The 72,089-nt window shown below is 34.7% G+C and overlaps 1 protein-coding gene across 5 annotated transcripts; it reads right to left on the bottom strand.

The window, feature by feature from the left end:
• Window positions 1-31,307: 31,307 nt before the first annotated feature.
• On the bottom strand, window positions 31,308-42,711 carry LOC131037512 (flowering locus K homology domain). Of its 5 annotated transcripts, XM_057969673.2 has the most exons (8): window positions 42,556-42,699; window positions 42,299-42,388; window positions 40,521-40,809; window positions 39,991-40,249; window positions 36,046-36,194; window positions 35,605-35,877; window positions 35,230-35,424; window positions 31,308-31,985 (listed from the first exon to the last, which is right to left on the bottom strand). In XM_057969673.2, the coding sequence occupies exons 3-8, from the start codon at window positions 40,785-40,787 to the stop codon at window positions 31,632-31,634; spliced, it is 1,497 nt and encodes a 498-aa protein (XP_057825656.1). In that variant the 5' UTR covers window positions 40,788-40,809; window positions 42,299-42,388; window positions 42,556-42,699; the 3' UTR covers window positions 31,308-31,631. The 5 variants fall into 5 exon arrangements, with proteins under 5 accessions (XP_057825656.1, XP_059063384.1, XP_057825654.1 ...); XM_059207401.1 differs by lacking the exon at window positions 42,299-42,388 and having other exon boundaries at window positions 40,521-40,892; window positions 42,556-42,711; XM_057969671.2 differs by lacking the exon at window positions 42,299-42,388 and having other exon boundaries at window positions 42,556-42,709.
• Between the last annotated feature and the right edge of the window lie 29,378 nt (window positions 42,712-72,089).

Raw genomic sequence — 72,089 nt, 5'->3', positions numbered from 1 at the left:
CTTTTACAAATGATTCAAATTTATTCTCTCTTAGAATCATCTTAATTCTAAACTTCCATGTTGAGAAATTGTCACCTCCTTCGAGCCTATCCTCAAATTTGATAGTGCTGGCCATTTGGAGAAATGTGATGTTAGATATATTCTTGACTTGAATTTTTCACAAATTTGAAAGTCGCAAGTTCGATCTACTGGCACTCTGATACCATGTAAATGTTTTTCAAATTCCAATTCAATGATCAAGGTATATATATAATGTTGATGTATTTCAATGTAAATGTTTATCACAATATAATTGTTCTGATGATTAATTATATTCTGTGTATTGCAGGTGGAGATAGAGCATTAATAATTTTGATGTCTTCTTCACTTATCATTGATCGGTATATATAAAAAAAATAGGGACAATCAAGTGACACCTTGATCAGACATGCCTATCAAGATGCCACTCGATCGTAGCGTTTTTCATTTGCAATACGTAACCAATCTAATGCCGATATTAATTGGTGTCAATGCGTAACAATAAAGTCCGATAACTAATAGGTGGCATTAACAATGAAGCCTGGTAACTAATCGGTGGCATTAACAATGAAGCCCGATAATAATCGGAATATCAAGGTTACTATTTATTGTTAGATTGCAATGTTTATATATTAACACAGATCATGAAATACGATCCTAGCATGATCGTAAATTTAACATTAGTTTGTATGATTATAATCGGTAAAACCGATAATGCACCATATATATAAGGAGAGCAATTATAATAGTAATATCAGATGATAGAACAAAGGAATAATAAGTGAAATCTATTATAGTCTATCGATGAGATAGATGATTGAATGAGAGACTTCATTTATCTCTCATTCAATCATTTATCTTACCGAAGCTGTCATGTATCAACGTAGTTAAATGTTATTTCTACAAGCTTGTAATATGTACATAAATATGTATGTTGGAGAGATAATTCAATGTTAATGATAGTCTTTATGGTATCAACTATATTTGAATTCAATATAAGTTTATGTGTTATTCAGGAAATGTTTACAATGACACTATTAACCAACAACAAAGCACCACACTGTAAATTTAAAGAGAAGGGAGACTAATAGTATGCAAAAAAAAATATTGTGGTCTACCCTATAATATTAGTATGAAACTGATACTGCAACTTCACTCCATGGAAACTTCTAGGGACATTAATTTTTTAATAAAAATTCAAAATTGGAGCCATGGATTGTGTCTAGCATAGATGGAGTGTATATAGCCAATCAACATATTGGTTTAAACATAAGGTTTTACAATTACTCTTAGTATGCTCACATGTATAGATTTGAATTTATATTATTGGGCTAATGCGATTCAAGATGCACATGAAACCCTATATTCCTAACTTCAAGCTTGCTTTTGAGCATTTATGCATTCATGCAGGAGTTGCAAGCGTTTTGGATGAATTAGAGAAGAATTTGAGATTGATCAAGTATGAGATTGAGCCTTCTAAGATGACTCTCCATAGATTTGGCAATACTTCTAGCAGCAGTTTGTGGTATGACCTGGCTTACATGGAGGCCTGAGAGAGAATAAAAAAGGGGGATAGAGTGGCAAATTGCTTTTGGGTAACAATCCCTGGTTGGATTGTATTCATAGTTATTGCAAAAATTAGAATCTGAACCAACCATTCCGAGAACTTAAGGGGGTCAACTTCAATAGAAATCAAAAAAACAAAGGATTTACTCAACCATGAACATACAACAATAACTCAAAATAAAATCAATTAAATTTATATGTTGTTACCAACTCTTATCCATCAAAATCCATATATTCACTAGACTACTTTCAGCAGTTGATTCAAGTTGGTTGTTCATTATCGAAAAAGGAACACCTTTGACATAATTATATGATAATAATAGTAATAATATTTAAATAAACATATAATACACAATTAATATATCTATATTTTAGTTTTTGGATATGTAGTGTCGTGGTTAAAAAAAATTGTTGGCGAAGTAGCCACCAAGGTTCAAACTTATGTTGGACCACGTTACTATAAAAAAAAGCCATTAGAGTCCTACTCTTCTCAATCTGGGGCTGACTGTAATTTTTTTTTTATGAAGTAATGAAAAGTAGCTACCCTTAGGGAGCAATTTGCCAAAAAAAAAAATCTTCTTCTTCTTTTAAAGATTAATTATTAAATTAAAATTTTATTTTAATTATTAAAATGTCTTCTTATGAAATTTCACTTAATAATTATATCAAATGTTCAAAATTGAAGAGAATATGCACAATAGAATAAATTTTAATTGTATGCTTATATTTATATTAATTTAAAAAATTATGTTATGATAAAAATGAAAAATGTATATTTTGATATTATTAATTAGAAAAAGAGCAAGAAAACTCTATCTTTTATTATTAGCTTATTTTGATAAGAATGTCTTTTAATATTATTTTTTTGTTTTATCTTGTTTTGAAAGTTCCAAAAAGCAAAAAAAAAAAAGGAAAAAATATTTAAAAAGGAAGAATTAGCTTTAGTTTTTTTCTTCTTCTTTTAATTCTAATTGTTATTATATCAAATTTATTTTAATTATTTATGTTTTTTTATGAAAGTACAAATAATAATTAAAATTTCTTACAATTAATTTTATTTATTTATTTATATGTCTTATTAAAATTTTAATTATTATAGGATAATTATATTTTTATTTAAAATCTACCTTTTATTACTAACTATTTCTAATAAAAAATATCTTTTAATTTAATCTTCTTTTATTACGATATTCTATTTTAAATCCACTCTAATTCTTCTTATTATTAGATTTCAAGAATTAATTTTCATTATGTTAAAATTTTATTTTAATTATTTATATCCTTTTATATAATTATAAATAATAATTAAAAGATATTAGAATTAATTTAATTTATAATCTTTAATATTATTAAAATTTATTTGTTGCAAAATGATTATATTTAAATATTTATTTTAATTTATATATAATAAAATAAATCTCAACTTAAAACCTAAATTAAAAGTTTAGGGTGAAAAAGCAAGAGAGAAACTAACTTTTGATTGGTCCTTTCATGCCAATAATTTAAGGATAGTATGTGTCCTTGGGGAGTTATGTTTAGGGTAACATACCATTCTCTCTCTCTCTCTCTCTCTCTCTCTCTCTCTCTCTCTCTCTCTCTCTCTCTCTCTCTCTCTCTCTCTCTCTCTCTCTCTCTCTCTCTCTCTCTCTCTCTCTCTCTCTCCAATTATCATATATATATATATATATATATATATATACCAATTATCACTATTACTCCCTCTTTTTATATCTCTCCAATTATCATATATATATATATATACCAATTATCATATATATATGAGATAATCGTCACCTCTCTCTCTTGTATTCACTGTGTATTCACTACATCTCTCTTTTACAATATCTCTCTCCATTTATCTCTATCTCCCTCTCACTCCTCTCTTTATCTCTTTATATACATATCTCTATATATCTCTCTCCTTATCCCTCTCTATCTATTTATATTTTTTTGTATCTATATCACTCCCTCTCACTCTCTCTATCTATTGGTCTCTCTCTCCCTTGTCTATATCTCTTTTTATCTATATCTTCTTGTACCTCTATCTCCTTATCTCTCTACCTATCTCTATATGTCTTTCTCTGTCCCTCTCCATCCCTCTTTATTTCCACCTTCATCTCTATATATTGAACTTTCTTTCTCCCTACCTACCTCCTCTACCTATATCTCTCCCTTTCGCCCCCTCCCTCTCTCTCCCTTTCTCCCCCTCCCTCTCTCTCTCCCTTTCTCTTCTTGTATATCTCTATCTATCCCTTTCTCTTCTAATATATGTCTATCTCTCCCTCTATCTCCCCTATTTATCTCACCCTCTCTCTATTTCTATTTGTTTATCTCCACTTTTCTCTATTTGTTTCTCTTTATCTCTCTCTCCCCTCTATATCTCCTTATTTCTTTATCTCTATATCACTCTATCTCCCCTATTTATCTCACCCTCTCTCTATTTCTATTTGTTTATCTCCACTTTTCTCTATTTGTTTCTCTTTATCTCTCTCTCCCCTCTATATCTCCTTATTTCTTTATCTCTATATCACTCTATCTCCCCCTCTTTCTTTATAAATATATCTATATCTTCCTCTCTATCCCCTTATCTTTCTCTATCATCATCTCTACCTCCATATTCCTCTCTCTCTCTCTCTCTCTCTCTCTCTCTCTCTCTCTCTCTCTCTCTCTCTCTCTCTCTCTCTCTCTCTCTCTCTCTCTCTCTCTCTCTCTCTCTCTCTCTCTCTCTCTCTCTCTCTCTCTCTCTCTCTCTCTCTATATATATATATATATATATATATATATAATTCTCCTTTTTTCTCCATCTTTATCTTCTCTATTGCTCTCTTTACCTCCTCTCTCTTCCTCCTCCCCCCACTATCCTTCCCTATCTCTACCTCTCTCTCCCTTTCACCCTATTGCAAACATAACATGAGCCTAGGGTAAAAGTATGGATCTGTGTTGCATCTAGAGCTAATCTGAGCGATCCAATTGGACTGATGTGGCAGTCACATGGTGCCAACGAGGCAAAGGGGTTTCAACCGATACCCTTCTGACCAGAACCCCTTCCTCTATATAAACTGTGAAACAACCCTTTCTCCTCATTTTGCACTGACCAACTTACTATTCAGTGGGCGAGGAGGAGAAAGGGGAAACTGTTTTGGCCGAAAGAGTTTTGAAGGTTGTTGTTTTTTTAGTTTTTTTGGTTTTTTATATGTTTTTGAAAATGCAATGATAGTAATATATTAATTTTTTAGCTTTTTTAATAATAATTTTGTATAGTTTTTCAATTTTGAATAATATTTTATCTTTAAACATTTTTAATGTTTAATAATAAATTAGTTTTAAATATTTTAATGGATAATTGTCTATAAATGTGACACACATATATACAACTTTACTAGGACACATGAACACATACTAGAACATCTTAAGACACTATTAAGCCATGAACAACCCCTTAATACATCTGAAGACATATTTTAACCCATTTTAGCATCCTCACATGTATAACATCTAAGACCCCTTAATACCTCTTCTGACTGTAATGAACCATAATAATACCTTGTGACCCATAATGACCCAAGTACTAACACCATATGACCCAATAGGATCATATACTAGCATAAGGGGTCATATGGAGTTGTTATGGGTCATATGGGGACCTAAGGGGCCACCCATGTGTTCTAACAAACTTGTGGCCCCTTAGGACCCCATATGACCCTTGACTACATCACATGACCCCTTAAGACCCAATATGAGCATATAGGATCACATAGTGTCCTAAGGGTTCATATGTGGTCCTAAAGGGTCACATGTGTGACCCCTTAGGACCACATATGATGCCTTATAACATCCTAGTGTGTACAACGTACCCCTTAAGACCCAATTTGACCACATAGGATCACATAGTGTCCTAAGGGGTCACACATGTGTTCTAACATCTGTGACCCCTTAGGACCCCATGTGACCCCTTTTAACATCCTGGTATGTACAATGTTCCCCTTAGGACCCAATGTGACCATATAGGATCACATAGTATCCTAAGGGGTCATATGCGGTCCTAAGGAGTCACGCATGTGTTCTAACACATGTGTGACCCCTTAGGAGTACATATGACCCCTTTTAACATCCTAGTGTGTATAACATACCCCTTAGGACCCAATATGACCATATAGGATCACATTGTGGCCTAAGGGATCATATGTGGTCCTAAGGGGTCACACATGCATTCTAACACATGTGTGACCCCTTAGGACCACATATGACCCCTTATAACATCCTAGTGTACCCCTTAGGACCCAATATGACCAAATAGACTCACATAGTATCCTAAGTGGTCATACATGGTACTAAGGGGTCAGGCGTGTGTTCTAACACATCATGTGTGACTCCTTAGGGCCCCATATGACCCCTTTTAACATCCTACTATGTACAATGTACACAATAGGATGTTATAAGGGGTCACACATGTGTTCTAACACATGTGTGACCCCTTAGGAGCGCATGTGACCCCTTATAACATCCTAGTGTGTACAATGTACCCCTTAGGACCCAATTTGACCACATAGGATCACATAGTGTCCTAAGGGGTCATAGGGGGTCCTAAGGGGTCATACATGTATTATAACATATGTGTGACCCCTTAGAACCACATATGACCCCTTAGAACATCCTAGTGTGTACAACATACCCCGTAGAACCCAATAGTGTCTTAAGGAGTCATATGTGGTCCTAAGGGATCACGCATGTGTTCTAACACATGTGTGACCCCTTAGGACCACATATGACTCCTTATAACATCCTAGTGTACCCCTTTACGACCCAATATTGTTGGTGTAATTATTTATTCATGTAGGATATTATTACACCTTACTTAAGTTTACTAAGGTACATGCATTTCATAGTAGTTTGGGTATGAGACACTTGGGTGTTTGTGCCACATTGGGATAGTGTGTGTAGGAGAATTTCCACCTTTTGTGGTCTTATCTTGTTGTTAAATTCCACATTCGGTGGGTGATCCACCTCTTGTGGAATATTATATTGTTTCTCCTACCTACCACACCTATTTCCTACCTACCCTTGTTTCTCATTGAGCCACATGTCATTGTTTGTGTGTTCACATATCCATATAGACTTGCCTTTATAAGCAGGCTCATCTACATTGTATGTATTGATTGATGATCCAATTGATCATTATTTTTCTCTTGATAGAATAGAGTTTATTCCTATCATCTATTTTGTCTCTCTATTTTATATTTTTCACTGAGCTCTTGATCTTGGCAAAATCTCACAAATATGACCAAATAGGATCACATAGTGTCATAAGTGGTCATATACAATCCTAAAGGGTCATGCATGTGTTCTAACACATGTGCTACCCCTTAGGACCCCATATGACCCCTTTTAAAATCCTATTATGTATAATATGTGGGCATACATGATCTTAAGGGGTCATGCATGTGTTCTAACATGTGTGTGACCCCTTAGGAGGACATATAACCCCTTATAACATCCTAGTGTGTACAACAAACCCCTTAGGACCCAATAGTGTCTTAAGGGGTCATGCATGTTTTCTAACACGTGTGTGACCCCTTAGGAGCCCATACGACCCCTTATAACATCCTAGTGTGTACAACATACCCCTTAGGATCCAATAGTGTCCTAAGGGGTCATATGTGGTCCTAAAGGGTCACGCATGTGTTCTAACACATGTGTGACCCATTAGGACCACATATGACCCCTTATAACATCCTAGTGTACCCCTTAGGACCCAATATGACCAAATAGGATCACATAGTGTCCTAAGTCATCATATGTGGTCCTAAGGGGTCATGCATGTGTTCTAATACATGTGTGACCCCTTAGGACCACATATGACCCCTTATAACATCCTAGTGTGTACAACATACCCCTTAGGAACCAATAGTGTCCTAAGGGATCATATGTGGTCCTAAGAGGTTATGAATGTGTTCTAACACATGTGTGACTCCTTAGGACCGCATATGACCCCTTCTAACATCCTACTATACCCCTTAGGACCCAATATGACCAAATAGGATCACATAGTGTCCTAAGTGGTCATATATGGTCCTAAGGGGTCATGCATGTGTTCTAACACATGTGTGACCCCTTAGGACCCCATGTAACCCCTTTTAACATACTAGTATGTACAATATGTGCACATATCTAGCCCTAAGAGGTCATATATGGTCCTAAGGGGTCACTCATGTGTTCTAGCACATGTGTGACCCCTTAAGAGCACATATGACCCCTTATAACATCCTAGTGTGTACAACATACCCCTTACAACCCAATAGTGTCATAAGGGGTCATATTTGGTCCTAATGGGTCACATATGTGATCTAACACATGTGTGACCCCTTAGGAGCCCATATGACCCCTTATAACATCCTAGTGTATACAACATACCCCTTATGATCCAATAGTGTCCTAAGGGCTCATATGTGGTCCTAAGGGGTCACGCATGTGTTCTAACACATGCATGACCCCTTAGGACCACATATGACCCCTTATTACATCCTAGTGTACCCCTTAGGACCTAATATGACCAAATAGGATCACATAGTGTCCTAAGTGGTCATATGTGGTCCTAAGGAGCCACGCAAGTGTTATAACACGTGTGACCCCTTAGGACCACATATGACCCCTTATAACATCCTAGTCTATACAGCATACCCCTTAGGACCCAATTTGACCATGTAGGATCACATAATATCCTAAGGGGTCATATGGGCTCATAAGGGGTCATGCATGTGTTCTAACACATGTGTGACCCCTTAGGACCACATATGACCCCTTTTAACATCCCAGTGTGTACAACATACCCCTTACGACCCATTAGTGCCCTAAGGGGTCATATGTGGTCCTAAGGGGCCACGCATGTGTTTTAACATATGCGTGACCCCTTAGGACCATATATGACCCCTTATAACATCCTAGTGTAGCCCTTAGGATCCCATGTGACCAAATAGGATCACATAGTATCCTAAGTGGTCATATGTGGTCCTAAGGGGCCATGCATGTGTTCAAACACGTGTGTGACACCTTAGGACCCCATATGAACCCTTTTAACATCCTATTATGTATAATATGTTGACATATGTGGTCCAAAGAGGTCATATGTGGTCCTAAGGGGTCACAAATGTGTTGTAACATATGTGACCACTTAGGAGCACATATTCCCCCTTATAACATCCTAGTGTGTACAACATACCCCTTAGAACCCAATAGTGTCCTAAGGGATCATATGTGGTCCTAAGGGGTCATGCATGTGTTATAACACGTGTGGCACCTTAGGAGCCCATATGACCCCTTATAACATCCTAGTGTGTACAACATACCCCTTAGGATCCAATAGTGTCTTAAGGGGTCATATGTGGTCCTAAGGGGTCATTCATGGTCACGCATGTGTTCTAACACATGCATGACCCCTTAGGACCACATATGACCCCTTATAACATCCTAGTGTACCGTTGAGGACCCCATATGACCCATTTTAACATCCTAGTATGTACAATATGTGGATATATGTGGTCCTAAGGGGTAATGCATGTGTTTTAACATATGCATGACCCCTAACACATGCATGACCCCTTAGGAGCAAATATGAACCCTTATAAGATCCTAATGTGTACAACATACCCCTTAGGACCTAATAGTGTCCTAAGGGGTCATATGTGCTCCTAAGGGGTCACACATGTGTTCTAACACATGCATGACCCCTTAGGAGCCCATATGACCCCTTATAACATCCTAGTGTGTACAACATACCCCTTAGGATCCAATAGAGTCCTAAGGGGATATGCATGTGTTTCAAAACATGTGTGACACCTTAGGACCACATATGACCCCTTATAACTTCCTAGTGTACCCCTTAGGACCCAATATGAGCAAATAGGATCACATAGTGTCCTAAGTGGTCATATGTGGTCCCAAGGGGTCATGCATGTGTTCTAATACGTGTGACCCCTTAGGACCACATATGACGCCTTGTAACATCCTAGTGTGTACAACATACCCCTTAGGACCCAATAGTGTTCTAAGGGGTCACATGTGGTCCTAAGGGGTCATGTATGTGTTCTAACACATGAGTGACCCCTTAGGACCACATATGACCCCTTATAACATCCTATTGTACCCCTTAGGACCCAATTTGACTAGATGGGATCACATAGTGTCCTAAGTGGTCATATGTGGTCCTAAGGGGTCACCCATATTTTCTAACACATGTGTGACCCCTTAGGACCACATATGACCCCTTTTAACATCCTAGTATGTACAATATGTGCACATATCCAGTCCTAAGAGGTCACGCATGTGTTCTAACACATGTGTGATTCCTTAAGAGCACATATGACCCCTTGTAACATCCTAGTGTGTACAACATACCCCTTAGGACCCAATAGTGTCCTGAGGGGTCATATGTGGTCCTAAGGGGTCACGCATGTGTTATAACACATGTATTACCCCTTAGGAGCCCATATCATCCCTTCTAACATCCTAGTATGTACAACATACCCCTTAGGACCCAATAGTGTCCTAAGGGGTCATATGTGGTCCTAAAGTGTCACGCATATGTTATAACACATGTGTGACCCCTTATGATGCAGAGAATATAACACACTCAACCAACTAGGGAGATATTTCTCCCAACTCACCTATTCAATTAGGTGTCAACCCTTCTCTGACTCACAAGACCCCTCACAGGTTCACTAGTTACTCACAAGGCTTCCATACCCCAAAAACACACCCATGATTCTCAACGCACCTTCAACCCTTGAAATATCTTCAACTAGGACAATACAACATGTTTGAGCCTCAATCCAACCTTTCCAACTCTCAATCACCATCACTAACCTTTTGTAGCCACTCACTCAACACCAATCCTTCACTAGGACTCCGACCTCCACTCTCATCATGCAATGAGTACTTAAAAACCCCTATACCCCTCTTGACACAACCTAAAATTATTTCTCAACTTGAAAAAATATGGTCCTCTACCCCCCCAACCACCCAAGAGATCATAACAATGCTCAATGTGGATTCATTGTTTTCAGGATAGTCATACAAATTGTAGGGGCAGTCACAATAACTTGATCCAACACCTCTCTGCAAGGCTTCCTAACACTTCCAAGATTTATTAAGGACTCCCACACACATTCCCCAATTTTCCTCCACTTATCAAACTCACTCATTACATCATAATCTCAAAATCTCAGTCCACCAGTTCCTTAGGACATCAACATACCCAGTTTTGGGACAATCATAAAATGGTGAGTATTTTGGCTAATCAAGGGCCACAAAAACTTGATTATGGTTTTAACTAACCCCTCAAACCTCTCTAATCATTCAACAAACCTTTGGGAGCCAAATATTGCATGTATATCAACCCACACATCACCAATTTGCTGTCATTTTCAAACTGAGACATAAAAATCAGATTTTGTGTCACTCTTAGCATGTGCCAAAACTAGTAGTGATCCCTAAAAAATAATTTACATAAAATATAATAATATAATACCGTTTTCCACACAATTTGGGGGTCTTAAATTGAATAAAAATAAAATTTTACATCTTTTTATGCTTGTTGCCAGCCCTAGGTAGGGTTTGGAAAGTTTTTAGTAAAATTGCTATAACTTTCTCAAAACCAAACGAAATTAAATGAAACCAAAAGGGAAATGTTATAGATTCACTAATATTTCATATCCTATTGATTATAAATTAATTTGAATAAATATTAATGGTGCAAAATACGTGAGAACAGACTATAATATTCAGAAAATTCAAGAAAATTGCAAAGAACTTCAAGCTTTTTATTATTTTTCTCAATGAGATCATCAACCAACCCAAAAATAAATGTGGGAAGGGAATTTAAAAAAAAAAATCAGGCCTCCCATAATTTTTAACTACCTTGTAAACCAACTTCACTAACAATCATTTAATTACCCTTTTCAAACACAAAAGTTGCTTTGACAACTTGTTGACAATTTTGCTCCAAATTACACCTAGACTTGATCCATGACTCAATATTGATCCAAATATTTAAAATATTCCACAAAGACCCTTACATACCATAAAAAAATAATTTTGACCCATTGAGACCTATTTCCCACAAAATGACAACTTTTGACAATTTGACAATTTTTTAGTAATATTGACAACATGACCTTACTAGGAATTAATCTAACATTAAATGGTCTTAATGAACTTATTACATCTCATTTGGCCTTAAAATACCTTATTTATCACTTTCACTCTTTAAAACACAAAAAATTCATAATTGGCCTTATGGAGGCTTGATGGCAACTTAGGTGCTCCTGCACCACCTTAGGACCTCATATAATCCCTTTTAACCTCCTAGTGTGTAAAATATGTGGACATGTGTGGCCATAAGGGGACATATGTGGTCCTAAGGGGTAATTTGTGTATTCTAACACATGTGTGACCCCTTAGGAGCACATATGACCCCTTTTAACATCCTAGTGTGTACAACATACCCCTTAGGAGTACATATGACAACTCATAACATCCTAGTGTGTACAACATACCCCTTACGATCCAATAGTTCCCTAAGGGTTCATATGTGGTCCTAAGAGGTCATTCACATGTGTGACCCCTTAGGACCACATATGACCCCATTTCATAAATCCCCTTAGGACCCCTTAAGGCCCCTTAAGACCACCTATTAAAAATGACATTTAATATTACTTTAAGATATTTTTCAGGATGTTTAAATTTAATTTAATTTACATACAGTGTTTTAGATATATGTTTAAATTTTGTTATATGTAATCTTATATATATCTTGTTCTAGACATCTTTTTTGAAAAATTGCACTTTATTTCAATATTCTTCAAAGAAAAAAGATCTTTGACTTAAGAAAATAAAAGAAAGGGAAATGATATTTCATCAATGATATACATTTATGGTATTAGTTATTTTTTAGATCAAGTATCACTAATTGGTTTTTTTTTTTAAATTGCACTTTATTACAATATTCTTCAAAGAAAAAAGATGTTAGAATATATTTATGTATATAATTGTTATTTATTTAAGTAAAAAAATTAAATTAAATTGTAATGTACATGTGCACATGCAGATATCTATATATTTCATATTACCATCATGTTAGATCATACTAGTTCTCATCATATTGGATCTAAGCCTAGTGTTCATCCAGGAGGCAGTGAGCAGACGTCGCATCTATCTGCAACATCTTTTGATGATAAGCAACCTCTTTATGTCCAAACAGTAGAGACATTACACCATGCTTTAGATCACCTAAAGAACACATTGGAAAACACCCCTAACCTTATAAATAAGGAAAGGGAAATGAGCATTAGAGACGAGCTACATCATATGATTGATGTTGTTGAGACATATAGCCCCTATGATGAGATCAGTGTTGATGCATTCTATTCTTCTCTTACACATAGTGTTGTTGGTACCGTAAATGGCCAAAAGTCAATGATGAAGGTTCTACTGCTGATGTGAAGAGTATGTTCCCCCATTATCAGTCGAAAGGTAGAGTTCGGGGTTATATGCCTACTAGGTGCACAGATGTACTTGTGGCACCTTTTATATATCCTAGATGATTGGCCACTCATCATATGTAGCCCCAAAAGCATGAGTTGCCCTTATATTTCTGCAAACAATTGTTTGCAAAGTTCCATTTGGGCTATGATGTAGACTACACAGATTTTCCTGCACATGTTGGGCAGGGGAGAGGAAGATTTTCAAATAAGTTTAGACGACCTGATGTCACGAACCATATTTATCTATAATTATTTAATTGAGAAAATAATGTTTATTTTTCGTTTATGAAATGAAATTGAAATGGAAATGTAATTTTTAGTGAAATAAGATGATAGTGAAATAGGAATTCAAATGCAATGAAATAATTGATTTGCTTTTTGAAATGTAAATTCAATTGTATGATTAGTATTATTTTTATTATGAATTGGGGATCGTCATTGCTAATGAGCAATTGAGTGCAAGTGAATGCAGGAACAGGTGAACGTGGATGAAGGCGAGAACATGGTTTAGGTAGAGTTGTCTTAGCATTTTGACTTCGATAAAGAGATGGAATCTCACACACATCACATTAGAATTAATAATTTGTATCTTGCAAAGATACATGATTTCAATTACTCTAATTGAGTGTTTGTTTAAATTTGAATGATGAATTTGGTATGAGTAGTCTTAATTGACATTTCTTTAATTTGAAGAAAGATTGATTTTAATGTTTTTAAATGAATATACATGTATATTGATGATTGTTATATGAATTTTGTGTGCAGATAATGTATAAATTTCATAATTAAATGAATGAAATACCATGCTTATAATCCTACATTTTGATTTTTATTAATGACATATATATAAAAATATATATATTTATGTGTATATATAATATACATAATATACACATATATACGTATATAACTTATATGATATCATGTAATAGTATTGATAAACAAACTTAAGTTGATTTCATATATATATATATATATATATATATATATATATATATATATATATATATATATATATATATATATATATATATATATATAGATAGATAGATAGATAGATAGATAGATAGATAGATAGATAGATAGATAGATATAATTTGAATAGTGGTGGATCATGCTTTAATTTCAAACAGTGAATGCATGTTTAATACTATGCATCGTTGTCATCAAATGATGAATTCAAATCATAGTCATTAGACTGATATAACCGAACTGCAGTCAAAGTATTATGTGGCAAGATTAGAGGGTTCCAAGCCCATGTGAGGGGAGACATAAAGCCAAAAACAATGATACCGACTGTTGTTAACAGTGGTGAAGTGGAGTAAGACTCGCACATTGCAAGGAGGAGTCGATAAGTATATCGACTATGCAACTAAACAAACACATTGTGTCTGAGTTAAACTCAAACTGTGTTGTTAAATATATGCATTGTGTGGTACATTCGCAGGCCAAAGTGCAATGCGAACTATTACACGTGCCAACAGTGATGCATGGTTGGCAAGTTAAAATGTTGTATGGAAGGGAGGGAGTCGGTATTACTGCCGACTACCCACTCAAACCTCCACCTTTGCATGCTTTCAATTTTCCATATAACGTGGCATGAACAAATAGTAATGTGGATGACCAGCCCACATGAAATCAATTTGATAATAATGAACTTAAACGATATGTGCAGTTTGAATTGCCATGTGCAAGCAATATAACAGAGTTCAAATTCTTTTGAGACTTTTACTATATCAATGACAATTAGAGGTGTCAAATATAAACTCAGCTAACAATCCACCACTCTGAGAGATTGGCTCGAAAATAGGAAGAAATATAGATTGGATCAGTTTATATAGATTGTTGGTTTAGGAGAAAAACACTAGGAGAAATATGCAGAGAATAGAGATAATAAAAAAAAAATAGAGAATGAAGAATAGCGAATAGAGAAGGGAGATTAGAGAATAGAGAGGAAAGAACACAAAGGATTTGAAAAGCATAGAGGAAGAAAAGCATTGGAAATCTAGGAGTATTGCAAACATAATTGGAAGAAGATTAGCATTGATCATATCATAATTGGCTTAAATTTCAAAGGTAGGCTCTTTAACGTGCAATAGTTTATTATATAATTAGACTATAAGAACAAAATTATCTTGAGATTTGTTTGTGTTTAGATCATTAGTGAAGAAAAGAGTTAAATTTATGCCTTAGTTCCTTGCAATGAAAGTCATTATGATTATTTAAAATTTCGTTTAAAAAAGCTATATAGGCATGTGCATTATGACTATCATTTTATTTAATACCCGTTATGGAAAATTGCTAAATTTAGTTAGTTGAAGTTATAAATCATGGAAAACACGTGTTAGTATCAAACTAAATATGTTATTCGAGAAAAGAATTAGATTAATAAAAGAACTTTTGTATTTTAAACTTGGAAATTTGAAACCATAGAAAATAGAATACAAGTTAATGTATGATTATGCTATTTGGATATTATGAGAAATAGATTAAAAAATGTGTACTTATAATTTCTATTTCTGAATTTTATTTTTGTCTATATGCTAAATATGCATACATGTGTTACACCTTCTTATTTTTAATTCTTGTACTTGAGTTACTTGAAAAGATAGAAGCAAAAGATTGTTTTCTTATTAGATATAAATGGTTGTAAACGAAATATTGTTTCTTTTATATCTATTAAACGAAAGATTGTTTCTTCTATATCTATTTAATGAAAGATTTTTTCTTCTATATCTATTTAACGAAAGATTGAATTCTTTTATATTCATTTTTGGATATCATCTGAACAATAGGAAAACTAGATATGTTTGTGTTTGTGGGGAAAGTTACCTTCCAAGACGAGTGCCAAATGTGGAACTATAGAGAGAATAGTTTGCTTTTCCAAACTATATTTTATTTCTATGCATGGCATTATACTCGGTCGAGTAACTTATTGACCATTAAAATAGATGGATATATTTATTTATGCTCTCTACCATATCCTTGATTGATCTTGCGTGTTTCTTAATGGAATTAGAAAATGGAAAATGCATGTATCATTCTAAGCACGCACCAGATTCCATCTTGTCTATCGAATTCTTTTTGCTAAGCAATTCATTTAGGGTCGGGTATTCTTGATTGACCAAGAATTCCAGGAAAGTGTAAGCTTCAAGGTTGGGTGGAAAAAGCACCTGATTCTTGTTCTCGTCTTCATTCTAAGGATTGCATTGAAGATAGCTTTGGATTGCAAATCAATGGATGCATATCATCCTTTATATTTTTCTTGTTATTTGAACTTAAGGCATTTGAAAAGCCTAAGTATTGTATTTAGATATGATTGAGATACTACTTACATTATCTTATTGGATAAAGAATCTTTACCTCTTTATAGAAAACTCATGTTTATTGTGATATCATTGGAATGATCATTTAGATCTAAGGATGGAATAGTGGAAGTAAATAGATTTATTAAAGGAATTGTGAGTTTATTTAAGAATAAAGAGTATTTCATTTTATTATTGAATTTAGAACGTTTTACGTCTTTACACTTGATGCGCCAAAACCCGCTAATAAGCGAGCATTAATTGGTGCAAACCTTTTGATTCTTCTAAAACATTTGGAAATGGCACATGCAACAGATAGTGTAGTCGATGACACTCAATAATCTATTTTTCTAGTATTGCAACTATAGCGACACAAGTGGACCACATGACATCAGATTGTGTGGGCAGATATTTGCTACGCTCTCATACTAGTGTTACTGTAGTTGATGATACATCATCAACTTACGATCCCTATGTTCAAGAAAGCATACCATCATCAATGGATGTTGCATGCATGCCTGATGTAACACCCCCTCTATGAGGCCCAAACGACAAAACAATATTAACTGATAAAAAATGCAAGTAATTTTTTTTAAAAATAAAGAAGAAAAAAATCATACATTTACAATGCTACAAGATGATACAAGATAAGATATAAGATCATATAAATCATCTTAAGTGTCCTCAAGGCCTCACAACGATATAACTCCAATGTCATAACCAAACATAAAAAAAGAATGAGAAATATTTACAAATAATATTACATTGTCCTACTCAAGGTACATGGTTCAAATTACATAACCATGAATATACATATGATCATAATTTACATTACAAGGTATCCATAAGGATAAAATCTTCAAGGTTCAATAATGACAAGAGCTCAATAACTGGAACACAAGATAGGTCTTCGATCTTCTCTCGAACCATCTCGATTAGGATGCAACTCATACCAAAACCCAATGGGTGCGAATAGCACTCCACCCAACCATGTGGTACCATTAGGTCCACCCCCCGTGCTAGGAGGTACCAGTCATACCCCAGAGACAAGAGGAAGGAACAACATGATACAAGAACAAACTCAAGGCTCACATACATACAAACACAAATATAACACAGACAAGATCAAGAACTCACAAGGACAACCACCCATTTTCCAGAGGACCAAGCAAAAAAAAGAATCAATCAAGTAAACCACTAGGTATGCAACTGGGAAGAGTGTCATCACTAGGTTGTCATGAGTTACCCTGGTAGGTCTTCACTAGGTCTCGACCCCCATCCTAGGTTACCTTGGTAACCTCTCCCGACCTTGGTTACATGTGTGATAAATTATTTTGGGTAGTGTGAATGGCTTGGATTTTCTAGGATAGAATGAAGGGTCATATTTTGTTGTAAGATTTTGGGGGTAGGCAGGCTAGGATGTGACATGGGATTAAGTATATTAATCATATTTAGTATTGTGTAAATGACTATTTAGATTAATTAAGTAGGATTAACAAGGTGCAAAATTTAAGCAAATAAATATTGTGGTTATTTATTTAATTCTTATATGAATTCATAAATTTAAATAAATATTTATTTTATTTATATACTTGAGTTTGAACCCTAGAAAAATGATTAATTAATTTTATAAAAAGGTTGTGTTTTATCTAATTAATGTTGAAAGAATTATCAACTGTAATAATTAAATAATGAAAATTATTTAATATATTTGGAAGAATAATTAAGACAACCAATCAATTAAATCTATTTAATTAATTTGGGATAGATTGGAATAGAATTAGTGAAATTTAGTGCAGATGAAATTTAGATGTCTATTGTTATGTCCAACCCTGGTAAGCAATATTGGACCTACATTAAAATGGTATTCACATATTTATAGGAGAGTTTAGATTCGAATACTCTTATAATGGGACTAATGGTGTGGAAAAGTGTTTTTTTACAAGGATTCATTAATCATGACGGGGTAAAGATCTAGATAGTAAGATGTCTAAAACAAATTGTGTTCACTCTATTTGTTGGAGTAGTTAGTTGAATGAATAGAGGCATCCTATTGTTGCTCTTTTGACTAAGAAGCAAAGTGTATGGCTAAAATGCATGCTTGCAAACAAGCAATATGGCTACAAAGGTCATGTCTATGTATTGGTATTGCTTACAAGAATGTATTGGATGTGACATTAAAGTGCAATTCATTTGACTAAGAACCTAGAGTATCATGCTCATACTAAATATGTGTAACAACCTAGTGTATTATGTTCTTAACTTTCTTATGGTCATAACTTTCTCGTATGTACTCAAACAAGATATCATTTTTTTTAAATCATGTAGCTTTTTAAGTGGTACGTGAACATGTAAAAATATTCTAATTTTGATTCCAGATGACCCTAATTTTAGTCCTATAATAGAACTATGTTTATGAGGCCAACCATGATCCCCAATGGCATAACTTTAGGCTATTTTTTTAGGTCATAATGTCCACATAAAGAGGCTGCAAGTGACCTACCTCATGGCTAATCTAAGTATAACATGAGCATTAAAAAAAAGGAAAACCTTTATCTTTATCACAATATCAATTGAGAGCACCATCCATAATACTAGCTGATACAAATCTCCATCCTCTCTAGTATCAAAATTGGTTTGATTGCATTAACCAAACTAACTCAATATATCATTCCCCTCTAAAATAAATACTCTTACATAGACAACTCAAAAATGCCAAGGACTAGCAAGATTCTAAAGCTTCTACACCTCTTCAATGGTTCCACTATATATTTAACTCTATCATTGGCTCTCACTTATTTGCCTTTGTCTTTGGCTCTTAGTGTCATCTCTTCAAACCAAAAGTATGATTCACTTTCTCTCCAATCCTACACAATATAGTATCATGAAACAACTACACGCCATGAGAAGTTAACAAGAGTTAGGCAAAATTGAAGGGCATACTTCATACCACCTAGTCCATAAACCAGGTGCCTATGCTACATGTGTAATCATCAAAGGACATGTTTATGATGTTTAGACTTCTTTAGAGATCTTTGCAATCATTTCAACCATTTACTATGGAGTTTGAGTTACAAAGGCATGTGAAACATAGCATAACAAAGTTCTCAACATCAACAATGTGAAACAAGCTTCGAATTGTTCTCTATCTCATCGTAAGGGCGTTGTTACTTGGTGGAAAAATGCTAGTGTTGATCATCTAACTATCAAGGCTCCTTATTCTGACATCTCTTCTCAAGTTATTGATGACTCCTCTTGGGATGAGGTTGTGCCTCTTACTAATGTTGTGGCCTTTGTTGCCTCCCTCGATCTTGTTGGTGTGGCCTCCTCAGGCCATGAGGTTCTTACTCATGTTGCTCTTGTTTTACAACAACAATCTACTCTTGATGGGTCTACTTCAAGTGTTGTTCTATAGCAACAAACTACTCTAGGTGTTGTTATATAACAACAGTCTAATCCAAGTTATAGTCATGATGTTCCTAATAATAGTATTGCCTAGACTATTGTTTTTTGTATGTGTAAAGGTAAGTTCCCCCCCCCAAAAAAAAAACTCTTTCATGTCAAGTTTTGGGTGTTTCTCCTCACTCTTGAGGTGGGTTCCTAGCTCTCTGCTTTTGAGTTGTTGTTGGTTCGGTTGACCTTTCAATAGTGGTTTTTGGACTTGTTATTATTGGCCTATTAGACTTGGGCTTGTATAGGGTAGCACCCTTGTTTTGTTGCATTTATTTTATGTTGCCTACAGGTTGTTTGTATACAGGGCCAACACCCTTGTCTTATTACTTATTCTAATAAAAAAAATCAACAATATGGACTAAACAAATATTGTAACTCAAAGATAATTGCAAGACTAATCATTGTTATAGCAATGTTCAAATGAATAGAAAAATCCATGAATAGTGAGCACATGCTCTTCATATTATGTGTAATTTGCCCCTCCCTAGATCAGACTCGATTTAACCTAGTTTGACTATGGAAATTGGTTGATTTATTGTTGAGTTCGTATTATTATAGCCTTGCGAGTCTCTTGTGACAGTAGTTTTGTGAGCCTCATGTGAGTCCTTTGTATCTTCTTATATTTCCTTATGTCTCTCGGGTCTGGCTAATACCTCCTAGCACGGGGGGTGGACCTGATGGTACCACATGATTGGGTGGAGTTCTTTTCGCACCCATTGGGTTTTGGTTCATCCTTCAGCATGTTCGTGATGGCTCGTGGGAAGATTGAAGACTTTCATTATGTACCAGATTCATGTATTCTCTCCATTGTTTGTACTCATGGAGATTTTATCCTTATGGATACCCTGTGATGTAACCAATGATCATATGTGTATTCCCATGGCAATGCATTATGTGTCATGTACCTTGTAAAACAAAGCCATCTTATTTTATGAGATTTCATATGTCCTTGTATGTTTGGTTATTGTTATTCTTGAGTAACATCGTTCTGAGGCCTTGAGAACTATTGCTAGATATTATTTGTACTTCTTATTTTTATCTTGTAGAATCATGTTACTCCATGCATTTGTATGGTTTAATTCAGTTAAAAAATATAAAAAATAAAAAATTATTCGCATTTTTATTGTTTTATTTGTTTATGTCCTTTGGGCCTTATAGCGGGGCGTTACAATACTTGGTATCAAAGCCCATGTTCAAACATTGGTATCTCTAGATAAGATTGTGTTTGTAGTCTGGTTAATGTATTTAGTCTTATGTCGTATGCTTGTCCTTCTGGAGTATGCTTGGGATTGATGTATAGGACCTTGTAAGTCTTGGGTATTTTGTGCTCTATGTCTCCTGTCTACTCTACCTAAAGATCCTAGTTGAGTATAACATGTGTATTCACTTCTTTCTCTTACCTTCTTGATGTTAGTGCTTGTTATATGAGAGCATGTGCTTTTGATTGCTTTTAAGTTCCATGATTACTCTTATTATAGAGGTAATTCTAAGTATTTTCTCTATGGATTCCATAATGTGTATTTTGGATGACTAACTTAATAAATGCCTTTCTTATGTATAACACGATAATGAGCTTGCATTTGATGAATTTATTGAACTTTGCATAAATAGGATGTGTAAAGGAAGAACATGTTGATGTGACATCAGATTCATGTAACAGTTAACTAATAGATCTCTCTCTTCCCTCTTTTCCTCGTAGCTTGATAGTCAATGAAAACTGATACTTATTTATGTAATTGTATTAATGAGAAGTTGTGAGTGTGTACGCAAGAAGATTGTCTGTGTTGAATTAATCTTGGAAGTTAGGACATTTAGCTACATTTATTAATTTATCAAATGTTGTGACAAACTAATTTGCATTTCTCTTAGTAGGAAAAGAAATGAAGTATAGTACAATAAAGTCATCATGCATAGGGAAAACTTAAACATCTTTGTATGACCTTGTTCATTTACTTGCATATGTATGAATTGTTTGACTATTAATTTCTCTCTCTTTCCTTCATCTAGCTATAAGAACTCATAGGAATGCTACTAAATGATATATTTAGAGTTAAAGAAGAAGTATTTGGTTGCATTGTAATGAATATTATATGGCTTGCATTAAGGAATGTTTGATTAATCTTTGCATTAAAGTCCTTAAAGGTTGTATTTCACTTAGGATATCATGTGAAGTGAGTAAGTAGGTAATAACACCCCTTGCATGTGTACTATAGGCAGCTCATGTGATGTAGTCGTTAGATAGATCACGATAGGGAATAAGTATTGATTAAGATTAAGTTATACCCTGTATGTAGTATGGGTAGAGAGAATATGAAATTATTCTTTTGTGTTTTTGTTTTATGTTAGAAGATAGATGTCTTAAGCCTTGTAAAGGAAATTGCATGGTTAAGAAGGTGAATATGAATGTTGAGTTTAATTAGTGAATGATTTTGCAATGACGCTACTTCCCTGTCATGTTTGAATTGTAAAGGATGTGTATTTAATAAAAATACTAATGGAATGGATAGATGGTGATATGACTAGTGCATCCGTCTGTTGGTAATTCTAGTTGTGGTTCTTGAAATCGTTAAGTGGTTAGAAGTTTATATTTAAGAGCTACTAGAAGATGGTACTATTAGGAATGTGGTTACTCTATAATTGTGATATCGTAAGGAATGGCAGGTATGTATTGACTATATTCCCCGTATGTGTGAAATGGCATATCTTTACCTTTCTTGCTTATGCTCTCTTACGTCTAGGATAATTTCATTAATTTCTTGTACTCAAAAGATTGCATTGTAGTAAAAAAAACAATTAGTTAACTTAATAGCCTGAGGTGTCTATTATACATTCTCTAACACACTCAGGACATGCGATCTTGGGTGTTGTGTAGTAGTTACTCCCTACAGTGTGGCTAAAATTGGTCACCTCGTGTTGAGATTTTGTTGTGACTGTGAATTCTTTGACTTGCTTATGAATTGTGTTTTGTGAATTTGGGGCTAGCATTATTATTTTAAAAATTTCTTATGAAAGGGATGACCACTAAATCCTCTTTTCTTTCCACTTAATTTATGACATTTGTCATGTTTTTTGGTGTTGTTGGTTGTTGAAATCGCACTTTTCATTATTTAATGTTGAGCTTGGTAGATTTGTTCCTGGTTTATTTTCTCTTTTGTTTCTAGTGGTCATTCTGAATGTTTGAATTAGCTGGCCCTAGTTGTGTGTTATGTGTTACTTCTATCATGTTCGTTGGAACCTCTGAAAGTGTGTTAAGGGAGAACACCGCGGAGATTGGATCTAGGCATGTTGGGTAATCAAATAGTATTAATAGTAATCGAAGGAAATAAAAGTGTAATCTCTATGAGGAAATTCATTTGTAACCATTTGGATCATAAGATATAATAGGAAGAAGTGTGAATTGGAGTATGTAGATTGGGTTATATCCTTGTGATAAATTTATGGTCTGCAGATTGATTGTTTGACATAAGTTTCTGGATGCCTGTAGACATGGATTCTATTTTAATTAAGATGGTTGATGTATGAAATTTTTTTCACCACCTCTCTCAGATGGAGGCTATATTGTGCTTTATGATTGGAGCTTAGTGTTGATGTGATATGACTTATGTACTATGAACTCTCTTCTTCTTTCAATGTGTATGCGTTATGGACCTTATATGATAAAAGATACATTAGTTAAATGACTAAAATTGAGAACTTAATCTGAAAGTATGTTATGTTTTCCCTGGTATGTAGGAAGAAGTGTATGTGTAGGATGTTGTATTAGATGAATATCTATCATTTTAATGGTGCATATAGATGTTAAGGAAGTGTTCTCATCTTTGAGAAGTGTAAGTTTTGATGTTTGTACATTATGATATGTCCACTTTCCAATAAAGAATTCAGAAGAGAATTTTTGTTTTGCAAGAATACTTGTGGAATGAGGATTTTAAAATTACTTAATATAAGTGTTATGACTAACGTTTTCTTGTCTTCCTATCTTAACCTTGCAACTTTTAGGAGTAAGTCGAACCCTAGGGGGGAAGGATGTAATGCCCCTCCCTAGATTAGACTTGATTTAATCTAGTTTGACTATGGAAGCTGGTTGATTTATTGTTGAGTTCTTGTTATTATAGCCTTGTGAGTCTCTTGTGATAGTAGTTCTTTGAGCCTCGTGTGGTTCCTTTGTATCTTCTTATATTTCCTTCCATCTCTCGGGTCTAACTGATACCTCCTAGCACAGGGGGGTGCACCTGATGGTACCACATGGTTGGGTGGAGTACTTTTTGCACCCATTGTGTTTTGGTTCGTCCTACAGCATGTTTGTGATGGCACGTGGGAAGATTGAAGACTTTCATTATGTACCAAATTCATGTATTCACTCCATTGTTTGTACTCATGGAGATTTTATCCTTATGGATACCATGTGATGTAACCAATTATCATATGTATATTCTCATGGCAACGCATTATGTGTCATGTACCTTGTAAAACAAACCCATCTTATTTTATGAGATTCCATATGTCCTTTTATGTTTGGTTATTGTTATTCTTTAGTAACATCATTGTGGGGCCTTGAGGACTATTGCTAGATATTATTTGTACTTCTTATCTTTATCTTGTAGAATCATGTTACTCCATGCATTTGTATGGTTTAATTAGAAAAATAAAAAAAATAAAAAAAATTATTTGCATTCTTATTGTTTTATTTTTTTATGTCCTTTGGGCCTCATAGCTTGGCATTACATTATGTCATAATTATTATGAATTTTTTAATCCTATCCATTGGACTTTAGCTATTAAGCTTTACAAAATTCTACCTTACATTTCAAGCTTCCACATAGCTACTATATAAACATATGTTTGATGTTGCTTTGAAATGTAAAATATATAAACTATTGTTGATAATCATCACATGTTTAAACATGTTATTTTTTATTTTATCATTATGTATGTCAAATATTTTATCAAGTGGCTTTCCTACTCTTAAGATATCAATAAATATATTTATATAATATTCTCTAATCGATATATTTTTTATATAATTAGATATATTAAATTTAGAATATAAATATAGCCATATTTCTCAAATACACCAATATATTAATAGGCTTGAATAATTATTTTATTCTTGATAAATTAATTTCATATATTAATTAATAAAATTGTTCAATTTTAATTAGATCATCAAAATTATAATTACTTCTAATATTCATTTTCTTTCATATTTATTCAATACAAAATTCATTTGAGAATCAAAGAAATTTACTAAAAAAGTTTAAATATGTTGTACTTATATCATAATCAAAAAAAGCTAAGAGGATAGAAATATATTATATTTATAATAAAACATTATTTTTAATAAAAATTGAAGCCTTTTATCTTTCTCCATGCTTTTAAACGCTCATTTTTTAGTCATCAATTTATAAATGAATCATATATGAAACAAGTAACCTAAAAGAATTGAAGTCTTTGATCATTCTCCATACTTTTGGCCATTCATTTTCTAGTCATTAATTTTCTAAAACAGTCATTTGTAAAAGGATGAAATATATTGCAATATATTACACACCTGTGTCATTAATAGCTCAAAAGCACCTAAAATAAACCTTTTTCTAATTTATTAAATATGATGGATGAGACAAGTGCCAGTAACTCAGGTTCATAAGATGCTAAAGATCTAGATAGTAAGACGTCTAAAAACAATTGTGTTCACTGTATTTCTTGGAGTAGTTAGTTGAATGAATGAGAGGCAGCCTACAGTTGCTCTTTTGACTAAGAAGCAAAGTGTGTGGCTAAAATGCATACTTGTAAACAAGCGATATGGCTACAAAGATTATGTTTGTGTATTGGCATTGCTTACAATAATGTATCATATGTGACATTAGAATGTAATTAGTTTTATTAAGAATCTAGTGTTATCATGTTCATACTAGATATGTATAAGAACCTAGTGTATTAAGATCTTAAATTTCTTATAGCCATAACTTTCTCGTATGGACTCAAACAAGATATCATTTTTTAAAAGTTGTGTAGTTTTTTAAGTGGTGCGTGAATATGTAAACATATTAAATTTTGATTCCATGTGATCCTAATTTTTAGTCTTATAATAGAACAACACTTATGAGGCCAACCATGACCCCTAATGGCGTAACCTTAGACTACTTTTTAGATCATGATGCCCACATCAAGAGGCTACAAGTGACCTACCTCTTGACTAATCTAGTTATAACATGAGCCCAAAAAAAAAGGAAAAGGAAAACCTTTATCTTATTCACAATATCAATTGAGAGCACCATGCATAATACTAGTTCATACAAATACCCATCCTCTCTAATATGAAAATTGGTTTGATTGCATTAACCACACTAGCTCAATATGCTCCTCCCCTCTCAAATGAATTTTGCGCAATACAGAACTCAAAAATGGCAAGGACTAGGAAACTTCTAAAGCTTCTACACCTCTTCAATGGTTCAACTTTAGCTTTAACTCTATCATTGGCTCTCACTTATTTGCCTTTGTCTTTGGCTCTTAACCTTGTCTCTTCAAACCAAGAGTATGTTTCACTTTCTCTCCAATCCTACACATGATAGTTTCATGAAACAACTACACATCATGAGATGTTAACAAGAGAGGCAAAATTGAAGGGCATACTTTGTACCAACTAGGTGCCTATGCTACATGTGTAGTCATAAAAGAACATGTTTATGATGTTTAGACTTCTTTACACGTCTTTGCAATTATTTCCATCATTTACTATGGAATTTATCTCACAAAGGCATGTGAAACATAGCATAACAAAGTTCTCAACATCAACAATCTGGACTAAACAAATATTGTAACTGAGATAATTGCACGAAAAATTATTGCTATAGAAATATTCAAAAGAATAGAAAACTCTATGAATAGTGAGCACATGCTCTTCATATTATTATTCATAATTAGTATGGATTTTTTAATCCTACCCATTGGACTTTAACTATTAAGCTTTACAAAACTCTACCTTACATTTCGAGCTTCCACGTAGCTACCACTACTATAAGAATATTTTTAGTTCATTAATCTTAAATTTAATTTATTCTTAAAATTTCAATCTAAGAAATTTTGGTTCAAGGTTTGAGCCTAAATGAAACAACCAACTTTGATATCCTAAATAAAGCCTCCAATTAATAGAATAGGCTTAAAGTTTGATATAATTATCGTAATTTTTGTAATGAATAAACAAAACATTTAAGACAAATGCTTCAAGATTGATGCATTGTAGTAGTATATCAGAAATTGTAGTAGTGATATTTGAGCTAACATAAAAGCAAACAAAAACATATATTTGATTTTGCTTTGAAATGTGAAATATAAACTATTGTTGATAATCATTGTGTGTTTAAACATATGTTATTTTTTATTTTATCATTATGTATGTCAAATATTTTAGCAAGTGGCTTTCCTACTCTTTAAGTTATCAATAAATATATTTATATAATATTTGACTCTAATAGATATGTTATTTATATAATTAGATATATTAGATTTAGAATACAACTCTAACCATATTTCTTAAATACACAAATATATTAATAGGCTTCAATAATTATTTCTCTTGATAAATTAATTTCATATATTAATTTATATAATTTTTCAATTTGAATTAGATCATCAAAATTATAATCATTTCTAATATTCATTTTCTTTCATATTTATTCAATACAAAATTCATTTGAGAATCAAACAAAGTAACTACAAAGGGATATAAATATGTTAAATAAATTTGAGAATCAAACAAAGTTACTAAAAGGGGATATAAATAAATTTTATTTACAATAAATCACTATTTGTAATGCATGTCATCTTTCTTTCTCCAAAAATTGAAGACCTTATCTTTCTCCATGCTTTTATGCACTCGTGACCTACAAGAATTGAAGTCTTTGTTCTTTCTCGATACTTTTGGCCACCTATTTTCTAGTCATCAATTTTATAAATCAGTCATGTGTAAAAGGATACAAGATATTACACACCCATGTCATTAATAGCTTAACAAGTGACCTACAAGAATTGAAGTCTTTGTTCTTTCTCAATACTTTTGGCCATCTATTTTCTAGTCATCAAATTTATAAATCAGTAATGTGTAAAAGGATACAAGATATTACACACCCATGTCAATAGCTTAACAAGTGACCTACAAGAATTGAAGTCTTTGATCTTTCTCGATACTTTTGGCCACCTATTTTCTAATCATCAATTTTATAAATCAGTTATATGTGAAAGGATGCAATATATTACACACCCATGTCATTAATAGCTTAACAAGTGACCTAATACATATACAAATTATTCAAATGGTACTAACCCTAGTTTGTAGATAAAGCATCAAATATATCTTGGTGTACCATTCTCAATAGTTGTATCTATACGTAACAATATTTCTCAAATACACCAATATATTAATAGGCTTGAATAATTATTTTATGATTAATAAATTAATTTATACATTAATATATAAAATTGTTCAATTTGAATTAGATCATCAGAATTATAATTACTTCTAACATTTAGATCATCAGAATCATAATTACTTATAACATTCATTTTCTTTCATATTTATTCAATACAAAATTCATTTGAGAATCAAAAGAAGTTACTAAAAGAAAATATGAATATGTTATATTTACAATAAAACATTATTTGTAATACATGCCATCTTTCTTTCTCCAAAAAGTGAAGCCTTTTATCTTTCTTCGTGTTTTTAAACGTTTTCTTGTCATCAATTTTATAAATCAGTCATATGTGAAAAGACGCAAGATATTACACAACCACGTCATTGTTAACAAGTGACCTACAAGAATTGACCTCTTTGATCCTTCTAGTTAATCGTCAATTTTATAAATCAGTCATATGTGATAACCCTAGTTTGTAGGCAAAGCATCAAACATATCTTAGTATACCATTACCAACAGTTGTATATATAGTAAGTTTAGATGAAATATCACCCTAGCACATTAGAATTCAACAAGAAAATATGTACGCTAAATTCATTAAAGTATCAATTCTAAACATTGAGTACATTGTTGTAACCATAGCATATGTATGAACTCTATAATTCCATAGGATTTCTATTCAACTTCAATCAAGAAATGTATTCTTATTTTTTAATACTCCCCAATGAAGCTTTTGTAACCTACCAAAAAAACACTTGATAAGTGAATATTCTTATTCAATTATTTTAGATTCCTTCATATATTAAAATGCCCTGATGCAGAGGATAGAAGAATACATGGTTATATTACATGAATACATATTGCAACACCTTCCTAACTTAGACAAACGGCACTGGTCCATGGAAAAGCGCTTAAAATAAACCTTTTTTTAATTTATTAAATATGATGGATGAGACTCAAGTGCCAGCAACTCAGGTTCATAAGCTGCTACATCAAATGGCTTTCAGTAATAATTTATTTAATAAAAACCTAGACAACCCCTCAACAAAGGTACGTCAAACGTTTGCACGAATAAATATAGAGTAGAGAAAGCTCATATAGAATGGAGTGTAATTATCTGTATTGCAGAAAAGAATGCTTGACGATCCGATGTGAGAAGCAAACTCGCCATCATTAACAACACTATACCAAAAGAAACATGGCACCGGCTGTGTCCCTTATAGAAAAGATGAGGATGGAAAGTCTTTATCAAAATAATTCATTTTAGACCCACAAGAACTGAGCAAAATATATAACCACATTTCAATCTGCATGCAAATTCATTTGGATCTCTGTATCGATGTCCGTGACTTGATCTGATACACTCTTGTAATTTAGGTTAGTACAGCATTACAATAGAAAAGCCAGAAACCTATACATTAGGGCACCAATTTATAACGTGTTTCGTTAACTAAGCATTAAATTGTTTAGGATATTCACACAACTGCAGATATTATTACAACCCTCGACACCCCCTCCTCCCCCACCTGCCATCACAAACATGTCTCTTAAGGCAGGCTTGCATACAGCTGCTTAATTTATTTTTACTTTGGCTAACAGTAACGGCTCAACTTATTCAAAAATTATTTATAGAAATAGTAACCTCATACTTTTAATTTTTCTACTTACGTTTAAGGAGTCGTCTTAAATCTATATTAATAGTATTAATAAGACTTTGTACAATTAAAATTTAAAAAGATGTAGACTTGAAAAAAGGGGGAAAAATTTTGTGGAGTCCAATGACATTTTTGCTAATATGTCCTTGATGCATAATCCTTTCACAATCACGAAATTGATCAAGAGTGTGCTTCTTGACAAAACTGCAAGTAATTTCATCTGCATTTTAAATCAAACTGATATCATCAAGAAGAAGATAAACTGTGTAGTAGCTTGTGCATTAACATTTCATATCACCTTGTGATTCATCATCAAGAATAAGATAAAATAGTGTGATCTGAAAATTTGATGAAAAAAACTAATACACAATTTTATCTACACTTTCTATCAATACAATTGATAGTTATTTAGAATTAACAGATAGGATATGTGAAACAGCAGATCATGTCAAAAGTAAACTAGAACAATCATGATTGAATCCACACAAAAAGAAGGGTACCCACCACTTCTGATATCATATTCATAAAATGATTGAAACTCCTAGCAACAAGGCCTCCACTAATTTGATTAATGATTGCGGCACCAAGATCAAGCTGGCCATGCATTTGTATAAATTGCAGATGACTTTCAGAAAAAGTTATTTTCAGTGTACTAAAATTGCTAATTGATTGACATTTAAATTACAAGTTTTCGAGGACTTATCACCATTGTATTCTAGAAAATATATCAACGGGCTCGCACTGAATAAAAACCAATATGGTTTCAGAATGCAAAGACCCCAAATATAATTTCTCAGAACACAATATTCCTCACTACTATATTAATAGAAAATAACGTATTTCATTAAAAATAAAAAATATATATACTAAACTTACACCTCCGGTAACAAAACGTCTTCAGAATTCAGTCTATCATTTGCCTTTTTCATATATACACAAAATATAATCCATATGCTGAAACTCTAGAATTAGGGCTTCTCTTAAGTTCATGATTTCCATTGGAACAAACAAGTTCAATGAAAATAGAAATCCAGTTTCTTGAAAATAAGCCATCAATAATCAGACAAATTTAAACCAGTGAAAGCAGACAACATACACCCCAGGTTAGACATTGGACATCAATTATTAGACTCATACAAGCCACTGCACTGTCCTCAATCTCAGTTTAGGCATATTGCAAATTTGGAATCTTGAAGAAACCAAGATTGCTCAAAACTTCAAAAGCAACTATACTTTAACCATTTTCAAACACATCTATAATCAATTCTTCTACAGGAAGATGAATTGAAAAAATAGGCAACTATAAAAATTAATTACAAAACAAAGATAGACAGTACAGAGACTTTGAACCAATAACAAAGTTGATGTTACGAACATGTAAAACATTGATAATCCTCAATATCATTAAACATCCCAATTGAATTTTACTTTGTAATGGCATCTATGAAAACAGTAGAATCATACCATACAAGAGAAAAAGTACATCCTACCCGTGGGTACACAATAGGAATCCTATAGACATTGCAAAATTTCAAGAATTTCAGTAGTCATGTTGCATTGATATCAACTTGGGTAATGTGCAAATCACAGTCTAATAAGCACCCAAGCCATTTCAATTGTGTTCACCATCCAGAACCTTCTCAGGTTTCCTAGGAACAGAACCATAGATAGTCTGTACTTGCTATCCATCTAATATCGATAGCTGCTGTAGTGAGAACCATAACCCCCAGTAGAATGTCCAGAATTTGGACCATATCCTCCAGTTGGACCCGAATGGCCAGCACTCGGACCATAACCTCCAGCTGGACCAGAATGCCCAGTACTTGGACCATAACCTCCAGTTGGGCCAGAATGCCCAGCACTTGGACCATAACCTCCAGTGGTGCCAGAACTTGGACCATAACCTCCAGAAGAATGGCCAGCATGCCCAGTATTTTGTCGTGGGGAAGTGTACATTGAGCTTTGACTGGGATAAGAATTATATCCTGTATCGACCGTGTTATATGCATCTGCAGGTGGCCCTGAAGCCTCTGCCATAAAGTTCTGCAAGAGTATTATGTAAACATTTTTAGAACTATGCTGTAACCCGTATGCAAAAAATCAAAAAAATTTAAGAGTTATTATACAAATCAGAAAACATTTGGAATACAAGTTGAAAGTCTGATAAATTAAGTTGTATGCATGACTTGACATCTCCAAAAATCAACAATTCCGAACCATACCAGACATTCTAATTGAAGATGAAAAAACATCACCCAAATGCACCTTCCCATTCAATTTTAGATGGTTAGAGATTTAGAACAATAATCTTCTAAAACAGACGTTTTTTGAGATACTGTTAGGAGCTAAAACAATAGTTGACAATTTTAATTGCAACTAGGTAATTATTTTAAACCTGCAAGGTAACAAGATTAATACAAAACCTTCGTTGAGATGTCTCCATCTCCTTATGCAGGCACACCTCACTGCATAGATAATATTCACAATATTGAGAGTATATAGAATCTAGATTTATTCCCATCAGACTGTATTAGAAGTCTGAGAGTTATTTTTATCATTCCTCACCATGAAAGACTTTTGGCAAGTACAAAGCTATTTTTTGACCGAACTAGGTTTGACAATCACAATCAATACTTTCATCAACGAAAAACATCATCTCTAAAACTAGACCATCAATTCAAAAGGATGGCCAAGATGCAGATAATTCACCTTACTGGGGTTTACTGCTTTTCTAGGGAAGTCATGGACTAAGAGGCAAAGCAAAGTACATCAGAAAATACCTCTGACAATCCAGGTGTTTTTCTTAATGGATAGCTACAAATTTTTCTCATTAAATGACCTCAAAGATCACCTTGGATAGCAAATGCAACTAATATGATTATCAAGATGATTCTAGCGATGTTCCGATCAAAGCAGCATGACTGAAGGTTTAAAGTAATTTCTCCTTGTACCATGTAAGATTTGCACTTTCCAAAAGATAAAAGGTCTTTGGTTGGCCTACAGTGGAGCTCAAGAGGATGCTTTATTCTCCAAATGATGATTGCTTGGTGGAATCTAAAGTTGTGACTAGACATTTAATTTCAGAATTTAAACACAAACACTTCTCAATTGATGTACCTACAGATCCTCCAATATAATATTCATGAATAGTAGTCACCCTAGTCTGAAAATGTTGGATAAGCGAAACTGAAGCCTGGCTTAGATACTGGAACAACAATTATGACAATCTAAAAGAGATTGTTGATAAAATCAAATTTTACATCCATACGAAGTTTGAAGAAAAAACATGTAAAAACAATAAAATTGCTAATAGGAGGATGTTGAAGCATGACAGATTTTACTGTCCTAGTTTGAAAGATCAAATCATTTTTTAAAAGTTGTAAGCTACATCCAGAGAAAACTACCAAAATACAGACTAATACTCATGACCTGCATAGTTAAACTGGTCATTGGACTAACCAAAAAAACATTAGAGACCTAATGAAATTGAGAATGAACAAAGTTTTCTTCTAAGTCGCCCTGCCATAAACAATGTGAGAAGAAAATTCACAAAATTATAATTCAAATAATATTCAAGAACTTGTAGCTTATAGGAATCAATATGACTTGTGTACACCTCTATTTCTAGTTTCATTTCTATTTCACCCACATGTATGATTTGAATGGTTACTATCTTCAATCTCTTTTCCTTTTGCAAAGCAAACAAACACAGCTGGCACAAAGGATCAAGATGAAAGCTACGTTACAAGGTTCAGCTATTTGACTCCATATATTCATTCGGTCGAGATACAGGGCCAAGATAGCCATGGGTAAACCCAGTGGCAGCCATACACACAAGCAGAGATGCTAATTATTTTTGTTCAAGGTCACGTTTTTATTATGGCTAATAATTTTCAGAAGAATTCCCGTGTCTCTGGCAAAATGCAACCATCTGCACGCACCCCACCTCCAAAGCAATCTTTTAACTGGGTACCTGCCTTCTCAACTGGTTAGCTTGACAGATCTATAAGTTGTGAATGTAATGGATTATAATGTACACAAGACATAACAGAAATGAGTGTGCTAACTTGACTTGGGCCAAGTTAAATTAAGTGCTAATTATTTTTGTTCAAGGTCACGTTTTTATTATGGCTAATAATTTTCAGAAGAATTCCCGTGTCTCTGGCAAAATGCAACCATCTGCACGCACCCCACCTCCAAAGCAATCTTTTAACTGGGTACCTGCCTTCTCAACTGGTTAGCTTGACAGATCTATAAGTTGTGAATGTAATGGATTATAATGTACACAAGACATAACAGAACTGAGTGTGCTAACTTGACTTCGGCCAAGTTAAATTAAGAAATTAAGTGAAACCGACACATTGAGGAAACTCCTGTCAAAAAATCTTGATCATCTTGTGTCTGTCAACTACTAGGCTCTAAAATTTGAGTATATCAAACTATATCTTTGACACCATCCTCAACAAGGTTTGTTCCCTTTCATAAAATATATTCCCATGGTGAGGGCCACCAAAATATCTCTATTTTAGAAGATTATTGTTATGGTGATCCCCATTAGGTATTACTCTTCCTTCAAATATGAAATTCACAAAATTTACTTATTGTGTGAATAAAATAATGATTTTTCTTACAAATTTATATGTTTTAAGTGTTAATAACTTAATAAATCTGTTATATAAGTGTGTGTGGGAATGTAAGCTCACCTGTACCTCACCTGTACCCAGCTTGCCAAACCAGGGAAACAAAATCTGCCATATAGCAAACCCAAACCCCAAACTGGCAATTTAGGAAGAAAGATAAGGGTTGCCATAATGAGACCAAACACATGAATGCCACTTCCATACATGAATAATTGTGTTACATAATTGAAGAGCAGCAATAACAAGGATTACTCAAATGTAACCTGTGTGGTGCATTTTCATAGGTTCTACAAAGCATTTTAGTTTAAAAGATGTTAAAAGTCATCATCTTTATCTGTTATCAATCTTATATATATTAACTCTAAACTTAAACATTTAGCTTCTCGCATTTGATGTGAAGCTTCACTCAATTTTTTATGCTTTAAAGAATCAGGTTACTTTCAAAGACAAATTCAAAGCAGATGAATTTGAGAAAACCATACTTGGAGCCCAAGAAAAATGTGAGACACGACCATAGCCCTAAACTGCAATCAAATAAGAAGAACACCCACGGTACCCGGACCGTAGAGAAGCTCTGGGAGAAAATCAGTTAAAAATCTAATTTGTCCAGAATTTCAAAGAACACATTGGAAGTCAGACATAACAACCTGGATCAATTGCTGTGCTGTTTGTACTTGAGTTGCAGTTCCATGTATTTCAACTGTCATTTCACCTGGCACTCCTCTAGTTTCTTGTACAGTTATTATTGCTCCACTGGCCCTACGACAGTAGCTGATGTTTGACCCAGCTGTTCCAATCACAGCATCTGCATATGATAGGGGTATTTGCATTTGCTGAGTAACCTACAAAAGAAGTAAGAAAAGTTTAAATGATTTGAGCAAAATTTACTCTGTATATGATAAGGTATTTGCATTTGCTGAGTAACCTACAAAAGAAAGCAAGAAATTTTTATATGATTCTGAGCAGAAGTTATGCATGGAGCCCAAGTGGTATACGCTTAAAACTACAGCATATGATAATACCTGTGTGATAACAGGTGCTGGCTGTGGATTTGCAGCTGAATGACTGCTAAGTGCTGGATCTCTACCATACATGTTCAAGCCATGCTGTGACCGAGTATCTGCAGGGGGAAGGTCTGAGGGAGGATAATAACTATCACGTTGAGGAGCAATAGGTGTGTAATGTGAGTTGTTTCCAAGACCACCTCCACCACTAGGTAATGTGCTATTGTGGCTGTGGCTCCAAGGCTGTTGGGGCATGTTTTGCTCCATCTGAGGTGGCTTGGCCATTGACATCTGACAAGGAAACAGAAAAACACATTACTTGTTTATATTCAAAACAATTATTAACACACAAATATTAACAATCAAACATGAAAACGATAGAAACATGTCTGCCATTGAACTCTGGAATATGTCATGGTGTAAAAATTCAACTACGGGTTACCAGGGTAGGATGATTACATTTGACTCATACAGAGGAAGAACAGTCCGATCAACCAAAAATTTCCGTAAATGTGAAACAATTTGTTCTATAGCTTTGTGTACACTTCCAGGCTCTCCTTGTATCTCAACCACTTTGTCCTCTGGTAAGGCACAAATAGGAACATCCTCTGCACCATTCGGAAAGCATCTATAAAAACTCTTTGAATGAAATTGATACAAACAACTGTATGCTCATAGCACACAATTCCTAACACTAATGCTTGTAAACATGACAGAATAACATAAATATTACAAGACTTTTGGAATAACCTCCTCGTAAGACACCTTTCGAAGGCATTAATTTATGGAAATTTATCAGTATGAACATCTAAACTAAACATATTGAAGAGAAAGAAAATCAAAATATTAAACAATATATACAACTTAGAAAAGTGAAACATGTAAGAGATGCAGAAAAATTAAAGGAACATAATAAGTTAGAAAAAAGATCCATGAAACTACCTCTTCTAAGGCACAACTTCTGTATAAGCATAAAAGCAAACACAACCTGTTTTCTAAAATTTATAGGGCTCTAAATCTGAATTAGGCATAGTTTGTGGCCACTTAATTGCCCTATTTATTTTCTACATTATCGGGTGCTTCTCAAAAACCCCACCATATGCAGTCTTCTCCAGAAAAAATTCACATATATTGATACTCAGCAAACAAGTTAATCTTAGAGCCTATGTTCCATGGCATTTTCAGGACAGGGATGACAAGTAACCAGACGATGTTTTGGGGACAGCAGTCTCAGAGACCATTTATCAAGGACAGAATTAATGTGTGTGCATGCACGCATGTGTGTAAATTTGAGCATTTAAAAGTTTCCCTGTACAGGATATTAAGGTTAAAATTTAGTAATTCATTTACTCTAAGTTGCCAGTTCAGGTTCGGGTTCGAAAATCCGGTTCGACAAAATTTTGAAAAAGGGTTTGGGTTCATTCGTACAAAAATTGTATTAACGAACCCGAACCCTTTTTCAAAATTTTGACGAAACAGCGAACCGGGTTTCCAAACCCAAACCCAAACCCGAACCAGCAACTTAAGATTAAATGAATATATATTACATAATAAATATTATATTATATTATATGATAATTAATAATATAATATAATATAATTTAAAGACCAAGGTGTATTCCTATATTTTAATTTACAATCATTATGATAGCCTGGAAATAATCCCAAAAATATGATTTGGGAATGCCAAATAAACAGCCGTGTCAATACATTTATAATTGTGGATGCATATATTTTGAGATTCGTGTTTCAAATATACTGAACAAAATAAACAACCATGAAAATTAACTTAAACAATAGAAATTGAGCAAAAATTTCCCAACAGATGACTGCAAAAAATTTTGACGGATTCCTTAAAAAGATTGTCGGACCTGTTGGCGAACTGGACCAGTACGCCGGACCCAGATCAGGCCAGGCAGCCAGCAAACCCATTAACTTAGCATTTAGCACATCAAATTTGAGATTCAACATCCAAAGGTTCAAATATAGCAGCAACAAAAAAAAAGAATATTTTTTTCATTATGGCAAAAGGTCCAAATTTACAAATGACAAAATGTCCAAAAAAAACATCTTTTATTAAATGATTACTATTTTTTAAAACCAAAAAAAATATGAGACATGTACACATCCCCAAGACATAAGGCCTCCAAAATGGGTGTTTTTGAGGACAGCCCTCCTAATATCTCGTTGACAGGGGATGGCCAGGTGGTGTCACCTGCCATCCATGTCTACAAAAAAACTTAGGGGACGGGGATACCAGGGTGTCATATTTGGGGATCAGAGGTGAACAAATTCCAATGTAACACTCACTGCTTAACATGATAATAAATACTAGAAAAAATCCACCTACCTAAGCATTACTCAAATGCTAGCTCATTTCTGACCAGGACTTTTCACCAACAGCATATTTACCATATCCTACGTTCCCCCCTAGATGCCAGCCATGTTGTAGTAATATCATTGGGCTCCCTTCCTATATTTTATCGAAGCTGTAAAGTTCTGTCCTATATGTTGATTTAGGAGCACATTTAGTGTAATGTCCCCTCTTGGGAATTACCCTAAATCTTGTCCTAAATCACAAATTCCATTCAAATAAGAAATGTAAGATCGTTATAGGTATAATTTGACCATTTAAAATTCCCTTTTTACAAGATAAACCCTAATTTAAGTCTTGCAACCCCATTAAATAATATGCATGATCCATAAATATCGATTATTTCCCATTAGGGCTAGTAATCACACATGAGTACCAAAGCATATAATTAACATAATCCACTAGGTAGATCTAATCACAGTAGAGTTTAAATGAAGGAGTATGATAGGATCGGCCCGAAGCAATCTTCACACTTAGCCCAAGAGCAAACACTCTCCCTCGTGGCTCCAACTGGTAGGCACATTGGACACCCAACATGGAGTGGTCTACCTACTGGAATGCTTGTATTTGCACATCCTATCTTATTCATCCTCTTATGACTGAGCATGTAGGATGCAATAATACTTTCTCTAACAATCCATCCACATTATGGAGCCCCCGAGGAGATCATACAAGGAGCCTCGAGCCATTCCATCATGCCCAGGAGCACAGAATGACACCCACCATTCAACCTCCCAGCCCCATTCGGGGAGTCTCCACTTAAATGGATCCCTAGCTACTTGCATCCCTCATATGTACTTTCTCCCCTTCATAATGGGATGGTTGTTTAAGGTATTAAGGGATCTTACATATATATACTCTATTTATGCATAGACATCAGAATGGCAAGAATAGCAACATATAAACCATAAATCAGTAGCAATATATTAACTTCTTAACATTTCTACTTCCTATCAAGTGGAAGACAAGATAACATATCAGCCACATGAAAATGCCATGCATTATGCATTATACCAAATACTTGAACAGCATATAAGTCTGATGTCTAGTTTAATTAATTGTGAACTGCAAATCTATTGCTTGATCGAATGCCTTATGGTCTCTCCTTCAATGCCCTTGTTGTCTTCTTCCCATCATGATTTCATATCCTATCATTTCCCTCGAGGTGTGCGACTTTTGGAGTGGTTATCCTTCATGAGGGGTCGCTGTTCATCCTTAATCCAGTGCTCTCTTGATAATGTTTTCAGATCGCTCTCTCTGGAAAATTGTCGTCTCAAGATTTCACAATTTTTCTACGGTATTGGCATCCATTCATGGCAGGGCATGACACTTAGTCAAGCAGTTTCCAAATTTAAAAAGCCTTGCTGCACTCATGTAATAAAAGCTTATATCTATCAAAAAATCATTTCCCCTTACTATTCAAGCTGGTAAAGTAACATGCTACACATAACAATCACATCCCATGGTGACAAGGTATGGACACATTTAACAATGAGACGTCAAAAGTAATAATAATTTGTAGTTGTAATCTGGTTCAGGGAAACTAGGCGTTAATAATAACCCAATGTATCAAAACATGAAGTTTACCATGCATTAAGCATTACAGCCTTGCATGCTACTAAACCCTACTTACTCTTATGGCTTTAAAAACACTTTGTAGTTAATAGCTATATAGGATCTGTGTTAATATAACAGACTCAGCCTCATAACTAGAGTGCCAGATGCATCTTCTGAAATTCATGAATGTGTTTGAACACAAGACAACCATTTCGATGTGCCAAGGCCCAAAACATAAGTCTCAGAATTTTTAGCAACTAAGAATTTTATCATGTCCCAATTAATCGATCAAAAAAACAACAGATATAACCATGACTTAAAACATTTCCAAAATGGCAACCTTTGCAAACATACTTTATCATAAAACAAACACAAATACCATTTATAATCCAGCAATAATGAAATACCCCGCTCTGGAATGTAAATATACAAAATATAAACTAGTTTAAAAACAACAAGAATTAGGATAATACCAGGCCCAAGTACTCGAACACTGGCACCTGAACCTTCCTGAATTGACTTTATTGTTGATCCTTGCTTTCCTATTAAACTTCCAGACTGTGTCCCAGGTAGCAGCATCCGAGTTGAAATCGATCCCCCCACACCTTGTTGTGCTCGACCAGAATCTGCCATCCCATCTATACCCTCAATTATGCGCTTGTGAACCTTAAGTACCCCATCCATAGCTGGGGAGATTGCCGCATCGGGTTCATCCTTTGCTGAGATCATAACCTAAAACACAACAAATTAACAATTACATTTAACATTGAATACAAATTCATATCTGATAATAAATATCAATTGTTAATTATTAAAATACTATGCTATGATAGTTTAAATAAAAGATTAACTACATGTAGCAAATCCAAAATAAGCAACAGAATTCACCAGAATTACAGCATAAGAGCAACATTGTTAGCTTGCATTATCATGTTACGTATAGTAAATAAATTATTTTAATTTTAAATAATCATTTCTTGAGCTAGATGAATATGTAACTTACAACACGGTCAGGGATGCCTGGCACTCCATCTAGAATTTTGATGCGAGATTTGGTCTCCTCACACATTTTCTTCACAAACTCTCCCTTGCGACCAATTATCCCACCAACCTTCTGACTAGTTATAAGCAATCGAAAAACACTCTCTCCAGGCCAGCCAGGCCACCTTTTATCAGGACCAGTTCCAGCTGCTGTCTCCTCATCCCGTCCTCTTTTCTGACCAGGAGTAATATTTCTAGGTTCTTGCATAGATTCTAGCGCCGTTGACATTTTTCAATAGTTGAGACTGACCCTATCCAAAATATCCAGGTATCAACACAAAGAGCTTGGAGCTTCACCACAGAAACTAAAGAAGGTCGACCTGTTTCTCTTGGCCTGGACTCAATACAGACTATCAGATCAAGTAAGAGGCAGTCACAAGTGAAGAAATATTAACTTTCTCTGTCTGTGTCACTAGACCAAATCAAATAAATAGAGAGTCCAACGTTGCACACAATGGCATGAATACACAACAAAAAAACAAAAGGTATCTCTTGATAAATAAACAAAACAGAAAACTCAAACCCAGAAATATTTCATTAATTGTTTTATATTTATCAGCATAACAATTATCAAAAACAACTACGACATATACTGACAATACAAACAGATGGTTAAAATTATTAGTTATAGTTTCCTTCCCATTTAGATCTGATTTAAGGCAAGTTTCGATGACTAGAAAGTGTCCAATTTCAATTTCAAATGAATAAGATAGAAACCACATTGCCCTCTAGAGCCTGGAAACCTACTATCTGCATTCTGTGACTGAGCATTATTACATCAAAATTTTAGGGTTAGGGCAAAACAGAGGGTTCCATGAGGAATTTATTTCGAGCTGATAAAACTCAGAGAACTAATGCTAAACCATACTTTCGTTTGTAAAGACATTTTCTAAAAAGGATATGCACTGGTCGCAAGAGGTAAGATTGTCCTGTTGACCTGGTAAGTTACCCCTCACACGTGGAATTCAGCAGCACAGTACAGCAATCGTTAAATATTAAAATCACAATACTCTAACTTCTGCTCACCCAAAAAAACTGTGTCTGCCCAGATGCAGACATCAGGGTGCTCTGTCATCCATTTTGAGCAGAAGACTTGCCACATTAACATCTAGAACATTTACTCAGTTTACATAAAATTATTATTATAACAAATTTCAAACACGTCGGAGCTCAGAGGTCAAACAATAACCTACATTACCAACTAAAGACAAAGTCTTCTGCAGTGGCAGTCATAACAATCACACTGACCCAGAGATTACATCTAATCATAGGAATAATCAATCACTCAAGTGCTTCAAACAGAAGAATCCCAAGTCTAAACTCTACTCAACCAGCAAGAGGTATTACCCTGTAGCATTTACCCTTACAGAGACACCACAGAACTCAAAGAGTGTGATAGAGGGTCTAGAAAAAAAGTCTAAGAGGGTCTAGAAAAAAAGCCTATATCTAAAAAACTAACCCAACACTCCGGGGCCTAAAGCTTAAAACTTGCTCTCAAAAATACGTGAAGACTGCAGTTCTCTCTGGGCAAAAAAAGTCCACACATAAAAGTTAAGCAAGCTAACTCAACCATCTAAAGCACCCCCGGGACAAGATCAATAAATCACATCCTAGTAAAACCCTTAGTGCAAGCATTACGAACCGCACTTCACCAAAACCCTAAAATATTAGGGTTTAGTTAAGGTTTTAGCAAGGGTTTAGCACGGGGAATAGAACTTAAATCGAAAGTTTAGTCCATACAAAATGCTTGAAACCCTTTTATTCGGCAATGGAAACGCTTCCCTAGTAAATACTACCAACTGAGCTGAATCTTGATGGCGGCAATGTGATCTGGAAGATAAAACAAGTTAAAAATCTTACAGCATATCAAAATATGTGGCCGAACTTTAGCTAGAGACGCACATTAAACAGACGAAAAAAACCATAAAAAAAGAGCACCCACAAGAAAAAGAAAAGAAATTTAAACCGGCTCTGCAATATTGTGCAAACTTGCTTACCTCTGACTGATAAATCCTGCTTCTGGGGAAAATGGGGATATATTCAGCGTATATATGCGAAGGATGTTATATACTCATCGCTATTCATAACTTCAGTACAGAGAGTAAAGAGGCCAAGAGAAGATGAGGCGATATTTGATATTAATAATTATCAATACAAGCTATTCTCCGCTTTATTTTTTTTATTTTTTGAATATATGTTTTTGGCAATTTTATTAATACAACAATAAGTAATAATGTTGAACGGCCTACAATGAACCCCTAAAATGATTAGTGATTTTGTTGTTGCTAATGGGCCAATAATTTTGTTTAACTCTCTTGGTAATCTGTTTATTTGTATTATAATATTTTTTATTTAAAAAATAGTAGAATATAGTATTATCAATTAAATCAATTGTCATTGTCATTCTATAAAGAGAAGTTTTTAGTTATATTTGTTTTTGGAAACAAAATTTTCCTAGTGAAAAAGTGTATATCTTGTACTTTCATTTTATTGTTATTTTTAAATTATTATTTATAGGTGTATTCAGAATTTTATGTTTATACATAATTTAATATATGTGTTGCTTTTGTACAACCTGAGTTGGTCTAGTGGTGGAGAATTTGTGCTCTTGAAAGAGAGGTCATAAGATCAAATCCCAAAAGGGGGTATGGTATGTACACCTTATCGACTTTGGTCTATTACCAATCGAAAAAAATATATATATGTGTTGCTTTCTTTGATCTCGAATTCAAATTGAATATTAGAACCAACATCTTTTTTATGTACAAAACATTTCTTTGTTTTAAATCAAATTTCCTTTCTCAAGGTAAATTACAAGTGTGAATCATTTTCACGATTATAAAATTGATGTTTGTCTCCAAGGTAAACCCTATTTATCATCCCTTTAGTACCCCTTCAATATCTTTGTATTTTTTGTTTGTCATACAATGCTTCCTCATATCTTTGCTCTAGTTAAAAACTTGTCTTTTTTGTGTTCAAGTGAATTCATCTTTTTTAACATATGGCAAAAATGTTTGTGTTGTATTTTTGTGTTCGCCACAATATTTAAGTGTCTATCACAATATTCATGCTTCCATCGTGGTATTTAAACTTTTGTCATGATGATTTTGAATTATTGAAGCTGGAAATTTCATCAAAGTGATGATTTTGTTATTTTTGCAACAAATTCAAATTTCTTTTAAAACATGAGTTTTCCTTTTATTTCTCCTTCAATTTGGTCCAATCTAGACCTAATTTTTATACTTGTCTATCCCTATAGTATTCACAAATAAAATATCCAAATAGATTTATTTGCAAGAATCTGAGAAATTTAATTAGTATAACTAGATTTTGCCATTTTTTTCTTTTAAAAAAATTATTTTTCAACCATCTTTCAAACCAATTGTAATCATTCAGTCATTAGCATTATCTCAATATTTTGATTCAAGCTCTTTCTCAGCATTCCCTTGCCTTGGAGATTTAGCCGCAATTGGCTAACCCATAAGAAGGAGTAAGACAACACGTGAAATTTGAATCTAAGAACTCAGTGCTACAACAATATGCATTACATTTGAAGCATTTGGCTCTAGGTGCGAAGTTTTCCTACTTTAGTAGATTGTATTATTTCCTTTTGTTTGGTAGTAAAATTTGTATATCGTTGTAGCTTAGAATAGATTTGTTCTTTGATTTTTATTAATGTTTTCTTGTATGTTAGATGTTTGTTTATTTCTATTTCATTATTGTTTGTTTTTATTTATTCTACAAGAAATTTTCAATAATATCTTATTCATGGCCTTCAAACAGATTCAACTATTTTCTTGCAAGTAGACTTAGATTTCCTAGGAGGTACTTACCGACAGTATTTTTTAGGAAATATTTATAGATTTCTTAGAGGATTTCTCTTGGAAGTATTCTGGTAACTTCCTCAATGGAAGTAAGATAAATCACCTACAACACTAAAAAAACTTATTATTAGAATAATTCAATTTTCTCGCGACAATTTTGCCCATTAGATCCTTCTAGAAATACCTTCATAGATTTCTCAAATGATTTATTTTGCAAATACTCTAAAAACAATTCTCAATATAAATAAACCATATCACTCACAACATTGAAAACCTTGTTATCAAAATAATTTGATTTTTCCAAGAGGATTTTCCCTCTAGGTTCCATTTGGATATATCAAGTTGTAGATTTCGTAGAGGGGTTTCTTCCAAGAAGATACACAAGAAGACTTTGTGAAATTACATAATAGAATCTTCTAGGAACATGGTTCATTTGAGAAAACTTGCAAAAACTATGTGCAAGAAATGTTTATTGTCAAAAGATTTCATTTAGAAGGATGTGAGTTCTTTATGTTTTTATCTATTTTTTTTGGGTCGATCATTATATATATTTTATTGATAAACAAAAATAGAGTACATCTGATTTAGTATTGTCTATCCATATCATAAAAAATCTTCCAAAAAAAAAACCAATGTTCGAGTGCATGTAAAAACAACCAAACCCTACCCCCGCCTACACCTCGCCATCATTTTGCATCCAAATATACAATTTAATAGTAAAATAAAAAATGATGTCAATTTCAAAACACCCACCAAGCCTTACCCTCGCCTATCGAGATTCTTCTCTATACATCACCGAAACTATATCACTATAATAAACATAAAATTATTCATCTTAAAATTACAGAAACTAACATTTAACAACAAAAAACACAAATTTCTATTACTTTTCACTACTTCGTCACTGTATTTAAGGGTACATTGACCTAGCAGTCTTTCAGCTCAAAGCATGCTTCTGGCTCTTCCTTCATCTTTGCCTCTCACTTTCCTTTGGCATGTTCACGATCCTTCTCCAACAAATAATGGATCAATGAGTCTTAACTGATTAATGCTTCGGCCCTATGCTCATCTTTGTTGGTCCCCTTCGCCTAACGAATGAAAGGCATCAGCGGTTGAGGGGACTCACCCATGCCCTTAGACTCCTTTGTCAACAAAAACCCAGCCCCCGCACTTGCCCTCTCTAGCATCGATTTCAATCCATAGATCTAATCACTCTCCACATAGCCTCTAAGCACCCATTCAACATCCTCTTTCCTCCCAACTTTTAGACCTCACTTTGCCACCATCAAAACAATATCAATATTTGTTCAGTATCTATGCTTCGTCAGCATGAAATCTTCACAAGCAAAACTTCCATGATCTAAATGAAAGTAACATCATCAAATTCAAATAGAGTTTTCATTCTCTTTGTAGTGATTTTGCCCCTAAATGCTAATTGTTGCCTTAGCATTATCAAGGAGAAGGTGGCCTCCATATTGCAACATTGTTGCCACCCATCCTCTTCTATGGGCACCAAATGCTTTCACTGCAGGTTTTATTCTCTCCTTGGCGACCCTTGTCACATTACCCCGCCACCACTACTTTCCATAACTAACATCTGAAAACAACGGTGTATGATTACTCCTTAGAGATCGAGCTCGAGATTGCAAAAATCTTCCACCATACTAGTCAGCATATAATCAAGTTGCATTGCCCATTTGGATAGCATGTTTGCCACATCATTCCTTGATCACCTCACATGCCTAATTTCATACTCTTTAAAAGTACTTAGAAAATGCTTGGCACTGACTATATATTTAACCAAATTTCATGCATGCATTTCACCAAATTTTAATGCATTAATAATTATCAGTGAATCTCCTTCAATGAAATTTTGAGAGACCCAATTTTTTCCCCATTAATTATTACCAGTGAATCTATTGCTTGTGACATGTCATACAACCCTAGATATCTTCTAGCTAAGTATGACATTTGGTTATCATGTAACCTATCAAGTACCATAGACTCGCAATGCACACAATATATACATCACTTTTTCCCAAGCATTTTATACAATAAACACATCCTTAAATGGAATTGCGGATCATTTTTCCACCACTCCTTTCTCAACTTGACTTGACACAGTCAAGACAAAATTGCTCAATTCACATTAAAACTCAATAAACTTGATTGATGATGAAAAGTAAAATAAAAAGAAAATCAATAACTTCACAATAACTCAACCTCTTATATTTTACAAGACCAAACACATTTCAACCTATATAATTTAAGTACTTTTTCTACAAAATTGAAACTAAGAACTTCAAGTCCATGAAAATAAATATATGCAATATAAATATACCTACCGTAGTCACACAAATCTGTCCAGCTTAATTAAATAAATATTCGATATTTATTTGATTAAAAATGCACTAGCCACCAGTTAATTAAATTAATATTTAATTAATTCATCCCCAAACATTCTTCTATTAATTAAATAAATTATTTATTTTATTTTAATTAATTCATTAAATCAAATTCAAATCAATTAAATAAATAAAATCTATTTATTTAATTAAAATCCCCTTTTCCTCTTTTAAATAAATTAAATAAAAATATTTATTTAAATCATTATCCCCACCCCACTTGCATTTTCCTACAAATGCAACTTGCACACATTTATTGAAATAAATGAATTTTTATTTTAATAAAATCCTATTTTCCCTCACCCACCAAATCCACTTGCAAAAATCTAATCCCCTTCTAGATTCTTCTAACCCCTTCCTAATTAGCCTAATCCATCCCCTAATTATTGTCACATTCCTAAGCAAAATGGAGTCACTTCTCAAAGACTTCAAAGTCTTTGAAAAGCATTTAATGCTTTGTGTGTTCAACAAATTAACCCCCAAAGTCTTCCAAAACCACTAATGGCTCTTACATGACCATTTATGGCTCTTACATAACCATTTATGGTTATTTCAAACTTGTCTCCCCAAAACATTTATTGTTTTGACCATATTTATCCATTTCACATTTGCACAAGAGTTTATCCATTGGATAAAAGCTTTATTCTTTAAATAAAGAGATTCAATTAACCTTGACTTTAACTTCCAAAGTCATATCAAGCATTTAATGTTTATTCCCTCCCCTCTCAACCTATCTCACATTGACACTTGTCATCCTGGGATTGGGTTGAAAGCCCTCACATGGATTTGAAATCATTCAATCCTGACCCTTGTTGAGATTGCTCAATCTCAACCATCCATTGCTCCATTTTTCCTATAAATAGAGCCCATTTCTTCATAATCCAGATCCTGAAAACTTGTATGCATTTAAGCTATAGGCATTTTAAGAGAGCATTTTAGCATAATTAACTAATATCTTGTCATTTTGGTTAAAATAGATCATTTTAGCATCAATAGCTTGATATTAGCTTTTCATTTTACATTTGGAGCACAATACTACAATCTCAATCCTCCATAAGCATCCATAGTGCAAAAAGCTGCTGAGAGCTACACTATTTTGGAACTTGGAGAGGAGAGGAACAAGGGAGAAGGAGCTAAGAACATGCTAAGAGGCATTTGGAGATGTCTCATTATCTTTGTTTCATTTGTTAGATATATTAGCATGATTTTAGTGTCTCTCTTGATATGCCTGTTTAGATTAGTTTTTTATTGAATAACACTAACGATTTTCTTTTGTGTCTTGTGTTGTTTATCTTAGACTAACCTTGTCCATTTTGCAGGGCATCACCTACATATAAGTATGTACTTGAACTTTATTTTTTACACAAACATACATATTTATATATATAACATTTCCAAAATAATTCAAACTGAATTAATTATTATCATAACCTAAATTTCTCTATGTTTGAGTTATCTTCAAGAAATGATGATATATAGTAGTAATAATTTCTCATATTGACTTGTAGAACTATCTATATTAACATATAATAATAATGCTAATATATTTTGTTTTGGAATTCAAGCATTAGAACTTTATAAAAATTTTGAGCATTCACTAAATATTCAATTTATTCATTTAAGTATCTAGTAATGTGCAAACAAGGATTAAGTTTTACTTCCCATGTTCACACCTCTGTTTTTTCAAAAAAAATTGCATGACCTTAAATCATTCAAGAGCTAATTTCATTTAATCTTGACTAATGGTTAAATTCTCTATTTTCTTTTTTAGTAAATAAACCTATTTATGTTACAATGGTGTAGAATTCTAATATCATTTTTATGCTTTCAAATAATAAAATAAGGCATGCTTTGATTATCAAAAAAATCTAAATCTTATTCGACAAGATAGAGTTATTCAAGTTTATATGGCAACTAAGATTTTTTTAAATATATTTTTAAAGAATTATCATAGTCAATCTTCCATTGGTCCTAGTTGACTATTATCGTATGTTTATTACCTCTAGTTACAAACTCATCTATAAACTCTTAAGTATAAGTCATATACTCATTTTTATGCATAGCAGTATTGCATATTATGTGACCAATTTTATATAGGTTAGAACCCCCCAACTTAGCTACAAATTGTTGCTCTTGAAAAAAATAAAACTAACGACCTGTGAAACAATCAAGGTTGTAAGATTTGGCTATGAAGGTAGCCACCCAAATCTAGAGGCCAAATGAAATGAACAACAACAAGAGAGATAGAAGTTGACAAGAATAAACTATATTCCTATCAATGATGCAATACAATATGACAAATGTGCATTGGAGACCCCTTGGTTATATAGCTAAGGTGAGTACAAAGGAGTGAATGAGTTAATTTTACAAGTGTCATTATCTAAAGACATGATAACCTAAGTGAAAAACTATCATCCCACCCAAAGTGGAAAAGTGATAGTGTGAGAACGCCGCTAAAGGTATCTATCACCCATCTAAGGTGGAAAAGTGCAATCACGGAAGGTGGATATGATAATGTGATAAAAGCACTAAAGGTGGAGACACCATGTAAAGTGGAAAAGATAACATGACAATGCCACCTAAAGTGGAGATGCTCCAACAAACTCCTATGTGGTCCCTGAGTAAGCTTAAGTGATAGGTAATTAGGATCTAGGTGAGAAATAACCAAGGCAAAACACCTTAATTACACCAACATAATTACACCTTAGAATCTGCTGGTCTAGAACCTTGACTACCACTGGCACCTATACCATCTCCACCAGGATCTCTCCTAGGTCTTGTAACCCCTTGGCTAACGCCCTCTCGCTGAGAACCCCTGCGCCTCGAGCTCTGAACAAAAGACTATGCTCGCCTATATGAAGGTACTGCCTAGAAATACAAACCCCTGTAATAATCTGCTCAGCCAATCTGATACAACATCTCTCTCAATGTCTCATCAAATGGCCCCTAAGATGCAACTTGTTGAAGAGACTGGGCAAGATCCTCGACATGCCCATGCCTCTCTATCTCAGTATCCCACTCAGCAGTGACTATAGCAACCTGTGTTTGTAGTTGTGATATCTGATCCTGTGCTACCTACAACTCCCGCTGAGCTGTATCTCTCTATGCCCGTCTGTATCTTGCTCCGGAGACACCGTAGTGACCTGTCTCTGTAGCTGGGCAGTCCGAGCCTGTGCCTGTGTCAAGTGACCCTGTAGCCTCTATACTGATGACTTTAGAGTTGCTATCAAAGGCTGCTACTGATGTGATGGCACTGATAGGATGGTTGTGAAGGTTGTGGATCCTGACCCACCTGTGCTACTGTAACCTGTGATGGGGCAGCAGGTGGAGGTATACCTATCCTCCTTTGGCTAATCAAAGGTCGCACATCCTCCTCTTCCTCCTCATCCATCCCACCCATCACCTCCTCCCTTGACTCCTTTGGCTCTGTCTCCTCAGATGAACCATCCTCCTCCTCAAACTCCTCCCCCCTACCACCTCCTCTAGTTGCATAGGCCCTCCATGATGAATGTTATGTTGCCATCCTCCTCCTCTGCCAATAACCCAGTGGCCTCACCCTCTATCACCTCCCTCTCCACCCTCATCATCATCTCCTCCACCCTCTCTACCTCAGCCAATCTAACCTTGAGCTCTACCCACACCACCACCTCCCCTACCTCTCCTTCGCCCTCACCTACCACATCGTCGACCTCTAGGCCCTCCCTCATCATCATCATCACCATCATCATCATCATCTACCTCCTCCAAGGATGGTATAGGCTCCCCAAGTTCTGTCAGGCGTGGGAAGGGATGCTCCACAAAATACTGTGCATACTGCTCAGTAATACCTGCATCTGCTAACCCTATCAGTATATCCCACCATACCTATGGAAATGCCTCAAAATCTACCTGTGCTATATCAAAATCCAATCTAAGGCCCCAGTTTGATCTCTCCTTGTGCACTCGGGCATATATGGCTGCACCCTAAGGCATCCCCTGGGTACAACCAAACTGTTGGTACACACATATCAAAATGAATCTCTCAATAACATAGCATAGGGAGTCCTCCCTATCAATTACTTGCTCTGACATAGTACTGGGATCTTTGCAGCATCCTCAGCCTAGCCCTCGTAATCCATGTATGGTCTCCAGATCACTGAATCCATATCATCTATAATCCGCCTCCAGTAATCCAACTTCCCAAGCATGGGCTGGGAAGCTGCCTATCAATACATAAATAAATAGGGTAATATTGTTGGTCATGATCTCTCCACCATGGGATGAATCACTGCTATATGCTCCCATGCCCAAATCTGTAACAATGTGACACCTGTTGCTGAACTCGCACCCCTATCATATACCACTTAGTGGAACTTGTGATACAAATGTGCCAATACACAGATCCCCTAGGTATATCGTGTCTGATATCTCACCATCTGTCAGAGTATCCAACCCCATCCAACTGAGAACCCATGTGATCTCCTATCGGGACAAAGGAAACCACCTATCAACCCTGCTAGTATCAAAGGCAATGGGGCATACTAATCTACCATGTCCAACCATGCCATTGAATATCCATTGAGGTGTGGATCAACAAACACCTCCCACAATGCATCAGTCCCACCCTGCTCCTCCACATCATACTAAACTAACTCACCCATGATGGGAATCCTCAAGATCTTGTAGATGTCCTCTGGCATCACTGTAATCTCTCTTGTTGGCAAATGAAAGGTGTTATGATCATTGTGCCACCTCTTCACCAATGCAGTCAGTAGAGCCCTGTTCTTCTGATAGGAAGGCATGTGCAGGATATGTGATAAACCACATGAAACAATAACCACTTTGCCATCATCAGTCAAGGCTCCTCACATGACCAATGTCTTCGGGTATCGCTCCTGAAGCATCAGTACACCCAATCGAGCCTACATCACAATATCAAACACCATATCAATTCTTTCCATCAAATCGATCAATCAACATGTGTTCATCAAACAATTTTCTATCTACTCAATGTGAGCTCTTAAATACCATTAAGCCCCTATCAGTGACATCCATCACGCTACCATTTTAGAGTTTCGATCTTAAAACTCTTATCAACATGGGAAGGTTCATCTCATCCTATTCTATCAATGAACCTACCAAACTATCAAACCAACCTCTCCTATCAGTGACAACATTCACGATATCATTCGGGAGTTTCGATCATAAACTCTTATCAATCAGGTAGGTTTGTCTAACTATCCTATTAGTGACAATAGTCACGCTATCATTTAAGAGTTTCGATCATAAACTCTCATCAGTCAGGTGGGTTCATTTTAACCTATCGTATCATATCAATTATCCCATATTAGTGACAAAGGTATCTTATATCAAATCAAGGTTCTACCCTATCAACTCAATGACTCATATTGAGATTAGTTCGACCCATATCAACTCTATTGACTCATATCGACAACAACAACTCATATCGACAATAGTGACCCATATCAAATCAAGACCCATATCGACCAAAGTGACTCATATCGACGACTCATATCGAACTTAAACCCATATCAACAATAGTGACCCATACCAAATCAAGACCTATATCGACCAAATTGACTCATATCAATTACTCAAATCGAACTTGAACCTATATTGACATCAATGACTCATATAAACATTTGGACCCAATCTACGACATCATAAACATCTCTAAAATCAATTTGAAACTTGTCAAAAATCTCACAAAAAATCCAAACTGTTGTAAATGCACTAAAACAGTTTACTTATGCGCTAAAACAATGGACAAATGAGCTTCATCATTGGACAAATGTGCTACAACATCAAACAAATGCACCACAGTATCGTACATATTGTTGGCTTCATGATGATTGTAATGTATTTATCACTTGTTGTCATTGATGAAACACTCTCACACACACATATGATTATATTGACTACCGGTATAACTTAATTTGTTTACACTGTCAACCGATATACCTTGTGGTTAATCTCTAACTGGTACTTTATGTCAACCGGTATGTGCATAAGAGACAACATGTGGTTAGACTAAGTCGGCATCAAGTTGAAGATAAAGATGGAGATCAAGCGGAGATTCAAGGACAACGATTTATATGTTTTATTCAAATCGGTATTGATTGTTCCAACCGGTATTTGGTTATTTATGTGATGAGTTACCAACACTGACTACTTGGCGCTCATTTTTGTGATGAGTTATGATCACTTGTCTAGATACACTGCACCTAGGAAATTGTGTTTTGATTTCCTTGGACTGACATAAGATTTGAATGTCTATTTAAAGGCATCTTAGTGAATCATTTGACAAAGATGTTATGTTAGTGATGGTATGCATGAAGTGTAAAAGTTTTTGTTGAAGAGTGATAAGTGTTAAGATGAAGAGTGTGTTGAAGAGCAGTGTTGATTGTGCTTAGAAGGATCTGATCAAGCAAGTATTGTGCTACTCAGAATAGATCAAATCATTCCTGTTGTTTTCTAACCATTACAACAAAATCAAATCCCTTAATCAGGTAAGCTCTAACAAGCTTCAATGTATAAATCCTCTAATAAAGTGATCCATTAGTTTGGATTCTGAAATCCTCCACCGAGGTTACTCCTAACAGGGTATAAGCTTCTAATCAAGCTTTGGGATCTCGAACAAGATTCGCTCCTAGCAGAGCATTTTGTAGACCTTAACCGATCAGTTATCTATTACTGCAGATAGTTAACTTGTGAGTTCCATCTCACCATGGTTTTTACCTATTTGGGTTTTCCACGTATAAACACTTGTGTTATGATGGATGCTTTGCTTTTTGTGGATGTTGTTATATCATTTTGGATTACATGCATTGTGTTTAAAAGCTTTGTTAAGTTCATCTACCGGTTAGTGTTTAAAGTAGTTTGGTTTTTGGTGTCACTGATTCACCCCCCCCCCCCCACCCCTCTCAGTACTTTTCAAGTCCATCAATTGGTATCAAATCCTAACTTCTTTGAAGCCTAACCGCTTAGAAGGGAGACTTGAAACCACCATGGGGGACATGAGCTACTTCAAAATGGCTAGACAACTAGAAGCTAGCATAAATAAGCTTGAAAACCTAAGGGTCAAACTGAAAGCTTCTCAAGTCAAAAGGGGAGATCTAACTGAACAACTATTAGAGATATGTGATAATAGTTCTTCAAATGAAGCCAATATTGATGCTTTAGCAGAGGAAGTTGAAAATTGAAACGGTGAGAAACTGAATCTGAGGAGAGAGCTAGAAGGTCTCACTATTTGCATGAGTTAGGAACTGGAAGCTAGAAGAGCTGCTGAAGATCTTATCAAGGAAAGAGATCAAGAGATTACAAAGATCAAATGGGAAAATGCCACTATGCATGAGCTTTTGATTGTTAAAAGAGAAGAAAAGGAGAACCTGTAGCTAGATCTTGAACTTGCATCATCTCTGAAAGAGAACTTGTTAAAGCATAATGAAGATCTCACAAAACAACTTACTGAAGCTAATGATAAATTGGAGAAGTTCATCAAGAGTTCTACCATGCTGGAATAACAAATTCAATCACAAAGAATGAAGGGTGATGTCTCTAGACTTGGTTTTCATACAACTGAAAAAGGTGAATCCTTCGGTACAAAGAGCAACAATCCTAAGAACAAATCTACTCCCAAGATCAATAAGCCTACCGGTAAGAAGGTCTTTAAACCTGTCTGCTTTGTTTGCCATAAAACTAGTCACACTGCAAATGTTTGTAGAGACAAACCTAACAGAAATGCAAGTTACAATACTAATGCTAGGTATGTGTCCAAGAAGTTTGAAGGTCATTGCTTCACATGTGGAATGTATGGACATAGATCTGTTGAGTGCAGATATGGAGCAAACAATCTTGTACCACACATGCATCCAAGACCAAATGGTGACTGGATAAGGAACTTTGATAGCCGGGTAAACCTGAACTGGTAAAGATCCTATGACAACTGATTTAGTCCATTTGAGATGGAAAAGGTAACAAATGTTATTTGCACCATTTGTAATAACTTTGGTCATGTGGCTATGAACTGCAGAAGAAGAACAAGAAGAGGAAATGCAGGACCTTGGAGATCATCCTGGTATGTCCTGTTATTATTGTAGCAAACTGGGGCACTTAGCAAAATTCTATAGATCCAGAAACAACAAACCGGTCAACTCTTCTAAAGATCAGAAGGGAAATCCAAATGTTGAAGAAACCAGAGAGGAAATGAATCAAAATTGGAAGAAGAAAAGTGATGAGTCGCCTGAAGAAGAAACTATTCCTTCACCTAGTGAAGAGAACCCTGCACCGGTGACCTAAGCCTTTTTAATATGGCTAAGGGGAGCTTAACGGTAAAACATCTCCAGACCCCTTGTGAAAAATGAGTGGCAAAAGAATTTTGAAACATGAAATTTTGGTAACTTTTTGTTAACATGTTATCAACCGGTTTTCCACTTGAGCGGTGGAATTAGGGTTTGTAACCCTAATGGGCGAGCATTTATTGTAGTAGGTAAAAAGGATAGAAGCGATTTTTACTTTGTCATTTTACCCTAACGCATTTGAGAAAGAAATTTGGAGCACTTGTTGAGCTGAATAAGATTGTCTTGCTATAAATTGTCGAATTGTTTCATGATTTATGAAATTAAGTTGAATTGAAGGTTGTAGAAGGTCGAATTGGTGTGTACTTGGGCATTTGAATTGGTAAATGGGGCAACGTACATGAAATGAGGTATTTCTTTGAACATACCACTTCGAATCTTGTTCATCTAGAATGGCATCTACTTCGAAGTCTGTAGAGAGGTTGATGATCACTTCTGAGCCTATGGAAGCTCAAAAGGCAGATAAGATTGTGTCATATAATTCATTATCTCAAGTTCTGAGTGAAGTTTTGGTAAAAGGTGATTTGTCTAGTTATATTGCTTGCAAGTTAGAAGACTTAGGGTCTCTATACATCTACAACAATTGAAATCACTTTGCGATAAGAATGACAAGATTAAGACACAGTATGCTAGGATTTTCGAAATGGGTTTTCATAATGCCTCTTATTTTCTTGATGATTTCGAAGAAGCACATATCAGAACAATTTTGAGTAGAGTTCATGGAGAAAACATGTACTTAGAAAGGACTCACACAATTACAAAGGAAGCCATTCAGGCTGTGAGTGGCTATTTCTCAACCGGTGAAGTACTTGAGCTAAGGAAAATTCTAAAGGATACTGTCTTCAAATTAACCGGTTCTCCATCTGATGGGCATTCTTTTTCTATCAACAACATTAAGGAACCTGCAGTAAAACTAGCAGCAATGGTGATAGGGTGCCAAGTATTTTAATCCAGTAGACTTAACAGTATTCCATCTGTAGCAGTTCACACAGCTCACAAAATGATTGTTGATAATGCAGACTATGATCTCTATGAAGCTATCAAGAGACAATTGTTTTTGAATTTGCAATCTATTAAGAAGGTTAGCAGTCTAAAATTCAAGTATGGTCAACTATTAGTCGGTCTATTCTTTTACTTTCAGAACTTTCTACCAGGGATTGGAGACATTGCGTGGTCAAAGGACTCACCAGTCTCGGCTCAAATCAAGAACAACATCAAGGCTATAAAGAATACTTTCCATGCTTCTTTGAATAGGTATTTCAATAAGTTCCAAAAGAAGATGAGTATGAGAATGAGGCTACTGGAAGATGTGGTAAAACACTTTGAGAAGGACATAATCTTCACCGTTACCACTAACTTTTGCTTAATGCAAGCAATTGAGCTAGGAGAAGAAGAAATGGAAGACATGAGTTATGAGGTTAACCATGATCTACTAGTTGGTTATGCTAATACCCTATTAGCATCACCTATAGACAAGAAGCAGGCAAAATTGGACATTGTGGCAGTCCAAGAGGCACCTGAACAAACTAGTACTGCACCTATCAAAAGTTAAAAAGGAAAGAATAAAAAAACTGATGAAGCATCTCCAACAACAAAGAGTACTAGGGTTACCAGGAGTGTCCTAACCAAAAAGGAACAGAAATCCAAAGTATATACTAAGAAGGAGACAAAGAAGAGAGGCAGGAATTTAATTTTGCAATCAGAGTCTGAGGGAACGGATTCTGATGAAGAACCAAAGAAAGAAAAAGCAACCGACAAAATATCCAAGAAGGTAAAGGTAGTGCCAAAGGCAACTACACCTATTGATATAGCTGCTTACAAACTGGATACCCATTTTGAAACAACAATGAAGACACTAGGGAGGAATAGGTTTGACAATGTCAAAGAATATTTTGTTTCTCTCACTGAAGATGAGAAAGAGCAAGTGATTCAACAGGTAATCACTCATTTGTATCATTACAGTAGATTTCCACATGATTTGGAAAAGGTTATTTCAATCTCTTTGTATAATATTCTTTTAGATAAATGGGAGGATGCTATAAAATTGGAAAAATAAATTATTCATGAAATATTTGTACAATATTTTCCCAATTTATCTACGAATGGAATTAGTGCTTTAGTTGATCGGTACAAAGCACATTTTGCTTTTAAAGCAAGAAGATTGAAACTTCTTAATGGTAAAAGGGCAATTGTTGAAACTGAGACACATCAGATAGCCCATGGAATAAAAAAGATGGAAGAACTCATCCATTCTTCTAAGAATAAGGATACAAAAGAGATAGTTGATGATGTCAATAGACCAGAAATGGATGAAGAGGAGATTATTCAACCTGATGAGGTCTATCCTCTCAAGAAGAAGGATGATTCCATTATTCTTATTGATGATGATGTTCAAAACACAGTGGACCTATCTAGAGACAACACTGCACCAGATATGGAGCCCCCTGCAATCACTAATGTACAGGTTACACTAATTGAGCAATCGGCTACTCAACTAAAAGTGGACAATCCACCGGCAACAAAACAACTGGAGAAACCCCAATCTCCACCGGTCATTCAAGAAATTTAGAAGGAGCCTACTGAAAATGTTGCCACACAGTCACCTGAAACTGTTGTCACACAACAAGAAACAAAGAAGAATACAAAGAAAGCTATCATTAAGGTTGTATCCCCTGAACTGGCCAAGCAGAAACAACTTGGAGATGATGATGATGATTCTTTAAGCATCTCAGGACCAAATGGTATGAACAATTTGAGCACATCAGAAATGATGAAGATTGCTAATGTTATGCAATCTAGGGCACATAAGAAGAGACTGAAAGAGAAAAGGGTTGAAGCAGAGACAATTCAGACTGCAATAGAAATTTTGTTTGGTTTACTACTAGAAACATCTATAGCACATCTTTCTACACCCATTAGCAAACTTGGTTAGTTAGTTGAGATGCATCTGATCAAATCAAGTCACTAGAAGATGTTGCTCAACTGTATGCTGAAAAGAGCCACAAGAAGAAATGTGGAGATAAACTGGCAAAGGATATTGATAGTAGCAAAATGGCTCTATCTCACAATAAAATTATGTTGAGTAAAGCTATTGAAACAGAAGGAAAGTATCTTGCTTCTACCTCCAATGTTACTTTCTTTTATTCTGACATTTCAAAAAGTCAAGTTGAAACAGAGCAAAAAATGGAAAGGATATGCAAGGCATATGTCCCACTCCAAGATTCCATATGTGCCTTTAGCAAGTCTATAGATGATTTGCATAATAGACTAGACAATTATGATAATGAGAAGGCAAAGAGACTTTGATCTCTTAAAGACCTCAAAAGTCTACTCACATCACAAGTAGACATTCTTTAGAGGGCTTACTCCAATGCAAAAGCTATTCTTGCAACTCCTGAAACCTGCACACTAGACTCAATGGAATAATTCCATTCCCAGCTGATGTCTACATTCGAGTATACTGCAAACATACTGCAATCATGGGAAAACACTTTTTCACAGATGAAGAAAAGCTTCAATGCTATTTTTATGCAATTAGCTAATGCATGAACCTTTTTTTAAGTTATTGTTATATATGTTGAACACTTTGATACAAATTTTTTCTCTCTCTCTCTCTCTCTCTCTCTCTCTCTCTCTCTCTCTCTCTCTCTCTCTCTCTCTCTCTCTCTCTCTCTCTCTCTCTCTCTCTCTCTCTCTCTCTCTCTCTCTCTCTCTCTCTCTCTCTCTCTCTATATATATATATATATATTATCTTTTCAATTTGGCGTTGTTGTCAAAGGGGGAGTAGAAATATGTATGTGCTTTTGAAAATTTTGTATTTATGCATGCATTAAGGGGGAGTATGAATATATGTGTAAATTTGTTGTGTATGCACACTTAGCGGTATTATTGTAAAATTTGCCAAAGGGGGAGATTGTTGGCTTGATGATGATTGTAATGTATTTATCACTTTTTGTCATTGATGAAACACTCTCACACACACATATGATTATATTGACTACCGGTATAACTTAAATTGTTTACACTGTCAACCAGTATACCTTGTGGTTAATCCCTAACTGGTACTTTGTGTCAACCAGTATGTGCATAAGAGACAACCTGTGGTTATACTAAGTCGACATCAAGATGAAGATAAAGATGGAGAGAAAGGACAACGATTCATATGTTTAATTCAAACCGGTATTGATTGTTCCAACCGGTATTTGGTTATTTTTGTGATGAGTTACCAACACCGACTACTTGGCGGTCATTTTTGTGATGAGTTATGATCACTTATCTAGATACACTGTGCCTAGGAAATTGTGTTTTGATTTCCTTGGACCGACATAAGATTTGAATGTCTATTTAAAGGCATCTTAGTAAATCATTTGAGAGAGATGTTATGTTAATGACGGTATGCATGAAGTGTAAAAGTTTTTGTTGAAGAGTGATAAGTGTTAAGATGAAGAGTGTGTTGAAGAGCAGTGTTGATTGTGCTTAGAACGATTTGATCAAGCAACTATTGTGCTACTTAGAACAGATCAAACCATTCTTGTTGTTTTATAACCATTACAGCAGAATCAAATCCCTTAATCGGGTAAGCTCTAACAAGCTTCAATGTATAAATCCTCTAACAAGGTGATCCATTAGTTTGGATTCTAAAATCCTCCACCGAGGTTACTCCTAACAGGGTATAAGCTTCTAATCAAGATTTGGGACCTCTAACAAGATTCGCTCCTAGCAGAGCATTTTGTAGACCTTAACCGGTCAGTTATCTATTATTGCAGATAGTTAACTTGTGAGTTCCATCTCACCGTAGTTTTTACCTATTTGGGGTTTCCACGTATAAACACTTATGTTATGGTGGATGCTTTACTTTTTGTGGATGTTGTTATATCATTTTAGATTACATGCATTGTGTTTAAAAGCTTTGTTAAGTTCATCTACCGGTTAGTGTTTAAAGTAGTTTGGTTTTTGGTGTCACTGATTCACCCCCCCTCTCAGTGCTTTTCAAGTCCATCACATATGCGCTTCATCATTGAACAAATGCGCTACAATATCATACATATGTGCTAAAAATATACAAATGCACTATAATAAGTTACCTATGCGCCACGATAAAAAATGAATGTGCCACGTAAAAATCTAAATGAGCTTCACATTTTAACCTATGCGCTAAAACAATGCCTAAAACTAGGGAACAAAAAATTGCGCAAAACCGTACAAAAATCTTTAAAACTCTAGCTAAATATAGCTAAAAATCACACGAGGAGGTTAGAAAATTCACTTAACGGCGGTCCATAAGCTGTTGGTCTCTTGTATCGTTGAACCCGCTCAAATCTGTGGCTGTGATGAGGTGGCTCCATTTTTCTATCTCTCTCCTCCTCTCCATGCTCAAATCTTCAAAAGCCAAGTGTACAAATGAGTTGAAAGTGGACCCATGGAGGCTTATATAGTTCCATGCTGCCTAGATGGACATGCACAGTGTGTGTTTTGTACTAGGCATGTAATTTTGCACACAATATCATTTATTTTATCGACATATTTATATCGAAAAAAGAAAAAATTCTAAAAAAAAAATCATCAAATTTTTCTCAATTCATTTCCTGAGGGGGCATAATTATCATATTGACATCCAAATTCATATTTGGGGCATCATATCAAAAAATTTGGCGACATATCAAGTGATTTTCTTTGAATCAACATGTGGTCACACGTTACTTCAAAGAGGGGCAAAATGTAGACACTTAAAACTTGCACACTTAATTAAATGAATATTATTTATTTAATTATCATTTATCCACCTATTAGTTAAACTAAGGTTTAATTAATATCCCCTTTTCTTCTATCTAACCTTTAATTAAATACAACATTTGATTAAATCCCCTTTCTTCCATTAATTGAATAAATTATGTTTATTTAATTAAATTCCCTTCCACCATTTTAATTGAATTTACATTTAATTAAAATCCTTTCTGCAAATAAATAAATCAATATTTATTTATAAAACCCCCCCACTTGCATTTTCCTACAAATGCAAGTTGCATTAATTTCAATTGAAATAAATCTTTTTTATTTTAAATAAAATTCCTATTTATCCCACTTGCATTCTCCTACATTTTCCATTGACCTCCTAATCATTCTTCTAGAAGTCCTCAAATCCCACTTAACTAGCCTAAATTCCTCTAATCATGTCATATCCCTAAAATTGAGGGAGTCACTTCTCTAAATTTGGGGAAAGTCTTCAAAATATGTTGAATACTTAACCTTTTTCAACAAGTTAACTTGTTGAGTCTTCCAAAATTGTATGGCTCCTGCAAAAGCCTTGAAGGTTATCTACCTTCCAACAAGTTAACCTCCAAAGTCTTCAAAGATCCTTTAATATTCTTACAAGACATCATCTCTTCACCATGCTAACCCATGATGGTTTGTCCCTTTGAGCATCTTTCAACTTTGCATAGGAGTTTAACTCTTGGACAATAGCCTTCATCCTTGGATAATAGCTTTATCCAATGGCTTGTCCTCTTAAGGTTAACCCTCAAAGCTTAATAAGCATGTAATGCTTACTTAACATCCTCTCAGGCCTCCTCATGGTGACACTTGCCAACATGAGATTGGGTTGAAAATATCACATTGATTGATAACTTTCAATCTTGACCCTTCTTAAGCCAACTTAATCTTGACCATCCATTTGATAATTTCTTCTATAAACAGAGCACATTTGCTCCATTTTAAGGATCCAAGTTTTTATGCATCTACGTTATAGTCTCATAACACTAAGCATCTTGCCTCTCGTAGCATTTTAGATCATTTTGATAGCAATATAATCTTAGAATAATCATGTTTTGCATATCATGTCTTAGTATATCATGCTAGTCTCATATCATATCCATATCATGTTCATGTTGTTAGGAATCCCACAAATACTGAGAGGGGGGGTGAATCAGTATCTGACTGGTATATAGAATTTCTTAACTTAAAACATGCAGAACATAATATAACAGTGTACTGGTATGCAAGAAATAATGCAATAAACAAAATCAAGAACATCCACATGAAAAGCACACCATAACATAATATTTTAACGAGGAAACCCGGTGTGGGAAAAACCTCGATGGGATTTGTGACCCACAATATTCACTCACTGGCCAATAAGAGAATATTACTTACAATAGGGGCCTGCACATGCAGGAAGGCCAACTGCCTAGAGCTCACTGCTCAATGGGAAGTCTCACTGACTTACAATGAGGATTATACAAATCCAATATCTTGTGCTACTTTACAATAGCATCTTCAATGCCAAATTCAATACCGGTTCCTGCTCTGTTCTTTACATATACCCTTAACCTATATTTCGCATAATAGGTCTGCCTAATATTTTTCCTTATTACTTATATCTCCTATATCAAATGTCTACAATGATCTCTTTTATGTATAAGAGTCATTTTACAATTTGCCAAGTCAGCATACACAGTTTTACAATAATAAACAAAATATAATATAACAAAATCCTGTCGGCCTCTGTGTCGGTGTCGGTGTCCTGAGTGTCAGTGTAGAGTGTGATCTGCTGATGCCGGTATAATGCCTTTGTCGGTGCCATAGGATTGCAAGGTTGCCATCAATGACAAAACCTTCAATCACATACAATGTCTCATTGGAGTGTGCATATGCCAACAATCTCCCCCTTTGGCATTGATGGCAACACTCATGAGAAATTCCAAAAATGATCCAAAAATGTGAAGTCCAAAAATGTTACCAAAAATGTGTGAGCTCCCCCTGAGCATATGATTCCTGTGATTTGTATTTTCTCATCCTACTAATCCCCCTTTGGCATCAATGACAAAGGTTGTCAAGATGTCAGTAGAGTTCGTAGTTTCAACCTTGTAACTGGGTGGTTACAATTTGAAAAAGATCTCCCAAAATCAAGTTTATATTGTCCATAAACTTTTTGCTATCCTTTATTGCTGTCTCTGTTCTCTTCACTGTACCAGTGAGATGCTGCAAATGCTCTGCCGGTGTTTTCTTTCCCTATATTAGTGCCTTAGATATTTCCTTCCGTAGTGATGCTAGATAGTCCAATCTTGGACTTAGTTTTGATCTCAAATGTTTTGCCTTATTCACTATTCTTTCTTTCTCTCTTTCCAATTTAAGTAATTCTTTTTCAAAATTTGTTATCTTTTCCTCAAAAATTGATAGTGTATCAGGTGAGTTGACAAAACTATCTGCAAGTTTATTGATCTCATCATGTACCTTGCTTATCTTCTTGTCTATATCTACAGTCAAAAAGTTTGTTTTATAGGTATCTTTGTACATATTTTTGTACTCATTCAATAAATTACATAATTCCGGTAGAAGTGTGTCAAAATCTCTGTTACACTTCTTTATTTGCTCATCAATGAATTTCTGTTTTTCAACTTCTACTTTATCCTTCAATGACTCTTCTTTTATTTTCTCAATGTTTTCTGAGATATATTTACACAGTGTATCAAGTTGTCCTAAAGAATCTTTATTGTCTATATTACAGTTGGGAGCAATTACCTTCAAAATTGGTATGGTATCATCAATTGCTTTGTAAGCTTGTGAGCTGCAGTTGGTTATTTTCTTGATTGATTCTAATAGTACCTCAGTCGCATTAGTTGATTTGTAGCTTGATGATGAATCAACAATATGAGTACCAGTGGAAGTAACCAAGCTTGTATTGACCTCTGGTAGGTCTGTTTGTGTCTGCATTTCATTAAGCAATGGTTTTTCTACTTCACTAGTTGCTGATGGTACTGTTTCCTTATGTACCTGTTCCTGTTGCTATTGATCCTGTTCCGGAGCCTTTTGCTCTATTTGTTCCTCTATTTGTTGCATTTCCTCAGTCTGAGTCTGAGTCTCTACCTTTTGCTCTTTGTCTTCTATCGGTTTCTCCTATGTGTTATCAGTTTCTTTAGCTACCAGAGGCTCACTAGCCATATCAGTCTTATTAGTTGTATCTTTGTCTACCACTATGTTGATCTTTTGAGTATCAACATCCACATTATATAAAACTTTAGGATTAGGATTATCATCCTCTGTATCCATACTCTCAGCTACTAGTTGATCTTCTGTAGTTGTTGTTTTTACCGGTGGAGTAATTAAAGGAGGTGGGGGTAAGTTGTCTCTAACCTTGATACTAGGTGGTCCACCAACTTTACCTTTACCCTTGTCTCTACCTTTCTGATAAACTTTTATGGGTTTGGGGTTCCTGTACTCTTCTTGTTTTTCTTTCTCAACTAGGAATATATCCCATCCATTTTCTGTCTCCTCAGTCACCTCATTAATTCTTCCAACCAATAAAGCAATGTGTCGGTGTGCAGTAGAAAATACTAACCGGTTGGCTTGAGCAATTAGGTCATCAATTTCTTTGGGTGAGTTTACCGGATAAACAACAAGTAGCTTTTCAATCTTTATTTTCTTATCTAGTTCTATTACTGCTTGTCTTCTTGCTTCTAGTCTTTTAAATAGCTCATCTAGAATTTCATTGACTACTTCCATCAAAAACTTCTTGTACATATCCATGTGCAATATAACACTATTTTCAACTTGCTCTTTTTCATCAGCTGTTAAGGTGTCATATATTTTCTCTATGTTCTTCAATTTACCTTCCTCTGTGATTTCATTCAACAGTATATCAAGAGGGGCCAAGTCTTTGTTTGTCCTCTTCTTCTTCTTGGGTGTCAGTTTCTTCTTTGGTGTGGCCTTTCTTATCAGAGATCTCACTGCTTGTTGTTTTTATCTTGTCCTCCTGGGTGAGGGTGTGGTTGCCGGTGAGGGATCTCTTTTCCTTACAACTCTTTTGAAAGTTGCAGGCATGTCACTCCCTGAAGAAGTACCTACCAGTGATAGGCGAGTTTCAGGTTGTGGAGCTGCTAACTCATCCTCTGTTATATTGGTTTTCTTCAATACATCTTCTTTGATGGCTTTTGCTTGTCTGGAACCTTTCCTTACAATTGCCTCAACCTTTTTCACTCTTTTCTTTGATTGTATTTGACTTTCAATGGTTTTTTCACTACCAAATACTTCTTCCTTAGGTTCTCTGGGGGCTTCCATAAGTGCTTAAGCATATGTTTCAACTATGTGATCATCTGTTTCATATCCCATCTCGGTTACCCAAACTGTCCTAGGGATGACTGCTTCCATCCAGATTTCATCTTTCTTGATTACAAAGCATATTTCATCTTTGTATTTGTTGACAATCTTTTGTGATAACCTGATTCTTTTCTTCATTTTGGCCTTTAATGCTTGAAAGAAGTCATGAATATTGTTTTCCTTGTTTTCACCCATGTTATTGAATAGTTTTGTTAACTGTTTGCCTACCAGTATATCATATCCAAGTTCTTTGTAGCCTATACCGGGAACCTATTTTGTTATATGTAGCATCAAACATACTAACAGATTTCCAAACCTGAAAGTTCCTTTCTTGTCCTTCTTGATCTTTCCAAGGTTGTCAATTAATTCATCTTTTAACCACTCACATACATCAATTTTTTCATTATCTGTGACCATATCATAAGCACTCTTAATGCATAAGCTTGAAACTAAATTGAGTCTATTTGCATGAGTAGCTTTATATCCTAATATCATGCTGATAAATCTCACATTAATGTCTGTTACATCATTAACTCTTAGGGATCTTGTTGAATGTTGCACCAGTTAGGTTTGTAACTAGGTCATTGGATACCTTCTTGGTTTTATCTGGCCTTTTACCAGTGGTCGGTAACCCTGTGACAACATTCACAGCTTTCTTGGTGATTTTGTGGACTGCATCTAACCAGAAAAACTCACCATGTACCCTGCTTAAGACTATCCTAATCACATCCTTGGGGAATTCAGGAATGCTAAGGATCTCTGTAAATCCTAGGGTCTCAATGATCTTGTGCTCATCTTTTATATTGCCAGTTTTATCACATATCACAGTTTTAAACATAGTCTTAATTTCTTCATCTCCTAGTTCCTCAATGTTACAGTGGATGTACATTCTGGGGTCTTCAGCATAAACAACTCCCTTAGGAATTTGAGAAAAAGCACCTAAGGTATCATCTTTCTTTGCTACCTCAGGAACTAATTGAAATACGGGCCTAGGTCTTTTTATCACTTCAACAACAGTAGGGTTTGCTATATATTCAATTGCAGAGGTGGATGCCATGATTAAATACCTTTTACTGCCTTAGGATGGATGATTGATTGGAGTGTTCTTGCTTCTTGCTCGAAATGCCTTAGCTCGGAATCTTCGCGCTCTTCATAAGTTTGAAATCTTGGTGAAATGAAATGGAGCCAAAACCTTGATTTTATAGTGTCTTTTCGCCATCTACCACATTAATTGCATGCCGGTTAAGTATTCACTTAACATTGTTTGTCGGTAATAAGTAATTTCCAACTTCTTATCTCTAACCGAGGAAATAATAGCACACGTGTCAATAGATTGCCAAACCCTCAAGGAAATTTTCTTCAATTAGATGAAGAACTTCCTGCCCGTGGAGCACTGCTCTGTCCTTCCGGTGAAGCATCACTCTATTCTGCCGGTGAAGCATTGGTTTGTTCTACCGGTGGAGGAGTATTCCCAATATTTAGATTAGCTTTTCTAATCCATTGTTTAGAGAATTCTTGCTTAACCTCTTCAACTTTTTCTTTACCTTTCAAGCTAGAACTTTTGTTGTCTACCGGTGTTCCTTTACTTCTACAGAATTTAGCAATATGCCCAATCTTGTTACATGCATAACAAGTTACATTATTTTTCTGAATAGCTTTTCCATAACCTATATCGGTTTGTGTTCTGCATTGATTAGATAAATGTCCAAATCTTCCACAAACATAACATCTCACATTCATTTTGCAGTTTTCAGAGTTGTTACCTATTTTGTTGCATTTAGAACATTGACCGGTGGGTGTGTTGATATTCTGATAATTTCTAGATCTACATTCATTTCTCTATGACCATACTTATTATAGTTAAAGCATTTTCCATTGAATTTATAAGCATTAGGTTGTCTTACCGGTTTGCTGTGATCCTGAGTATTTGCAGTACCAGAGCTTTCACCAACTTCAAAGCCAATTCCAGAAGTGTCACCTTTAGGTTTTTGATTCTTTAGCAAGGTGCCAAGTTCCTCTGAGCTTTTCTTGAATTTTTCTTTATGTTGATTTGCAGTTTCTAGTTCTCTTTCTAAGACTTCTTTTTGTCTCATCAGTTCATTTGAGTCATTCTGAGTATGCATCAGATCTGTCTTCAACATGTCATTTTCATAGCTAAGTCTTGTGTTCTCATTTGCCGCATCACTTAGTCTTCTGGTCAATTCTTCTTCATTCTTCTTCCTATCCTCAATCTCTTTGCAAAATCTCATAGTCATATCCTGCATCTCATTCTTTGTTGTCATGATCTCTTGTTTCAACTTGCTTATCATATCATTAAGTGATTCCTTTTCATCATTCTCATTTTGCAATTTTTCACAAAGTTCTCTTCTCTTATTTCTTGAAACAGTAAAATTTTCTTGAAGTGCCTGAATGATATCCTGAGTTGCCCTTAAATCATCTTCTAGTTTGATATTTTTCAATTTTTCGGCATCATAGTCTGTAAGAGCTCCTTCTAGTTGCTTCTTTTCCATCTTTACCGGTGTCAAGATCTCCCTCAAGCTGTTAGGCTTCTGAAAACAGAGGACCAGGCTCTGATACCAATTGTTAGGAATCCCACAGATACTGAGAGGGGGGGGGGGGTGTGAATCAGTATCTGACTGGTATATATAATTTCTTAACTTAAAACATGCAGAACATAATATAACAGTGTACCGGTATGCAAGAAATAATGCAATAAACAAAATCAAGAACATCCACATGAAAAGCACACCATAACACAAGATTTTAACGAGGAAACCCGGTGTGGGAAAAACCTTGGTGGGATTTGTGACCCAAATATTCACTCACTGGCCAATAAGAGAATATTACTTAAAATAGGGGCCTGCACATGCAGGAAGGCCAACTGCCTAGAGCTCACTGCTTAATGGGAAGTCTCACTGACTTACAATGAGGATTATACAAATCCAATATCTTGTACTGCTTTACAATAGCATCTTCAATGCCAAATTCAGTACCGGTTCCTGCTCTGTTCTTTACATATACCCTTAACCTATATTTCGCATAATAGGTCTGCCTAATATTTTTCCTTATTACTTACATCTCCTATATCAAATGTCTACAATGATCTCTTTTATATATAAGAGTCATTTTACAATTTTCCAAGTCGGCTTACATAATTTTACAATAACAAACAAAATATAATATAACAAAATCCTGTCGGCCTCTGTGCCGGTATACTTCCTTTCTTCTTTGCCGGTGCCAGTGTCCTGAGTGCCGGTGTAGAGTGTGATCTGCTGATGCCGGTATAATGCCTTTGCTGGTGCCATAGGATTGCAAGGTTGCCATCAATGACAAAACCTTCAATCACATACAATGTCTCATTGGAGTGTGCATATGCCAACACATGCCAGTTTAATCTCACACTAATCTTATCATCTTACACCATATCATAGTTTCATATCTATATCATTATCTCATCAGTAGGATCTTAGTTGCATTCATTTAGATCTTAGATCATACTATATCTCTCGCTCTTTGAGTAGTCATCCCAAGATCAAGTGCTCTTCCAAGCTGAGAGCCACCTTGAATCTAAGGGATTCTTGGAGATAGAGGACAATGAGAAGTGCTTAGGGATTTTGTTTCATTTATTTGTTTATGATTCTAACCTCTAGCATAATGTTTCATTGGTGTGTTTGAGTGGTTTGTTTCTCTAATTTACAGGATTCCACACTTCAAGGCATACACTAAGTATCCCCCTTCTTCTAACATTAATTGAGTATTTTTATTATTTAATTAGTTGATAACTTTCCTTTAATTAATCAATTTTCAATTAATTGATTAACCTTATCACATTCCTCTATCTCTTTATTAATAAATATTTTTATTATTATTTAATTATTTAACTTTTCATCTATAATCGAATAATTTATTGAGTTTTATTCCCCCATTCACCTTTCCCTTTTCAACCAAGTAAATAAATGAAATATTTATTTACGTAATGTCTTGCTAATGAAATTAAATAATTTAATTTTTTAATTCCACCTTTTCCCTCTCACTTCAATACTCTCTTACAGTCTTTTCTATTTGTTCTCTGATTCCTTCTAGCATCTTCCCACTTTCTTCCTATATTTGGCAAACTTTCTCTTATGTGATCTGGGCCATCCATTCCTTTTGGGAAGAATTCAAACTCAATGGTTGATCTATCTCCCTCCAAATATATAAATTTGAATCTCTTCCTCCATTTTATTTTTTAACCACAATTCATGAGCTTTTCTTTTATCATTTGAACACTGTGCTTGCAAATTTCTGAGGGCAATAATAGTTCATTTTCGAAGGAGACTCATGAGCCATGTAGAATCATGACGAGGAGAATGTTTGGTATTGTTTTTATTACTTTCATTTAGTTTGTTTGTATTTCTTCTTGTTTCTCTTCATTGTTAGTCTAGATTTTTGCTTTGATTTGAGGGTTTTGTGGTTGCCCTAGGAAGATCATTGTGTTTTAGATTTCTAGGCTTACACTTTTCAATAAAGACCCAAGTGGAAAATATTTGATTCAATTCCATTATCCAATAATAGGTCTTGGATAATAGCAAAAATTATTTATTGACGTTAAAATAGCCACAAAGAAATTTAAGATTAATTTTAGAACCATGAAGAAGTTTAAAATGTCTTATATGCATCATATAAACATCAAGGTTTTCTATTTCAAACACAGTTTTCTTTCTTTGTCTTTAGTCCGTTTCTTACATCCTCTTCTATCATTTTTTCCTCTTCAAGTTGAATATTAGGCTAATGATAATCTTTTATGATTCTTCAAGATTTTATGACATTTTTCCTCTTGAATCGTGATCCTCTTCTTCAATTTTTTGCAGTTGTAGCTTTTGTTTCAAATTCATTTTCATAAGCTTCTCCATTTTTCTTAAGGTACAAATGAATTCTTCTTCAAGATCCACATCTCCATCCATTTTGACATTTTCTTCCTCATATAAAACCATCTCTTTCTTTTTCTTTGTCTTTACTTTCTAAGGCATCACTCCTTGTTTCTATTTCTATGAAGAGTGTTTCTTCTCTATCATTATTGGAGATACTTTCATTTCTCTCCTCAAATGAACTAATAATTGTAGTGTTGTAAATTATAACCTTGCATAATTCATACCTAATCTTTATGCTCATACTTTAGTCTGTTCCATCCTAGTTATCCTTAGGTCTGTTTTGGTCCTTTTTACTCCAATTCTAATGTCACCTGGTTTCATGGCTATGAACCCAATCTTGAGACTATGCCTTCCTAATTTCCTACTTGTTTTCTCTATTTTGGGGGGACAAGGGTTCTCAGGGAACCCCTATCCAAACCAAGAGAGCTTGGGTACCCCTATCCCCCTTAAATAGGTCTTGTTTCAAATAGGTTGAGGCATTCCCTCCCTGATGAGTTTTGGTCCTTGTGGCTCAATTTAACCATTAGAGGTCAGCCTAAGTGATAAATTATCTAGGGAACCCTCCTATATATAGACATCCTATCAATTCATTTTGGATTTAAGACTCTAAGAAGCTTTCCTAACATAATTGAGATCATTACAAGCATTCATCATCAAGCATTCTCAAGCATTTAAGATAACATTCATCCCACCATATTCTTCAATCATCATGGAGAAAATCACATCAAATTTCATGCAAGCATGTATTTGTGTTTGGATCTTCTATGTGTTATCATGTTATTGCATCAACAATTTGTGATCACAATTAAAGAGCATTGCATGACTAGTCTTCAATCAACCATTATAGATCTAAGGTATATCATTCAACATCTACTTCAACATTTGCATCTTATCTATAATCAATTTAAGTTAAATTCCTACATTGAGGTTTGACCTAAGGTAACCCCCCATCAACAACCCTATTTATTTCTTTCTGTGTGTAGGAAATTGTCTCAAGAGCTATGAGCAAGGAATCCAACAGAGTAGACGATGGCAATTAGATTTATCTTTTGAAGGCATGAAAAGTGGAGGACCAAGACGAACGACTCCCATAGGTCCCAAAAAAATTGGATGACCTTTTGATAGTGGATTATGTACGTCATCTTGATCCAAAAAACATCAAGTTTATCTGTCCTCGATATTTAGTGGACCAGGGCGATCTCTTCCCCTTGGTCTTGACAATTCTACCCAAACTTTTCGTCACAAGTTTTGATCTATTGTTCATCCTCATATCTAGGTTTATAGCTCTTAATGATATCTAGAACATTCTATTACTATTATTTTATATCAATTTCTCATTGTTTTACCTAGATCTAGCATTGCAATTTAACCCTAATTCAAATTTAGTTTCAACTCAAACAAGGAGGATATATTTGATATGTATTCAACTCTTTTAGGATTGGATCAATAAAATTCAATTCCTTCATTAATTTAAGGTTGGTCCCAAGTGAAGCTAGTGGTCTTATCAATCTAAATGTTGAAGCCCTAATTTTCAACACCTTACGCTATCTTCTTTGGAATATAGGTTTTTCTTGTGCGTATGGAAATTCTTCTTCTTTTCATGTTTGCCTTATTTGTTACTATTTTTGTATTCGTGATATTTTCTTCCTTTCTTCATGTTATGGTCATCTTCATCTTCACTATTATCATTTTCTACTAAGGCATTTAAATGGTAAAATACCTTTATATTCACGAGATCATTTCTTAACATTTCTCACAAAATGAGCTTCCTTTACATTTTATTCATTGTTAGAGATATCTCATGATTGAGGCTCTTTATTATTCACCTTATTTGAAGCTTTGAATGTTGCTTCTTTATTTGGTGACTTATCCTTTTTAGTCCTCATTTCATATGCCATGAGGATCCTATGCAATTCATCCATTCTTAATGTATTTAGATTATT

The sequence above is a fragment of the Cryptomeria japonica genome, chromosome 6, assembly GCF_030272615.1.
Source record: "Cryptomeria japonica chromosome 6, Sugi_1.0, whole genome shotgun sequence".
NCBI lineage: Eukaryota > Viridiplantae > Streptophyta > Pinopsida > Cupressales > Cupressaceae > Cryptomeria > Cryptomeria japonica.
Note: the sequence above shows the minus strand (reverse complement) of the source record. Positions and strands in the feature narration are given on the sequence as shown.

Bases quoted from the DNA above. Each gene is read 5' to 3' on its own strand.
- LOC131037512 (XM_059207401.1), bottom strand. From the start codon at position 40,787: ATGTCAACGGCGCTAGAATCTATGCAAGAACCTAGAAATATTACTCCT. The intron at 40,250-40,520 runs GTAAGTTACATA...GTTGTGTTTTAG, and splicing joins CAGGCATCCCTGACCGTGTT to GTTATGATCTCAGCAAAGGA. The intron at 31,986-35,229 runs GTTGTTATGTCT...ATACTCTTGCAG, and splicing joins CAGCACAGCAATTGATCCAG to AACTTTATGGCAGAGGCTTC.